Genomic DNA, 58,744 nt, shown 5'->3' on the forward strand with positions numbered 1-58,744 from the left:
CCTAGCCCTCCGACGCATAAACTACTGCAGCATAAATACTGGAGGCTGAGACAGGAGGGGTCAGGAGACACTGTGGCCCCATCTGATGATACCCCCAGACATGGCCAAACAGGCAGGATATAACCCCACCCACTTTGCCAAAGCACAACCCCACACCACTAGAGGGATATCTTCAAACACCAACTTACCATCCTGAGACAAGGCCGAGTATAGCCCACAAAGCTCTCCGCCACAGCACAATCCAAGGGGGGGCGCCAACCCAGACAGGAAGACCACGTCAGCGACTCAACCCACTCAAGTGACGCACCCGTCCTAGGGACAGCATGGAAGAGCACCAGTAAGCCAGTGACTCAGCCCCTGTAATAGGGTTAGAGGCGGAGAATCCCAGTGGAGAGGGGGGAACTGGCCAGGCAGAGAAAAGCAAGGGCTGTTTGTTGCTCCTGTGCCTTTCCGTTCACCTTCACACTCCTGGGCCAGACTACACTCAATCATATGACCTACTGAAGAGATGAGTCTTCAGTAAAGACTTAAAGGTTGAGACCGAGTCTGCGTCTCTCACATGGGTAGGCAGACCATTCCATAAAAATGGAGCTCTATAGGAGAAAGCCCTCAGGAGTTTAGAACAATGCCTTGGTACAAATGAATGAACTATCTCCAGATGGCAGGGACGGACTATCTCCAGACTGTCTAGAATGCTATCTACACTGACTGACCTTGGCTTTAGGCGAGGAGGGAAGGCTCGAGAACTATAGGGCCTCTCTACCAGTGTCAAGAAGAGATAGAACATTTAGAAAACGCTGATGTCATTTTCAGTTTATAACCTGTGGCAAAATGTGAATGAAGCAGTACTCTCTTGAATTAAACGCTGTTACCTGACTTTTAAGACCGGGGCCAATGTTTACCAATGACAAGCATCACGATGCTTTAAAATATGAAGAGTGGTACTCAGTGATGTGTTGTGTTGGATTTGTCCCAAACATAACGCTTTGTATTCAGGACATAAGTCAATTTATTAGCCACATTTTTGCAGATTTACTTTAGTGCCTTGTTGCAAACAGGTTGCATGTTTTGGAATATATATATATATTCTGTACAGGCTTCCTTCTTTTCACTCTGTCATTTAGGTTAGTATTGTGAGTAACTACAATGTTTTTCATCCATCCTCAGTTTTCTCCTATCACAGCCATTAAACTCTGTAACAGTTTTAAAGTAACCATTGGCCTCATGGTGAAATTCCTGAGCGGTTTCCTTCCTCTCCAGCAACTGAGTTAGGAAGGACACAAGTACCTTTGTAGTGACTGGGTGTATTGATACATTATTCAAAGTGTAATTATAAGCATTTCGCTACACTAGCAATAACATCTGCTAACCATGTGTACAGTCAGCCAAAAGTTTTGAGAATGACACAAATATTAATTTTCACAAAGTTTGCTGCTTCATTGTCTTTAGATATTTTTGTCAGATGTTACTATGGAATGCTGAAGTATAATTACAAGCATTTCATAAGTGTCAAAGGCTTTTATTGACAGTGACATGAAGTTCATGCAAAGAGTCTATATTTGCGGTGTTGACCCTTCTTTTTCAAGACCTCTGCAATCCGCCCTGGCATGCTGTCAATTAACTTCTGGGCCACATCCTGACTGATGGCAGCCCATTCTTGCATAATCAATGCATGGAGTTTGTCAGAATTGGTGTGTTTTTGTTTGTCCACCCGCCTCTTGAGGATTGGCCACAAGTTCTCAATGGGATTAAGGTCTAGGGAGTATCCTGGCCATGGACCCAAAATATCGATGTTTTGTTTCCCGAGCCACTTAGTTATCACTTTTGCCTTATGTCAAGGTGCTCCATCATGCTGGGAAAAAATCAGCATGACAGAGTGATCTCCAGCCTTGTCTTCGTCAACACGAGAGAATCACTAACATGGTGTCAGCAGGCAGGGCTGAAATGCAGTGGAAATGTTTTTGGGGGATTCAGTTCATTTGCATGGCAAAGAGGGACTTTGGCCAGGTCGATGAAGAAGGCTGCACGGTACTGTTTAAATTTGTAAACATTTCTAAAACATAATTTGACATGGGTATTGTGTGTAGGCCAGTGACACAAAATCTAAATTTGATCCACAACAAAATTAGGAAAAAGGCAAGGGGTGTGAGTACTTTCCAAAGGCACTGTAGATATGTATGGGTTAAGGTGACTAGGCTTCAGGATATATGATAGAGTAACAGCAGCGTAAATTATGATTGTGTGTAGAGTCAGTATAAATGTACTGTATTTGCATGTTATGTGTGTGAACAAATTATAAAGTGTTTGTGTGTGTGTTGGAGTGTGTAGAGTCCTGTGAGTGTGCGTAGAGACAGTGCAAAATAAAATACAAGGGGGTCAACTTAGTCCGTGTAGCCATTCTGTTAGCTATTTAGCAACCTCATTGCTTGTGAATATAAGCTGTTTTTGGAGAACAACCTGGTCTCATAGACTAGATGTAACATAGTAAATGGAAATACGGGACACTCAAATTAGTACGATAAGTTACATTTGGTATGGTTACATAAGACAAACCTTACTTCAGGTAAACCCAAAGGTTGTGAGTTCGAATCATATCACATAAAACTTGAGCATTTTAGCTAATTAACGACTTTCCAACTACTTACTACTTTTTAGCTACTTTTCAACTACTTCACATTTTAACTAACCCTTCCCATAACCTTAACCGTTTTAGCTAACCCTTCCCCTAATCTTAATTCTTTAACCTCTAAACTTAACCTTAACCCCTAGCCTGGCTGATGTTAGCCAGCCAGCCACCTGGCTAGAATTTGTAACATATACATTTTTGCAAATTCGTAACATATTGTACTTTTTTTTTTAAATGTGCATATTATACAAATTGTAATTAGTAACATATCATCTGAAATGAGTGAAGGACATCCACAAATTAATACATACCATATGAAACGTAACATATCATACTAAATCAAAAACAATTTTATTTGTCTCATGCGCAGAATACAGCAGGTGAACAACAGGTGAAATGCTTACTTATACAAGCCCTTAACCAACAATGCAGTTTTAAGAATATATATATTTTAATTAGAAATATAACAATTAATTAAGGAGCAACAATAAAATAATAGTAGCGAGGCTATTTACAGGGGGTTCCGGTACAGAGTCAATGTGCGGGGCACCGGTTAGTCAAGGTAATATGTACGTGTAGGTAGAGGTAAAGTGACTATGCATGGATAATATACAGAGAATGGCAGCAGCATAAAAATTAGGTTGGGGTGGGGACAATGCAAATAGTCCGGTTAGCCATTTGATTAACTGTTCAAGAGTTATGGCTTGAGGGTAGAAGAAGTTAAGAAGCCTTCTTGACCTAGACTTGGCGCTCCAGTACCGCTTGCTGTGCAATAGCAGAAAGAACAGTCTATGACTAAATGGAGTGTCTCCGATTTACATACAGAATAATACGAAATGCTCTGAGACCAGAATGCAGTGCCTGGTGTCAGAATTGATGCACCGGTACCGCTTGCTGTGCAGAATCAGAGTCTATGGCTCAGATGGCTAGAGAATTTAACAATTGGGCCTTGCTTTCCCACCTCCTGATATAGAGGTCCTGGATGGCAGGGAGTTCTGCCCCAGTGATGTACTGGGTTGTCCCCACCACCCTCCATGCACCATGTGATCTTGGGCAGTGCTGTTGCCTAACCAAGCAGTGACGCAGCCAATCAAGATACTCTCATTGGTGCAGCTGTATAACTTTTGGAGGATTTGAGGGCCCATGCCAAACTTTTTCACTTCCTGAGGGGGAAGAAGCGCTGTCGTGCCTTCACAACTGTGTGAGTGGACCGTTTTAAGTCGTTTGTGATTTGGACACCTGGCTCTGGCTGGCTGGTAAGGTACAATATTTTCTAATTCAAAAATGACCGCCACATAAAATAATTAGGGCGGTGCTTACTAAAGCAACGCACTTACAGATATGTGTTTTCATTGGCTATGTTTACTTTCCGTCCACTCTGCATGTATTTTGGTGATATGAATGGTCTGTTGACAAGCCTGTCAAAATTCCTGTCTAGCGATTGGCTGAATATTGCATCATCACAGCCTTTCACTCTTGTTGCTCTGAAGCGGGTAAAGTATTGTGCATTTGTCTAGCAGGAGACAAGTATTTTCTTGTGAAGGCCTTTTCTTTGGAAAATAAACACTGTTTTGCTGGAAACAGTGAAGTGATTTATTTTTTAAAATACATTTTCTTTGTTTGTTGTTCAAGTTCCTGTACCAAATATGCCAAGAGGCGGTAAGTATCAAACGCCGTTATTTTTGCTAACGTTCCAAATGTAGCTAACGTCAGCTAGCCATACAACGGAACATTACCTTAAAATAAATATAGCAAACTAAGCGTTAGCTAGCGACTTGGAAGGATCTGGCAAAATGTATGTTTTGTTGAGGTTCCCCGTTTCGTGAGAACTGACATCGCTTGCTAGCCACTAGCCATAGAGAAGCAAATTGACACCTGGCAACTTGATTTGCCAGATAGCCATCTAGCTACAGTAGTCACTGTACCTAACGTTAACTATGTAACGTTAGTTGTTAGCTTGCTAGCTGTTAGGCTACTGTCACTAGCTAATGTTAGCTAAACTGTTCATCTGGCTAGCACCATGTGCACCCGGTTGATTTCATCCATTTACGTTCATGTCAGTATCATGTTTCTTGGCAAGCATTTACTGTCCCCCCTGATAGTAATGATATGTGGCTAATGAGTTATGCCACAACTGTATCCAGGCAGCGAATAAGTTAAATCACTTTTATGGATTGGATTCTGACATCTGTAGTTAACCATGCCGCAGTGAGTAAACGTCATGTCTGACTCATCTCTTGTTCTCTGTTATCGCTACAACGTGCCACGCGCTCTCCCATTTGGGGTTTTAAGGTAAAAAAGGTCACAAGGGTCGGGGAAAGCAGTTCAGCAACCCAGAAGAGATCGACAGACAGATGAAAGCACAGAGAGAGCTGGTGAGTAAAGGACCCATGTCTCTGAGGGGATATCACGTTTTTGTACCTTTGTGAGTAACAAAAGCTCTAGACCAGTAATGGGTAACTTTTGATGGGGGTGGGTGCTACAAAACATCTGAACTCGGCATGAGGCCGCAGTGGCTTGCAGGTCTGTATACCCACATCCATACCCACACATTTTTTTCATTTAACCAGGTAGGCTAGTTGAGAACAAGTTCTCATTTGCAACTGTGACCTGGCCAAGATTAAGCAAAGCAATTCGACACATACCCTTGTAAAACTGACCATCCTGCTGATCCTCGACTTTGACGATGTCATTTACAAAATAGCCTCCAATACCCTACTCAATAAATTGGATGCAGTCTATCACAGTGCCATCTGTTTTGTCACCAAAGCCCCATATACTACCCATCACTGCGACCTGTACGCTCTCGTTGGCTGGCCCTCGCTTCATACTCGTCGCCAAACCCACTGGCTCCAGGTCATCTACAAGACCCTGCTAGGTAAAGTCCCCACTTATCTCAGCTCGCTGGTCACCATAGCAGCACCCACCTGTAGCACGTGCTCCGGCAGGTATATCTCTCAGGTCACCCCCAAAGCCAATTCAGCTTTGGCCGCCTCTCCTTCCAGTTCTCTGATGCCAATGACTGGAACGAACTACAAAAGTCTCTGAAACTGGAAACACTTATCTCCCTCACTAGCTTTAAGCACCAGCTGTCAGAGCAGCTCACATATTACTGCACCTGTACATAGCCCATCTATAATTTAGCCCAAACAACTACCTCTCCCCCTACTGTATTTATTTATTTATTTTGTGCCTTTGCACCCCATTATTTCTCTACTTTGCACTTTCTTCCACTGCAAATCTACCATTCCAGTGTTTTACTTGCTATATTGTATTTACTTCACCACCATGGCTTCTTTTTTTTTGCCTTTACCTCCCTTATCTCACCTCATTTGCTCACATTGTATATAGACTTATTTTTCTGCTGTACTATTGACTGTATGTTTGTTTTACTCCATGTGTAACTCTGTTGTTGTGTGTGTCGAACTGTTTTGCTTTATCTTCGCCAGGTCGCAATTGTAAACGAGAACATGTTTTCAACTTGCTTACCTGGTTAAATAAAGGTGAAATAAATAAAAAAAATAAACATACAACAACAGTTACACATGGAATAAACAAACATACAATCAATAATACAGTAGGAAAAAAATATATACAGCATGTGCAAATGAGGTAGGATAAGAGAGGTAAGGCAACAAATGGGCCATGGTGGCGAAGTAATTACAATATAGCAATTCAACACTGGAATGGTAGGGTGTGCAGAGGATGAATGTGCATGCAGTCCTAGCCTTTCCCAAAATCTGAATAATATTAAAATCTATTTTTCATGTACATGAATGAAGCCTACATGTGTAGGTGATTTGCATGTTTTCCAGGGGTTGCGTTCAGAAATCTGCATTTTCAAAACTCAGACCATAAAAGAATCTGTTTTAAACTATTTCACCTGTGTTTTATATCCAAAGTAGTGTTGTTTTTTTACTTCAATAGTGATCATTAGTGTGCAACTATAGTTTTCATTCACAGAAAATACATTAGTGCAACACACTTGGCAGAAAATAGCTTCATCTTTATCAATGACAACGAAGTGCAACGCTATTTGGCTAGCAGGAAATTAGCTGTCAATGAAAAGGGAAGGATTTTTTGCAAAAATGATGCATGGCCATCACATTTCTAATGTTTATCATAGAAAGAATGTAGCCAGCTACATTTAATGTTTTGCTTGAAGTTAATCTTGCATTTTACCTGAGAAAAGTAGCACAGAAATATAGCTATACATCAGTCAGAGCGCTGTCTGCTGATAGAATGCCCTTGAAATCTTATCAGAGTGACGTGTAATTGAAGCACAAAATTAGTATTCTGCCAAGAAGAAATTACAATTGGAGGCATTTTAGTAATGTGTTTGCAAAATGCAGCAAGATATTTCATGTGCTTTTTCTCTTTTGTTTTCTCTCTGTGTTAACACGACCCCTGTTGGCTACAGCCTCGTTAGCATTGGTTTGGATACATATGGGGGGGGGGTCAAACTTTAATGAAACTTTTAATTACATAAATATAGGCTAAATGCCAGTCATTTTTGATAAATAGAAGGAAGGATATTTCATGTCTAAAGGCTTGATTCTGACGACATACTCAAGGCACAGTTCGTTCAGATCAAATCACTAGACCGGAGAGTGCAGGACAGTGCCCGTTGTGTGAATTATGTCGACCCAGAACTGTCCCAGAGTCTGTTTTGAACTGTGTAGATATATTTTTTTGTAATCCCAGGGACGACGGGACTCGTAGTATTTGGATTTAATGTTGCAATATATTTTATAGGCTACAAATGGTGGCCAATCATCCACCAGGACATCCTTAAAGGGGCAGTGTTTTGAGAAAGTCTTGAATATGCAAAGAAGACAATAGACAGTGTAGCCTACATTTTTGTCAGATTCTCTATGGTAAAAAAAGAGTAATGCATTTTATTTTGTAAATTGGTTCCTTGCATCATACAATGATGTAAAATATTAGTTACAAACCAGAATTTTTTTAGGGGGGAACTTATTTGTCCAAAGGACAAATTAAGTTGATGTATTCTGCTATTCTAACTCTCAAAAGTAAGTTGAGAGCCCAACTGAGTTGCCCCATCTCTGCTCTAGACAGATCCAGTGGTGGAAACTGTACCCATTTGTCATACTTGAGTAATTTTCTATTAAGGCATCTTTCCTTTTACTCAAGTGAAAGTCACCCAGTAAAGTACTACTTGAGTAAAAGTATTTGTTTTCAAATATACTGAAGTATCAAAAGTAAATGTAATTGCTCAAATATACTTAAGTATCATTTACAGATAGCCAGGGGAACACTCTGACATAATTTACAAACGTAGCATGTTCTCTTGATAAGTCTGTGAATTGGACCATTTTCTTGTCCTGCTAAGCATCCAAAATGTAATGAATACTTTTCGCTGTCAGGGAAAATCTATGGAGTAAAAATGATGTTATTTTCTTTAGAAATGTAGTGAAGTAAAAGTAATCAAAAACCCCAAATATGGACTTAAGTAGTACTTTAAAGTATTTTTTACTTAAGTGCTTTATACCACTGGACAGCTCCATGTATTTTTATACAGTGTTCTAGCTTCAAGTGCAGGGAGAGATATGACCCCTGGGTTTACATTTTGGAAGGTGCTGGTGTCTTAAACTGCACTTTCTAGTTGCAGGTGAAACTCTGAAAACAAGGAAATATTCAAAGACATTCCTCCACTTTTTGTACCGAGTGAGAAATGCCTCCTGCATGTGTGCAGATATTTGTGTTGTTTGGTCACAGTGTGCTGCGCTGTTATGTTCTTCTACGTGTGGTCACGGCACTTACAAATGGCTAGTTCCAGCAATGACGTAGGGAAATGGAGATGTCCATCAGCTAAATGGCAAGGGAACTCTCCACTCGGTGCAAAAAGTGGATTTAACATTTGTTTTTGAATATTCTCTGGTTTTTGGAGTTCCCCCTGCCCTCCAAATCGAGAATGAAGGCGGTATCGCCAAGTAAAGGTTGGTTGAAAATGTGTTTACCATGCTATAGCCCAGCTCCTTGACTTCCTGCACCAGCTAATTCGGCTGGTAACATTGACATATATACTCCAAGGTATGAGAAATGCATTTCAAACACGGACATGATGGCTTTAACATGATCTAATACGTGTGTGTGTGTGTGTGTGTGTGTGTGTGTGACAGGAGGCGAATGGCGGGGTAGAGAAGGAGGAGGAGAAGTCATCAGGATCTGACGACAGCAGCAGTGAAGAGGAGGACATTGTGAGTGAGGGTGCTCCTTTTTAATGTCTAGTTCTAGGCCTCCCGCCAAGGAATTAGAAGTGTTGATGTGGGGTTTTACTGAGACTTGTGAAGATTCTCCTACTCACTTTGAAAGTGTTACCTGCCAACACTACTTTAGTCAGAGCTGCAATGTTGACTCTGTTCAGTGTCTTGACGTTCTCTGTTATTACAGAACAAGAAGAAGAGTGGAGTGGAGGGATTGATCGAGATTGAGAATCCCAACCGCATATCGCAGAAAAGTAAGAAGGTGACCGAGCTAGATGTCAACGCACCCAAAGAGCTGTCACGCAGAGAGAGGTGGGGGTCCTTCAAGTCTCAGGCCTATGCCTAAAATTAAATGACTAAAGGTAGTAATTTCAGAAATGACCCGTTTTGACTTGGAAGCGTTTGGGTTAGTGAAGGTCTTGGGAGTAGGTGTCGGCAAGAAGATTTATTTAATTTCCACTCAGCACGCCCAGTTAAAATTCAGATGGAAATGATAACAGCAAATGTGGTGGGGTTGTTAATAGACCTTGGACTTTTTGATAGCAGGACTTTGTTACACTTTGTCTCAGGGAGGAGATTGAGAAGCAGAAGGCAAAGGAGCGCTACATGAAGCTGCACCTCGAGGGGAAGACGGACCAGGCACGGGCTGACCTCGCCAGGCTGGCCATCATCAAGAAGCAGAGAGAGGATGCGCAAAAGAAGAGGGACGGCCTCAAAAAAGGTGAGGGATTACACATCTACTGTGCTAGTACTTTGTGCTGTAAAGTCCGCTAGGTATTGGTATTTCTCAATGGTAATCTGAGATGGCCATACAGGAACTGTTGTGTTAATTCAGACAGACTGGTTTAAGTGTTACTCCTTTTGAATCCAGTGCCTAACAGACTGTGTCTTTATCTGACGATTTCCTAGAAAAAGAAGCTGAAGACTCCAAGTCCAAGCGTTAGTCCCCTGTCTCCCGAGGACTTGGCCTGGCAAACGTTCTGGGGAGGCTGGAGAGATGAGAGAAGATTGTAGGAGGGAGGGGACCAATATGAGGGTTGTCGGCTCAGGGGTACCATGTGCTTCGGCTCCTGCCCTTCATCTCCGATGAGAGAAGGGTGTGAGCGGGGCGTTTTTGGAGGACACGGGGGGGGGGGTGAAGGTGCACTTTTGGTACGCCTGTTTAGTTGCTCTGAATTATGTGAGGTTACAACGGCAGGTGTTCAAGTGTCTTCACTCCTCCCCTGTGTTCTTATTCTAAAGCTGCTGGAGATCATTCTTTAATTTTTACATTTTAACACTGTTTACTTAAGAATGGGAAATGTTGGGATGATGAGGGGTTTGTATACCTTCTCCTTCATCTAACCTGTTTTAAGGTGATTCAAGAGGTGGTTGTTGGGATTGAGGAACACTAGTCGGATCCATCTTATATAGGAAGTCTATGTACTCTTTATTATTGTCTTGTTCTGGCCTTTGTCTCTACCGGCTGTGTCTTCATTCACAACCTGACCATTTTAAAAGCCTTTGGCCGCAAAGGAAAGATGTTGGAAAGAGCTGTCCCAGAGGCAGTAGTGTCTGACAAAACATACGTCAAGGAATCAATCAGCCTTTATGCCACTTACTTGTAGGCTGTACATTTCCTGGAGATTTTATTCTGTTGGATGTGTTGGTTTTTCTGCCCAAACATGTTCAGCTGTTTGAGCTGTCACCTTGCTCTAATTTCTCTTTAAACCACCTGGCAGTGTAACATTTAGTAAAAAAGTTATATTGGTATAAAACGGGGCTTAATGATATTTCACAATAATAAAATTGAAAAAGCATCGCTATAGCCTCCTACTGGATGTCTCTTTTTCAGCACTATGGGTCACTATGGCTTTCTCTTGAAAGGGACCATTATTTTGTTCCCTTTAACAGTTAACACAGGACCAAGTCAATGGTCGCGTTCCCCTGCTCAGACATTGCATGCATCAGCCAATGGTTGCGTGCCACGTCATCGACTGCTGTCGGGCACCAGATTGCTATTACATCCAGACATTATAAGATCTGGCAGGCATCAGCAACCCCTGGGCAGAGGAACTCGCCCACTCTGTCTCTGGTAGTCATGACGGTGCTATGCTGTAGTGCAATGGTTGGAACCTGATATGCCTTTAACAGGAAAGCAATATTCTCTGAATGGAGGTTGTGGCGAAAACTAATTTCTCTCTTGAAAACATACAGTATATACAAAGTGTTTTAATGTTTATAAAAAGGACTCTCCAGGACTGAAAGGATTGGTCGGATAATTGGTTGACTCATCTATTTGAATTTTGTTGTATAGAAATAAATACATTGATAGATGAATAACTATTTGAATTGGTTTTGATTTGAATGGACTTACACAATACATCCATGGTCTAGACCTGTGGTTTCCAACCTTTTTCACTTACTGTATTACGGGGGAAACCGCTGGTCTATACCACATCAAATATGACATTTCAGAAGTTGTAGGCCTATGTACATTTGACGGTGGTTGTTTTTAGGCCTGTACACCATTGTATAGAAGTTTGTCCTTGCACCCCACAAAGCTATTCAGACAGATCTGCGTTTGCTTCAAATGCTGATGTGAATGCTCTGATGGTGTGAAAAACTCTGACTCCACTGCTTGGCTTCTATGGTGTCGTGGAACAGGAGTGATGACACAAGATTATGATACTGTAGTGCTGGGTTTCCCAGACTGTCCTGGGGCCCCCCCTGGCTGCACGTTTACATTTTTTCCCTAGCACTACACAGCTGATAAAAATAATCAACTCATCAAGCTTTGATTATTTTAATCAGATGTGGGCAGCTGCAAGGGCAAAAACCAAAACATGCACCCAGGGGGGGCCCCAGGACCGAGTTTGGCAAACCCTGCTGTAGTGCACAGGTGTCAAACTCATTCCACAGAGAGCCTAGTGGCTGTGGGTTTTCGCTCCTCCCTTTATACCTGACTGATGAATTAAGGTCACTAATTAGTAAGGAACTCCCCACACCTGGTTGTCTAGCTCTTAATTAGGCCCTCCATGGAACCAGTTTGACACCCCTGCTGTAGTGGATTTGGGTGACAGCACTGATGGTCTCTATAATGCATACAGGTCCAACACATTATTGTATTGTATATGGTCTGAAGATTGTTGCTCATTCATTTTCAACACTTCACCCCATACCTATAACTAGCAATTTCACTGTTGCCACCAGGCTGCAGTATTTGAAAAGACCATAACTGACAATCTGCACATACACCTACATGCAACTTTACTGCTATTGTAGATACACTGGAAATGTTTAGAACTGCATGCAATCTGTATTTATCCAGTGGTGTGTCCAAACTATAATATAAGCCTATGAAAAAAGGATAGCTAGGATAGATGGCTGTTAAATCGCCACTCACATACCATCATTATTAGATTCAATATGAGAAGTCCTAACCAGATGTCAAAAATGTTTCCTCTTCTCACATCATGATCCGGTGTGTGCTGTGGACAGACTGCTTCCATTTACAGAAGTGTAGACAACAGAATCCAGGAGATGTCAGATGGCCCAGTATTAACCCATAATATCACCATAAAGAAAGACCTATTTAGATTCTCCTGTAAAGTAAGTATCATGCATGTCTTCAAGTTTTCAGGAAGGATTGATGTTGACAAAGAGGCCTCTATTCAGTCATGCATTTTAAACAGACAATGTTAGGTGTCTGTCTTTTTACTACCACAATCTACTACTGTATGTATGGTGCAACCTCAACCAACATATACTCAGTTACAGAGCCTTCAGAAAGTATTTATACTCGTTGACTTATTTCGCATTTTGTTGTCTTATAGCCTGAAAATCTCACCCGTCTACACACAATACACCATAATGACAAAGTTAAAACATGTTTTTATACATTTTTGCAGATGTATTGAAAATGAAATACAGATATGTCATTCACATAAGTATTCACACCACTTGAGTAAATGCTTTGTAAAAACACCTTAGTCTGCTATAATCGCTGCCATTCTGGGTAAATCTAAGAGCTTTCCACACTTGGATTGTGCAACATTTGCCCATTATTCTTTTCAAAATTCTTCAAGCTCTGTCTTCTTGATTAGCAACTCCAATATAGATTTTTGCCTTGTGTTTTAGGTTATTGTCCTGCTGAAAGGTTAATTAATCTCACAGTGTCTGGTAAAAAGCAAGTTTTGCTGAACCAGGTTTTCCTCTAGGATTTTGCCTGTGCATACATCCAATCAGGATAAAAAATAAACAGGAAAAACTCCCCAGTCCTTAACGATTACAAGCCAAGCATACCCATCACATGATGCAGTCACAACTATTCTTGAATTTATGGAGAGTGGTACTCATTAACAGTTTGTATTCAAGACAAAAATGGAATTGCTTTGACACATTTTTTGCAGTAATACCTTAGGATGCATGCCTTGGAATATTTTTATTCTGTACAGGTTTCCTTTTCACTCTGTCAATTAGGTTAATATTGTGTAGTAACTATAATGTTGTTGATCCATCCTCTGTTTTCTCCTATCACGGCCGTTAAACTCTGTTGCAGTTTTGAAGTCACTAATTGGCCTCATGGTAATATCCTTTGCGGTTTCCTTAATTAATAATTACTGATTTTAAAAATGTTACCTATCTACCAATAGGTTCTCCCTGCGAGGCATTGGAAAATCTCCCTGGTCTTTGTTTCAAGTTTTAATGTCACATGTACAAGTACTGTGAAATGCCATTCTTGCAAACTCAAAACCCAACAATGTAATAATCAATAACAATGTATTACTAGAAAAAACACACGAGAAATAATAAGAAATATGAAGAACACAATAAGTAAGTAAGCATACTATATACAGGGTCAGTCTCAAAACCATATTTACAATGTGCAGGTTATTGGAGTAATGGAGGTAGATACAGTTGAAGTCAGAAGTTTACATACATCTTAGCCAAATACATTTAAACTCAGTTTTTCACAATTCCTGACATTTAATCATAGTAAAGATTCCCTGTCTTAGGTCAGCTAGGATCATCACTTTATTTTAAGAATGAAATGTCAAAATAATAGAGTGATTTATTTCAGCTTTTATTTCTTTTTTCACATTCCCAGTGGGTCAGAAGTTTACATACACTCAATTAGTATGTGGTTGCATTGCCTTTAAATTGTTTAACTTGGGTCATATGTTTCGGGTAGTCTTCCACAAGCTTCCCACAATAAGTTGGTTGAATTTTGGCTCAATCCTCCTGACAGAGCTGGTGTAACTGAGTCAGGTTTGTAGACCTTGCTCGCACACAATTTTTCAGTTCTGCCCACAAACTTTCTATAGGATTGAGGTCAGGGCTTTGTGATGGCCACTCCAATACCTTGACTTTGTTGCCCTTAAGCCATTTTGCCATAACTTTGGAAGTATGCTTGGGGTCATTGTCCATTTTGAAGACCCATTTGTGACCAAGCTTAATCTTCCTGACTGATGTCTTGAAATGTTGCTTCAATATATCCACATCATTTTCCTCCTCATGATGCCATCTATTTTGTGAAGTGCACCAGTCCCTCCTGCAGCAAAGCACCCCCAAAACATGATGCTGCTACCCCCGTGCTTCACGGTTGGGATGGTGTTCTTCGGCTTGCAAGCCTCCCCCTTTTTCCTCCAAACATAACAATGGTCATTATGGCCAAACGGTTCTATTTTTGTTTCATCAGACCAGAGGACATTTCTCCAAAAAGTACAATCTTTGTCCCCATGTGCAGTTGCAAACCGTAGTCTGGCTTTTTTACGGCGGTTTTGGAGCAGTGGCTTCTTCCTTGCTGAGGGGCCTTTCAGGTTATGTCGATATAGGACTCGTTTTACTGTGGATATGGATACTTTTGTACCTGTTTCCTCCAGCATCTTCACAAGGTCCTTTGCTGTTGTACTGGGATTGATTTGCACTTTTCGCACCAAAGTACGTTAATCTCTAGGAGACAGAACGCTTCTCCTTCCTGAGCTGTATGACGGCTATGTGTCCCATGGTGTTTATACTTGCGTACTATTGTTTGTATAGATGAACTTGGTACCTTCAGGTGTTTGGAAATTGCTCCCAAGGATGAACCAGACTTGTGGAGGTCTACAATTTTATTTCTGAGGTCTTGGCTGATTTCTTTTAATTTTCCCATGATGTCAAGTAAAGAGGCACTGAGTTTGAAGGTAGGCCTTGAAATACATCCACAGGTACACCTCCAATTGACTCAAATGATGTCAATTAGCCGATCAGAAGCTTCTGTCTGTAAACAATTGTTGGAAAAATGACTTGTGTCATGCACAAAGTAGATGTCCTAACCGACTTGCCAAAACAATAGTTTTTTAACAAGAAATTTGTGGAGTGGTTGAAAAACAAGTTTTAATGACTCCAACCTAAATGAATGTAAACTTCCGACTTTAACTGTATGTATAGGGTTAAGGGAACTAGGCATTAGGATATAAAATAAACAAAGTAGCAGCAGTTTGTATGTGATTGGGTGTGTGTGTCTGCACGATTTGATTTGAGTGGGTGTGCATGTGTGTCGTGTCAGTATAAATGTATGTGCATGTTATGTGCGAGTGAGCAGATGATGGAGTGTGTGCGAGTGTGTACGGCCCTGTGAGTGTGCATTGAGACAAAAATAAAAAGGTCAATGAGGATACAAGGTTAGCTCCGATAGTCTGTGTGGCTATTTTGTTAGCTATATAACAGTCTTATGGCATGGGGATAGAAGCTGTTTAAGACCCTGTAGGTGCCAGACTTGATGCACCAGTATCGCTTGGCGTGCGGAAGCAGAGAGAATAGTCTATGGCTTGGGTGGTTGGAGTCTTTCATGATTTTCCGGGTCTTCCTTTCACACTGCCTAATATAGATGTCTTGGATGGCAGGGAGCTCGGCCCCAGAGATGTACTGGGCTTTCCGGGACCACTCTGTGTAGCGCCATGCGATCGAGGTCGATGCCATACCAGGCAGTGATGCAGCCAGTCAAAATGCTCTCAATGTTACAGCTGTAGAACTTCTGGAGGATTTTAAGGGCCATGCCAAACTTTTTCAACCTCCTGAGGGGGAAGAGGCGCTGTTGTCCCTGCTTCATGACTGCGTGTGTGTTTAGACCATTTTAAGTCTTAAGTGATTTGGACACAGAGTAACTTGAAGCTCTCGACCTGCTCCACCGTGACCCCGTCAATGTGGATAGGGGTGTGCTCACCCCCCCGTTTCGTGTAGTCCACGATCAGCTCCTTGGTCTTACTGACGTTGAGGGAGAGGTTGTCGTTCTGGTACCACACTGCCAGGTCATTGACCTCCCTGTAGACCGACTCATCGTCAGCGGTGATCAGGCCTACCACTGTCGTGCTGTCAGCTAACTTGATGATGGTGTTGGAGTCATGCGTGGCCACGCAGTCGTGGGTGAACAGGGAGTACAGGAGGGGACTAAGCGTGGGGCCCCTGTGTTGAGGGTCAGCATGGTGGAGGTGATGTTGCCTACCCTCACCACCTGGGGTTGGCCAGTCAGGAAGTCCAGGATCCAGTTGCAGAGGGAGGTGTTCAGACCCAGAGTCCTAAGCTTGGTGACGAGCTTGGAAGGGAGCGTTGGATGACTCTGTGGAGGTCATAGCGGGCCTTCTTGTACTTATTCCTGTCTTCGGCCGTAGCCTCAGGGATGTCTACGATAGCTATGTGTGTGGTATCCCTGTCTTTTAGATTAGCACCAACCTTGGTGTTAATCCAGGGCTTTTGATTGGAAAGGCAGCAACCCTCACCGTGTGGACAACAACGCTGATACATTTTCTATTGAAGCTGGTGACATTGCAGATAATTACATTTGTGGGGTACAGAGATAAGATAGTCATTCAAAAATCATGTTAAACACTATTATTGCACACAGTGTGAGTCCATGCAACTTATTATATGACTTGTTAAGAAAATGTTTACTCCTGAATTGATTTAGTCTTGCCATAACAAAGGGGTTCAATACTTATTGACTCAAGACATTTCAGCTTTTCCTTTTAAATTAGTTTGTAAAAAAAAATATATTTTTTTAAATAAACATAATTCCACTTTGACATTATTGGGTTATTGTGTGTAGGCCAGTGACAAAAATCTAAATGTAATCCATTTTAAATTCAGGCTGTAACACAACAACATGTGGAACAAGTCAAGTGGTGTGAGTACTTTCTCAAGGCTCTGTAAATAGGCAGATTACAATATCTAGATGGATATACATCTATGACTCAGATAGATATTACTTGATAATGTTTCACATTGTGATATTGGAGGGAAAAAAACTCTTCCCCCTGCTGTTGCTTCAGTTGAAGCAACTTCCTCTTCTCTCAGACCTGTGTGACAGTCACATTTCCGAAACAAGAACGAATACTGCTGGATGACAGAGCCGCACACTCACAACACACACAGAAGAAAAGCACTTGCATTGGTGCTTGCTAATTGAAATAGTACAGTCACTGGCAAGGTGATACCCGACTGAAGTCCTGGCTGGAGTTCAAGACAGAAGGATAGTTTGTAAGAGGAGGGTTGACTCCTGTGCGACAATGCTGAAATCATTCAACCTCTTAAAGCAGTTAGGATCTGTGGGGAAGTAAGTACTTTCATGTGCCATTTTGGACTTTTTTTTGGTGGGGGGGTTAGTTATTACAGAAAATAGAGCTAACAACATAAAATGGGGAATACAATCATGAGTTAATGTACTTCTGTAACCAATGCTACATGTATCAAGTTTTGTGACAATCTAAACTCCAGTCTGGTTCTAAGTTTTAGTCTTATTTTCACTGTGAGCACCTGTGTGTTGAAGGGAAAACCTTTAGACAAACTTTTGGTGAGTGAGGAGTTTAAGAAGAGTCAGCTGAGTTCTGCTTAGGACAGGGCATCTTTGGTGTCTGAAGTAAATCTGAGTTTGTTATTGTCAGGCCATCCTTAGTATGAAAGTAAGAAGAACAATGTTAGGAATCAGACAGACAGGTGTGAATAGTGGATAACTGTAATGTTTAGTCTGGATGAGTGAGAGATCAGTCATAACAATGAACAGTTGTTTTAGATAGTGTAATGGGCGAGATGACAGTGTGCAGTGTGTGTGTTTAAATCATGTTTTACTTTGTATGTGGCCTGTGACATAATGGGTTAAAGTGTAAACTTGAAAGCACACCCCCGCCCACAAGATATCCCATGTATCTCAAAAGTCAACTGTGCCCCTGGCTGACCTTTGACCTAGTAATGTGACATTTACAAAAGCCAAATCTACATGTGTATGTAGTAGATTATGCTGCAGATTAGCTGAAATATGTCATTGGACACCCACGTTGGGTTGTTGATACCCACGCTATCCTGGCTGAGAGCTGAGGGTGTCTGAAGCAGGTTGCCACAGACCAGCTGTGTGTTTGCAGGCCTCTTTTCCACTGACGTGTTTTCAGAATATTGACAAGCCCTGCTAACTAACAGGGCGGTTGCACCAGTAGAGAGTCACTTCAGATGAGCAGCTACCTACACTCATCTCACTGACTGACTGACTGACTGTAACTAACTATCAAGACACACACACAGGCAGACACCTTTGAACTTTTGTTTAGTTGAAGAAAATAAAAAACTGTTGGAAAATGCTTGAATGTAGAAATACTCCTCCAGATATTCTAGAAAAAATGTAGTGTCCATCTGGTGTTGTAACAGGAAAGTTGAAATGAGAGTGAGTGACACAAAAGAGGGAACTTGCTCTTGATGTCATAGGTACTTTCACAAAGATGGTGGGAATATCTCCTGTTATAGATTTCAATCAAAAGACACAAATTCACATGTTTAGGTGCTAATCATGTGACCTAGCTTTGACCTGGGTTGGGGTTCAAAGCTACACTGCAGCTGTTTCACTGCTATCAATCACACTGCTCTCTATGAGCCCAATTCAGACTTAGGAAATGCACACATTTCCTATGCACTTCTCAGTATTTGGTATTCAGATGTACCTTCTGCAGGCGCATAACGGGCTTTGCAGACGTGGGTCCCCTGCGTGGGCTGAATTAGTTTAATAAAATTGCTAAAAACACTCCCACTTTCTGGCCAACAGATTTTCTCATGGAGTTTTCATTCAGTAGAGTTTTCTGTACATTTATCTTAAGCCATCCCTTTAAATAAGGTGTACCTTTACTTATAATTTTGTCGATAGACTCACTAGAATACATGGAGAGAACAGGTTCAGAATTTTGGGATCAATGACAGGAAGCCAAGTAAATATATTCTTCTTCTCAACTGTCCAGTCATTGTGAACCATGTGCCAGGCTCTGGGTTTAAACTGCTATGTGTAGTCTGAGTTCCATAATGATTCAAATAGGCTACATGTCCCAAATTATTGCACAACGTTAGCCTAATATTATCATGTCACGAACTTCAACATGAGTGTTAGGGAGTTAGGGATTCCTAAATATGATCCCCAATTAGAGGCAACGATTACCAGCTGCCTCTAATTGGGAACCATACAAAACCACCAACATAGAAATACACATTCTAGAACACCCCCCTAGTCACACCCTGACCTAAACCACTATAGAGAATCCAAGGGCTCTCTATGGTTAGGGCGTGACAATCCACTAATGCTAGCGACCCCAGGAATAATTTACAAGGCCGTGACAGAAGACAGAAAAGTAAACAGAATGGAATGGAATTATGCAAAATGTCGGATACAAATGGAAGGAAACTAACACTAAAGTGACAGTTATAAATGTATGTGGGAATTACTGACGGTGGCTCCCGATAGTGGCTAATATTTAACATTATACAAATTCTAAACTAAAACTGAGAAAAGCCCGACATACAGTACCAGCTGAAAGTTTGGAGACACCTACTCATTCAAGGGTTTTTCTTTATTTTTTACAAATTTCTTAATTGTAGAATAATAGTGAAGACATCAAAACTATGAAGTAACACATATGGAATCATGTAGTAACCAAAAGAGTGTTAAACAAATAAATATGCTTTATACTGTATTTTAGATTCTTCAACGTAGCTACCCTTTGCCTTGATGACAGTTTTGCACACCGTGCTTCTACACCTGCATTGCTTGCTGTTTGGGGTTTTAGGCTGGGTTTCTGTACAGCACTTTGAGATATCAACTGATGTACGAAGGGCTATATAAAAAAAATTGATTTGATTTTGATTTGATCTTTGAAAGTTTCTTCAAGTGCAGTTACAAAAATCATCAAGCTCTATGATGTTTTTGGCGCTCATGAGGACCTCCACAGGAAAAGACCCAGAGTTACATCTGCTGCAGAGGATACGTTCATTAGAGTTACCAGCCTCAGAAATTGCAGCCCAAATAAATGTAACAGACACATCTCAACATTAACTGTTCAGAGGACACTGTGTGAACCAGGCCTTCATGGTCGAATTGCTGCAAAGAAACCACGACTAAAGGACACCAATAAGAAGAAGACTTGCTTGGGTCAAGAAACACGAGCAATGGACATTAGACCGGTGGAAATCTGTCCTTTGGTCTGATGAGTCCAAATTTTAGATTTTTGGTTCCAATAGCCGTGTCTTTGTGAGACGCAGAGTAGGTGAACGGAGGATCTCTGCATATGTGGTTCCCGCAGTGAAGCGGGGAGGAGGTGTGATGATGTGGTGGGAACTTTGCTAGTGACACTGTCAGTGATTTAGAATTTAAGGCACACTTAACCAGCATGGCTACCACAGCATTCTGCAGTGATACGCCATCCCATCTGGTTTGAGCTTAGTGGGACTATCATTTGTTTTTCAACTGGACAATGACCCAAAACACACCTCCAGGCTGTGTAAGGGCTATTTGACCATGAAGGAGAGTGATGGAATGCTGCATCAGATGACCTGACCTCTACAATCACCCAACTTCAACCCAATTGAGATGGTTTGGGATGAATTGGACCGCAGAGTGAAGGAAAAGCAGCCAAAAAGTACTTAGCATATGTGGGAACTCCTTCAAGACTGTTGGAAAAGCATTCCAAAGCTGTCGTCAAGGGAAGGGTGGCTACTTTGAAGAATCTAAAATGTAAAATATATATTTTGGTTACTACATGATTCCATATGTGTTATTTCATAGTTTCATAGTTATATATTTTGGTTACTACATGATTCCATATGTGTTATTTCATAGTTTTGATGTCTTCACTATTATTGTACAATGTAGAAAATAGTAAAAATAAAGAAAACCCTTGAATGAGTGGGTGTGTCCAAACTTGTTAATGGTACTGTATAATTGAAGCATTATAACGCACACAAATCAACTCTCTTTCTCCTTTCTCTCTCTCTCGGTCTCTCTCTCTGTCTCTCTCTCTCTCTCTCAATTCAGTTGCAATTTAAGGGGCTTTTTGGCATGGGAAACATATGTTTACATTGCCAAAGCAAGTGAAATAGATAATAAACAAAAGTGAAATAAACAATAAAAAATGTACAGTAAACATTACACTCACAAATGTTCCAAAATAATAAAGACATTTCGAATGTCATATTTTGTCTACATACAGTGTTATAATGATGTGCAAATAGTTAAAGTACGAAAGGGAAAATAAGTAAACATAAATATAGGTTGTATTTACAATGGTGTTTTTTATTCACTGGTTGCCGTTTTCTTAGAGACTCTGCGTGCATTATTTGGTGTTTCACATTGTACACTGAGAATATTTTTGCGGGAATTCTGCATGCAGTCTCAATTTGGTGTTTGTCCCATTTTTTGAATTCTTTGTTGATGAGCGGACCCCATTCCTCACAACCATAAAGGGAAATGGGTTCTATAACTGATTAAATTATTTTTTTGCCAGATCCTAATTGATATGTTGAATTTTATGTTCCTTTTGATGGCATAGAAGGCCCTTCTTGCCTTGTCTCTCAGTTCGTTCACATCTTTGTGGAAGTTACCTGTGGTGCTGATGTTTAGGCCGAGGTATGTGGAGTTTTTTGTTTGCTCTAGGGCCGTGGTTCCCAAACCTTTTATAGTTCCGTACCCCTTCAAACATTCAACCTCCAACTGCGTACCCTCTCTAGCACCAGGGTCAGCGCACTCTCAAATATTGTTTTTTGCCATCATTGTAAGCCTGCCACACACACGCTATACAGTACATTTATTAAACACAAGAATGAGGGTGAGTTGGACCAGGGCACAAATAATAATTTTGCTCTTTATGTAGCCATCTTACATATAACACCTTATTTGTTCATAAAAATGGTGAATAACTCACCACAGGTTCATGAGAAGGATGTGCTTGCAAGGATGCACATAACTCTGCAATGTTGGGTTGTATTGGAGAGTCTCAGTCTTAAATCATTTTCCACACAGTCTGTGCCTGTATTTAGTTTTCCTGCTAGTGAGCGCAGAGAATCCACTCTCACATAGTACGTGGTTGCAAAGGGCATCAGTGTCTTAACAGCACGATTTGCCAAGGCAATAAACTCTGGCAGTGGCTTCTGATTAAATTCCATTTTCACAGAACCGCTTGTTGCAATTTCAATGAGGATATCTTGTTCAGATATCGGTAAGTGGACTGGAGGCAGGGCATGAAAGGGATAACGAATCAGTTGTTTGTATTGTACGTTTTAGGAAAGTACCTGTGTAATTGCGCACCCAACTCACTCAGGTGCTTCGCTATATCACATTTGACATTGTCCGTAAGCTTGAGTTCATTTGCACACAAAAAATCATACAATGATGGAAAGACCTGTGTGTTGTCCTTGTTAATGCAGACAGAAAAGAGCTCTAACTTCTTAATCATAGCCTCAATTTTGTTCCGCACCTTGAATATAGTTGCGGAGTCTCGCGGTAATCCTAGATTCAGATCATTCAGGTGAGAAAAAACATCACCCAGATAGGCCAAGTGTGTGAGAAACTCGTCATCATGCAAGCGGTCAGACTAGTTATGAAAACTTTAAGCTCGTCTCTGAATTTAAAAAAAAATCAATACTTTGCTCCTTGATAACCAACGCACTTCTGTATGTTGTAAAAGCGTTAAATGGTCGCTGCCCATATCATTGTATAGTACAGAAAATACACAAGAGTTCAAGGGCCTTGCTTTAACAAAGTTACCCATTTTCACTGTAATGTCCAAAACGTCTTTCAAGCTGTCATTCATTCCCTTGGCAGCAAGAGCCTCACCGTGGATCCTGCAGTGAACCCAAGTGACGTCAGGAGCAACTGCGCTGCGTTACCACTTCACTATGTCTCCCTGTCATGGCTTTTGTGCCATCTGTACAGGTGCTAGCACATCTTGACCACCAAAGTCCATGTGATGTCACAAAGCTGTCCAGTACTTTAAAAATAACCTCCCATGTTGTCCTGGTTTTCAGTGGTTTGCAGAAGAGGATGTCTTCCTTAACTGACCACCCATAAACGTAATGGACATATACCAGGAGCTGTGCCAGGCCCTCCACGTCTGTTGACTCATCCAGCTGTAACGCATAGCATTCACTGGCATGTTTGCGAAGCAGTAATTGTTTCAAAACATCTCCTGTCATGTCACTGATGCATCGTAAAACAGTGTTGTTTGATAAAGGCATTGTCTGTATATATTTGTTTGTCCTTTTCCCTCAGGATTGTCCCAGCCATATCCGCGGCAGCAGGAAGAATTAAGTCCTCCACAATAGTATGAGGCTTGCCTGTCCTAGCCACTCGGTAGCTCACCATATAAGAAAGTTCTAGCTCCTTCTAATTAATGGTATCTGTTGCTTTTATACATGTCTTACTGCTCGAACGTCGTCTTTATTCTCGCTCAAAAAACTCCCGTGGCTTATTTTTCAAATTGTCATGTTTCATTTATAAAGGTCTGTGCAAGGGGGGAAGGTTTCCTGCGACAGAGTAACGGTTAATGTGATTGGATGTTAATTATTTGACTAGGCTACCTGTATTTGACATTGTGTTTTTTTCTGAACAGTAGATGTTTTAATTTTATTTTTGGCAGTGAAACGAGGCTACTCAGGTGAGAAAAACTCACCCAAACTCACCCAAATAGCCCCGTTGGAAAATATAAATGTACTGTTTAAAAATGTGAAGAATTAAAATATATATATATATATATATATATAAAAATTCAAATCACATTTTTATTTGGCGTACCCCCGACGGCATTGGTGCGTGTACCCCAGTTTGGGAGCCCCTGCTCTAGGGCAATGGGGTCTAGATGGAATTTGTATTTGTGGTCCTGGCGACTGGACCTTTTTTGGAACACCATTATTTTTGTCTTACTGAGATTTACTGTCAGGGCCCATGTGTGGCAGAATCTGTGCAGAAGGTTTAGGTGCTGCTGTAGACCTTCCTTGGTTGGTGACAGAAGCACCAGATCATCAGCAAACAGTAGACATTTGACTTCAGATTCTAGTAGGGTGAGGCCGGGTGCTGCAGACTGTTCTAGTGCCCTCACCAATTCGTTGATATATAGGTTTAATAGGGTGGGGCTTAAGCTGCATCCATGTCTCACCCCCCGGCCCTGTGGAAAGAAATGTGTGTTTTTTGCCAATTTTAACCGCACACTTGTTGTTTGTGTACATGGATTTTATAATGTCTTGTGTTTTTTCCCCAACACCACTTTCCATCAGTTTGTATAGCAGACTCTCATGCCAAATGGAGCCAAAGGCTTTTTTTAAATCAACAAAGCATGAGAAGGCTTTGCCTTTGTTTTGTTTTTTTGTTTGTCAATTAGGGTGTGCAGGGTGAATACGTGATCTGTCGTACAGTAATTTGGTAAAAAGCCAATTTGACATTTGCTCAGTACATTGTTTTTACTGAGGAAATGTACGAGTCTGTTGTTAATGATAATGCAGAGTATTTTCCCAAGGTTGCTGTTAACGCATATCCCACAGTAGTTATTGGGGTCAAATTTGTCTCCTTTTTTGTGGATTGGGGTGATCAGTCCTTGGTTCCAAATATTGGGGAAGATGCCAGAGCTAAGGATGATGCTAAAGAGTTTTAGTATAGCCAATTTGAAATTTGTTGTCTGTATGTTTTATCCTTTCATTGAGTATACCATCACCACCACAGGCCTTTTTTGAGGTTGGTCTAACACTTTTTGGGTTAGTCTTTAATAGTTGATTCTAATATTTGTATCTCTCTCTCTCTCTCTCTCTCTCTCTCTCTCTCTCTCTCTCTCTCTCTCAGTCTCTCAGTCTTTCTCTCTCAATTCAATTCAATTCAAGGGCTTCATTGGCATGGGAAACATATGTTAACATTGCCAAAGCAAGTGAAGTAGATAATAAACAAAGTTAAATAAACAATACAAATTAATCTCTATCTCTCTCTCTCTCTCTTTGCCTGTCTCTCTCACTCACTCGCTGTCTCTCCATCTTCACCTGTAAGTAACCTAAAACAGTGGGTTAGGGCAGTGGTTCTCAACCATGGGTACTAGGACCCCTTGGGGTACTTGACATATCCACAGGGGGTACTTGAGAAGACTCATGAGATCATAGGCCTACTGGTAAAGTGCACATGAGGGGGTACTTCAGGGGCACTCCGGGCAAAATTCAGTTGCTGGTACAATAGGGTGAGGGGGGAGGGCCCTGGCTAGAGCAGTAGCCCTCATCAGCCAACTTCCCCCCTCTCTCTATCTGGCCTGCTTCCTATCTAAACCACAGCAGCCCACCGCAATAGCCTCCACTCTAACTTTAGGATGTTGATCTCATCTGACTGACAGTGGAAGAGCTACATGTGTACTAATCTCCCAAAGAGCTGCACTTTGCTGGACCCCAAGAAGAGTGGCTGCTGAACTAATGGGGATCCATAATAAATGCACATACTGCAACACACTGCAAAACACGGCCTGAAAGCCTTTTTAAATTCTTATCAACAGATCACAGGATGCCACTGACCTTCTCACAGAGGATCTGGTTATGGTGAGTTAAATCTGATTATAAAGGGGGATAGAGGATCTCATTATGGTGAGTTAAGGCTGATTATAAAGGGGGATAGAGGATCTCGTTATGGTGAGTTGGGGCTGATTATAAAGGGGGATAGAGAAGGAGGGGGATAGAGGAGGATATAGGATTTGGTTATGGTGCATTAAGGCAGATTATAAAGGGGGATAGCAGTCGCTCAGTTCACTACGTGAAGGGTGAATACATTTGGGACCTAGCTCACACTGTGAACATAAGACACACTCTATATCTGTCATTTTCATTGGTCTTAGGTGGAGCAGCGGGTGGAGCCAGCCAAGAAGGCAGCGCAGGTTATTCACAAGAAGCTGCTTGGCTGTCTGCAGAGTCAACTAGGGCTGGACACAGAGAGACGAATGGTAACATCTCCTCTTTTTCACCTTTCATCCCTTCCCTTTGACTTACATCTGTTATGATTATCAATACAAAACTATGTCTCTCTCCAGAAAAAACTCCCTCTCATGCTGCTCTCTGTTAGCATGGCTGAGAGCTTTAAAGACTTTGATGCAGACTCTTCTATCAGGTACTTTATGTAGCCAAACCATTTATTCATCATCCAAATGATCAGTCAAACATTAGTCAATTAATTAATCAGCCTATTTCCTCTCTGATAGGAAAGTGTTGGAGATGTGTTGCTTCATGGAGAACCATCTGGCCAAAACACTGGCTGAATTTGAGCTGAAGCTGGAGAAGGAGGTTTTGGAGCCTCTCAATAAGCTCAGTGAGGTAAGGGCTGCAGGAGCAAGAGGCTTTCAGACACTTTTGGATGAAAATGAAAGTTTGTGATTATGTAGTATCACATCAAATCAAACGTTATTTGTCACATGTGCCGAATACAACAGGTGTTACCTTACCTTCACCTTACTGTGAAATGCTTATTTACAAGCTCTTAGCCAACAATGTCGTTTTTTTAAGAAAAATACTTACTAAATAAAGTAAAAAAATAAAAGAGCAACAATAAAATAACAATAACCAGGCTATATACAGAGGGTACCGGTACTGAGTTGAGGTAATTTGTACATGTAGGTAGGGGTAAAGTGACTATGTACAGTGTAGATAATGAACAGCGAGTAGCAGCAGCGCAAAAAAATGCAAATAGTCTGGGTAGCCTTTTGATTAGTTGTTCAGCATATAAATACTAACTCTGTTTCCATCTGTAGGAAGACCTTCCAGAGATTCTCAAAAACAAGAAGCAGTTTGCAAAACTCACAATGGACTGGCACAATGCACTCAACAAGTGGGTCACACATTCTGTGATTGTATTTAGCACTTTAAGATGTTTTATTGTCACATACACCGGATAGGTGACAGAACCTATATGTTCCAGACCAGTGGAGGTAGTGGTTGACACAGTTCCATTTATTCCATTCCAACCATTACATTGAGCCAATCCTCTTATAGCTCCTCCCACCAGTGTATAGTTCCTTTATAAATCTATAATAACTACCTTTGATCAGTATCTCCATTGTGTCCTCTCGTTTGCTTTCTGGCTTCTGATCATGAATGACTTTGCCCCTTCAGGTCCCAGGCCAGTACGGGCCCTCAGGCAAAGCAGGATGGGCTGAAAGAAGAGGTGGAGGAGGCCTGGAGGAAACTGGAGAGTATCAAGGTGTTGGATGGTCACTCCTATTACGTGTTACTGTTTAAGACACTTTGTTGTTTCCTGCGGTAGTTTTAGCCTCTTACATACATACTGTTGATATGGCTATTCATTCTCTACAGGATCAGTACTCTGCAGATCTCTATCACTTTGCCACTAAAGAAGAGGCCTATGCCAACTACTTCATTCGTGTGAGTGTGGCCCGCTAATTGTCCTCTCTTTCAAGTTGTGTTTTACTTTTGTTAATTATCATGTGCTATTAGGAATTCAATTTGATAAGTGCCTGGTTTGTGCCCTCTCAGCTGCTGGAACTACAAGCAGAACATCATAAGAATTCCCATGACTTCCTGGAACGAAACATCACTGAGCTAAAAGAAAGCCACAATCAAACAGGTGAATAGTGTGTGTGTGTGTGTGTGTGTGTGTGTGTGTGTGTGTGTGTGTGTGTGTGTGTGCGTGTGTGCGTGTGTGCGTGCGTGCGTGCGTGCGTGCGTGCATGTATGTGTATGTGTATGTGTGCGTGCGTATGTATGTATGTATGTATGTATGTATGTACAGTACCAGTGAAAAGTTTGGAGACAACTACTCATTCCAGGGTTTTCCACTAAATAAATGCTTCACAGAGTTCAAGAAACAGACACATCTCAAAATCAACTGTTCAGAAGACACTGTGTGAATCAGGCCTTCATGGTCGAATGTCTGCAAAGAAACCACTACTCAAGGACACCAATAATAATAAGAGACTTGCTTGGGCCAAGAAACACGAGCAATGGACATTAGTCCGGTGGAAATCTGTCCTTTGGTCTGATGAGTCCAAATATTATATTTTTGGTGTCTTTGTGAGATGCAGAGTAGGTGAACGGATTATCTCTGCATGTGTGGTTCCCACCATCCATGAAGCATGGAGGGGGAGGTGTGATGACGTGGGGGTGCTTTGCTGGTGACACTGTCAGTGATTTATTTAGAATTCAAGGCACACTTAACCAGCATGGCTACCACAGCATTCTGCAGTGATACACCATCCCATCTGGTTTGCGCTTAGTGGGACTATCATTTGTTTTTCAACAGGACAATGGCCCAAAACACACTTCCAGGCTGTGTAAGGGCTATTTGACCAAGAAGGAGAGTGCTGCATCAGATGACCTGGCCTCCACAATCACCCGACCTCAACCCAATTGAGATGGTTTGGGATGGGTTGGACCGCAGAGTGAAGGAAAAGCCGCCACAAGTGTTCAGCATATGTGGGAACTCCTTCAAGATTGTTGGAAAAGCATTCTTCATGAAGTTGGTTGAGAGAATGCCAAAAGTATGCAAAGCTGTCATTAAGTCAAAGGGTGGCTGCTTTGAAGAATATTTGTTTAACACTTTTTTGTTTACTACATGATTTCATGTGTGTTATTTCATAGTTTTGATGTCTTTACTATTATTCTACAATGTAGAAAATAGTCAAATAAAGAAAAACCCTTGAATAAGTAGGTGTGTATGTGTGTGAATGTATGTGTGTGTTTGTGTGTGTGTGTGTGTGTGTGTGTGTGTGTGTGTGTGTGTGTGTGTGTGTGTGTGTGTGTGTGTGTGTGTGTGTGTGTGTGTGTGTGTGAGTATGTGTACAGTATGTGTGTTTGCAGTTACAATACCCAGGCTTACTTACTGTACATAGGTAACTCACCCTATCCAATGTGTTGCTCCCACCTGCCTACAGTAGTATTTGTCCAGTGTATCACCAGTATGTGTTACCACAGACTCCCAGAAGAACAACTCTAGGGGGAAGGTATACGGGGAGCCCCTGCTGACTCACCTGTATGACAGCGGCAGGGAGATCGCTGTTCCCATCCAGGAGTGTGTTCACATGCTGCTGCACACCGGCATGAGGGAGGAGGTGAGGACTGAAATTATTAATCTACTACATGGTATTCATGTGAATGGGATTTAATTAATTAACTAGCCAGTCTACGATAATGCCCTCCTGGATAAAATTGGTCTCTATCTCTCTCCCTCCATCTCTCTCTCAGGGTCTGTTTCGTCTGGCGGCAGCAGCCTCGGTAGTGAAGAGACTGAAGAGCAGTCTGGATGGAGGAGTCATGAACCACAGCGAGTTCACTGACCCTCACGCAGTCGCAGGTCAGAGAGAATGTCCCTGTTGAAACTACTTCTTATTCAAGGTTTTCAAGTTTCAAATGTGTTTACTTGACAGTACAACAACACGTAGGCATTAAGCAGCATCTTCTATTTTTTCAATGTAGGGGCTTTGAAAAGCTACCTGAGAGAGCTGCCTGAACCTCTCATGACCTTTGAACTCTACAATGATTGGTTTCAAGCAGCAGGGTAAGGTCCTTGATTGGTCTACATCTTAGAAGCATACAGTTTATAGTGTCTTTATATAATTTCTCTCTCCTCATAAAACGTCTCTCTGCCTGTCCCCGTCATTATTTAGGGAGAAAGAATTGACAGACAAACTTGAGCAGTTTAAAATTGTGCTGAAGAAGTTACCATCAGAAAACTACAACAACCTCCGGTACATAGCTCTCTCAGATCTTGACCAGTGGAGGCTGCTGAGGGGAGGATTGCTCATAATAATGTATGGAACGGAGCAAATGGAATTGCAACAAACCATGTGTTTGATGTATCTGATACCATTCTACTCAATTTGGCTCCAGCGATTACCATGAGCCCGTCCTCCCCAATTAAGGTGTCACCAACCTCCTGTGATCTTGAAAGATTCCTGTGTGAAGTTATAAACACTCAAGAATGATGCAGGGTGCGTGATGATTGTGAACATCTTCCTATCTGCCTCTCTCTCTCTGTCTCCATCTCGCTCTCTCTGTTTCTCTCTCTCTCCTCTCCCCTCTATTAGGTACCTGGTACAGTTCCTGTCATGTCTGTCAGAGCAGCAGGCAGTTAACAGGATGAGTCCCAGTAACATTGCCATAGTACTGGGTCCCAATCTGTTGTGGCCTCACATGGAGGGGTGGGTACTACTGACATGGTGACAGAGAGAGGAAACTGAACCACACTGTCTAGCTATCTGTCTGTCATAATAGCCTTATGTCTAAGTGTTGTTCCTGATGTCACTTTCTGTTGTTACTAATCTGATTAGGTCTGTGTTATTTAGTAGTTGACTTTAACCTCTTTTCTTTCTCCCTCCCTCTCTCTTTGTCTTACTTCAATTTTCCTCTCCTCCGTCCAATTCTATTCTTGCATCTATTTTCCTCTATTTTCCTCTCTCTCTCAGGGAGGCAGCGTTGTTGGACATGGCGTCTGCCTCCTCTGTCCAGGTCGTGGCGGTGGTTGAGCCTCTCATAAAATACTCCAGCAGCCTGTTTCCAGAAGGTACAGTACCACCTTCAATGTTCTGTTTACTTGTGTTCCGGGGAGGAGTACTGGGAGTCCTTTAAGTGATGAGTTGGTTTGCATGACATTTGTGGAAGTTCGCCACTATGATACCAGAGCGAGCTGCCTGAATGCCTTTTGACCATTCATATTTATCTTACTGTGTTGAGCTAAGCTAGGTAGGTCTATGGATCTTTTATGCAACATGACCTATGTTGTGTTCCTTTCCAGAGGTGGACTTTGAGATTCCTGATCTTCCTGGGGTCTCAGATTTGACCTTGTTAGAACCTGAACCCTCAGAGTCTGGGAAAGAGAACCTTGCCAGAACTACCTCCTCCTCTTCCTTATGCTCTTCCTCTACCCCTTCTCATCCTTCTCTCTGTAAAACAATCAGGTACCACACACACAGACGGAACAGGAATGAAACATTGTCAATAGGCATTTGAACAGAGTTTACTTGTTCACTTTTTAATTATAACAGTGTGCTATCTAACACCAACCGTCTCCTCCTCAGCTCAGGATCACAGAACAGTGGAGGTCTATTCATCTTGAAGTCAGGCTCCTTTGTTCATAGAACCACCACCTGGGGGAACTCTGCCTCAGACCCACCTAGCTCAACCCCACTTACCCGTACCTCAGTCCAGACCCAGAGCACGTTCCCCATCTCAAGCCCAACACTGGTTCACAACACATCCCCACTACCCAGCCCCAAACTGTCTCCTGGCCCAACCCTGGTTCCTTCCCCACCACCGGTGCCTGTCTGCAGTCCGACCCAGAAGCAGAGCCCTGAATCAGAATCACTTGAACCCATCTTAGAGGCCCCACCGGACTCCCCCAAAGCTATACTGACAATCACCTCATCATACAAACGTAGGTGACCCTCCATGGCCATTCCATGACATGCTAATGGTGCATAGTAAAACACAGAACTCATGTGGTAGCTAGCTAATGCTATTTATTGACAGCGCTGAAGTTATCCATAGAGCTCATGTGGTCGTAAGCTAACGCTATTTATTGACGGTGCTGAAGTCATCCACAGAGCTCATGTGGTGTGTCACAGTCCAGCTCAGCATAAGTGGCAAAGTACTGCTCCACTTTAGTACACAGGAAGCCACGTTCTATTGCAGCAGTGGCCAAAATTACCAACGGCTTCTAATGACGAAACTGTTGTCATAAATAACTGTTGCACTACCACAACCAACAGGTTTAGTTTCAAGTCGATGTAAAGACAAATACTCTTAATATAATAATGCACATATATAGTCACAATAAGACTTATCCTCAATCAATCCTCAACACCCAACTACCTCTTTCTCTCTTTTCACAGCGAGGAGTTCCTTCTTTCAGCATAAGCGGTCCATCCCTGGTAAAGAGCAGGTGGTCGCTACATACTCCAGACCCAGCACCCCAGCACCTCCAGCCCCAGCAGAGGCACCCAAAACCCAGCCACACCCTGCACCCAAGCCCCTAGCTCCGGTCCTGAAGAAGGCCCCGAACAAAAAGGGTGCAATTAGGCCCCCTCAAATCCCACCACCCAAGCCCCCAGTACTGGTGAGCAAACAGGTGACCTCTATAGCGCAGTGATGAGGTAGAGATATAGAGTGTCATCTAAGCGTGTGTAAAGAAGTTTTCTTATGCTTTAGGTACAAATGTAGACTGTAACCTGACATTTGGTGTCACCTTGTTTGGTTGCGTATCAAGGCCAGAGATGTATTGGGCTTCTGCAGCCAGGTCCAAGTGCTTTGTAGCTTGAGCCATACAGTTTCTTCAGAAATCATTCACACCCCTTGACTTTTTTCATGTTGTTGAGTTACAGCTTGAATTTAAAATAGATTCCATTTAGATGTTTGTGTCACTGGCCTACACCCCATAATGTCAAAGTGAAATTATGTTTTTCAAAATTTGTACAAATGAATTACAAATGAAATGCTGAAATGTCTCGAGTCAATAAGTATTCAACCCCTTTGTTAAGACAAGCCTAAATAAGTTCAGGAGTAGAAAAGTGCTTAACAAGTCACATAATAAGTTGAATGGACTCACACTGTGTGCAATAATAGTGTTTAACATGATTTTTGAATGACTACGTTATCTGTAAGGTCCCTCAGTCGAGCTGTGCATTTCAAACACAGATTCAACCACAAAGGGAGGTTTTCCTTTGCCTCACAAAGAAGGACACCTATTGGTAGATACAGTTGGTTAAAAAAAAGCAGACATGCCAAAGATGCTTCTACAAAGTATTGACTCAGGGGTGTAAATTCAATATTTCTGTATTTAATTCTCAATACATTTGCAAACATTTCTAAAATCATATTTTCATTTTGTCCTTATGGTGTATATGTAGATGGGTGAGATTGTTGTGTCTGGAATACGAGGGATGTTGAGTAGTCTTTGAAGCCTCTGTATATGCATGATGTGTTGTGATTTATTTAGAGCTGTTTTGTAGTACAGTATGTTTTCAGACATGTAAATAAAGTATTAATGCTAATTAAAAACATTTTATTGCATTTATTATTATCATTATAGAAATATCATTGGTGTCAACAGCAGCACAGTTAAATGGATAGAAGACACTGCTTTAAAAAGAGGATTCAATATGAGTTAGACCCATAATGAATTTGAGAAACATTTCAAAATGGAGTATGATGTTAATATGTGAATTAACAAACGTACTGTCCAAACATTATACTTATACTACAACATTGTACAAAATTACCTTATTCTATTTAACTTCTGAGTACATTTCTCAGGGTTTGTGCTTCACACTGTATCTGTAGACCAATAAAAAGTGTAAGCACCAGCCAAAATATGATTATTTTCCTGTAGTTAACGTCATGTTCTAAGACTTAAGATCTCACTCTTGGTGTAGTGTTTGAATGGCTAGAAATGGCTACTGCTTCAGCTTTGTGTCCTGCCTGTTGCCTTGAATAGTTCTATGAAGTCACACATTGAGCATTTTGCTCAGGAAGTCCAAACTGACTATATATAACCAGCTGTTAACAGACTTACATACTGTTGAGCAACATCTTTAGTGTTTCCATGGTAACTCCTCTGTGTCCAACGACCACTTTCTCTGGTACACTCTGACACTTTCTACCCAATCTCTTTGTTCGCCACTGGTTCCAGTGACCTCTTAAAAGCTATTATTAGCCTGTTCAAGCTCCTTCCATACAGTATGTTCGCTTGGAACTGTCAGCCTCCATAATCTTTCAACAAATAATAGCAAAGTCTTTAAGTGAGTCTTCTGACGACTTATAAAATTCAATTTCTCCAATGAATATTAGAATATGATGAAGGGTTCAAGGGTGACTCAGGTCAATAAGCTAGCCTCATTGATGGAAAAAAATGTTTTTCTTAAGACAAAAGTATTTACAAGGAATTAAGCAATAATCCCAAATCTGTAGTAGGTACTTCTGGTTAAAATAATTGTTGTCCATTTAGTCTGTCGGTTCTGTTCAGACTTTGATTTCCTCCTCCTCATCAGGGGTAATGCAGATGTAAGGTGTTTTCTTCATGGTCTGGCCCATGGTCACCTCTCCCTCCAGATCCATCCTCTGCTGCCCCTTCAGGGTCCCTCCAACTCCATAGAGCACCCCCAGCACATCAGTGGCACCCTGGAACCTCTCACTCTCCATAGCAGGCCTCTGTCTAGACGGGGAGCCCATCACTAAATCAGGCACCGCCCCTTTAAGATGCTGCCCACCTCCATTCATCTCCATTCTCCTAGCCTCCTCTTCCTCCTCTTCCCACTCCATCCCATATGGACTCTTCCTGCTGCTACAGTCTTCTCGAAGCAGAGAATCCACCAATGAGGCAGTGGTGGCATCCATCTCCGAGTCCATCTCCGAGCCTTCATTGGTCACAAACCCAAATGCAGAGCAGCTTGGCTCCTCTGCCACCCAGGCATGGCTGGGCTCTAGGTGGCCGCTAGGGCTGTCAATCAAACCGAACACCTCGCTCATGAGGGAGGGCCCCAGGTCAAAGGTGAAGGAGGCCATGGAGGTCAGGGACTCATACTGGGTCATGTGACCGGGGTCAGAAGTCAGGGTGGGGTATGCGGAGGACTTCAGGAGGGTGGAGACATCGGTGAGCGAGCAGCCATGGGCATTGGGGGTACAGGAAATAGATCCTCCCTGTTGCGACTGACGCTCTGCTGAACGGGAGAGGCGGGGCAGAGTGGCGAAACCTGACTCCAAACCTGAGGGGGAGGAGAGACAAGGAGTTTAGTCCTAACATTTTGGTTTGTGAAAGATTATTGACAAGAAACTTACAAATCTAAAAATCTATTTTACTGGATTAATAAATCAAATTCCAGTTGGCACCCTAGTTCTACCTTCATGAATAATCTCAAAGAAGCTATGCTAGTCTGTCCGGGGAAGTAAAGTGGACTATGCTAGTCTGTCCGGGGAAGTAAAGTGGACTATGCTAGTCTGTCTGGGGAAGTAAAGTGGACTATGCTAGTCTGTCTGGGGAAGTAAAGTGGACTATGCTAGTCTGTCCGGGAAAGTAAAGTGGACTATGCTAGTCTGTCTGGGGAAGTAAAGTGGACTATGCTAGTCTGTCTGTCTAGTCTGTGGGAAAGTAAAGTGGACTATGCTAAGTCTCTGCTGGGAAGTAAAGTGGACTATGCTAGTCTGTCTGGGGAAGTAAAGTGGACTATGCTAGTCTGTCTGGGGAAGTAAAGTGGACTATGCTAGTCTGTCCGGGAAAGTAAAGTGGACTATGCTAGTCTGTCTGGGGAAGTAAAGTGGACTATGCTAGTCTGTCTGGGGAAGTAAAGTGGACTATGCTAGTCTGTCCGGGAAAGTAAAGTGGACTATGCTAGTCTGTCCTGGGAAGTAAAGTGGACTATGCTAAGTCTCTGCTGGGAAGTAAAGTGGACTATGCTAGTCTGTCCGGGGAAGTAAAGTGGACTATGCTAGTCTGTCCTGGGAAGTAAAGTGGACTATGCTAGTCTGTCGTGGGAGGTAAAGTGGACTATGCTAGTCTGTCGTGGGAGGTAAAGTGGACTATGCTAGTCTGTCCGGGAAAGTAAAGTGGACTATGCTAGTCTGTCCTGGGAAGTAAAGTGGACTATGCTAAGCTGCTGGGAAGTAAAGTGGACTATGCTAGTCTGTCCGGGGAAGTAAAGTGGACTATGCTCAGTCTCTGCTGGGAAGTAAAGTGGACTATGCTCAGTCTTTGCTGGAAAGTAAAGTGGACTATGCTGCTCAGACTATGCTAGTCTGTCCTGGGAAGTAAAGTGGACTATGCTCAGTCTGTCCTGGGAAGTAAAGTGGACTATGCTCAGTCTCTGCTAGGAAGTAAAGTGGACTATGCTCAGTCTCTGCTGGTCCAGGACAGACTAGCAAAGTGGACTATGCTCAGTCTCTGCTGGGAAGTAAAGTGGACTATGCTCAGTCTCTCCTGGAAAGTAAAGTGGACTATGCTCAGTCTCTGCTAGGAAGTAAAGTGGAATATGCTCAGTCTCTCCTGGGAAGTAAAGTGGACTATGCTCAGTCTCTGCTAGGAAGTAAAGTGGACTATACTCAGTCTCTCCTGGGAAGTAAAGTGGACTATGCTCAGTCTCTCCTGGGAAGTAAAGTGGACTATGCTCAGTCTCTCCTGGGAAGTAAAGTGGACTATGCTCAGTCTCTCCTGGGAAGTAAAGTGGACTATGCTCAGTCTCTGCTAGGAAGTAAAGTGGACTATGCTCAGTCTCTCCTGGGAAGTAAAGTGGACTATGCTCAGTCTCTCCTGGGAAGTAAAGTGGACTATGCTCAGTCTCTCCTGGGAAGTAAAGTGGACTATGCTCAGTCTCTCCTGGGAAGTAAAGTGGACTATGCTCAGTCTCTCCTGGGAAGTAAAGTGGACTATGCTCAGTCTCTCCTGGGAAGTAAAGTGGACTATGCTCAGTCTCTCCTGGGAAGTAAAGTGGACTATGCTCAGTCTCTCCTGGGAAGTAAAGTGGACTATGCTCAGTCTCTCCTGGGAAGTAAAGTGGACTATGCTCAGTCTCTCCTGGGAAGTAAAGTGGACTATGCTCAGTCTCTCCTGGGAAGTAAAGTGGACTATGCTCAGTCTCTCCTGGGAAGTAAAGTGGACTATGCTCAGTCTCTGCTGGGAAGGTAAGTGGAGAATTCAGAAAGGAACTTCCATAGATGCTCTCCCATCACCAACAGAGGGCAGTGTAAACTATGTCATCAAAGAGTGACGAGTCTTCTGCCAGTTTCAAACACAAGCTCTATCTCTTGCGTTAGACATCACCTCTTAGGCATGTTGTTCTCAGGCCAGATCACTCACATGACCTGTCACACACTAGTGCTCTCATGGCCTACTGGAAACCAACTAGATGCAAGGTACGTTAAGAAACGACTGCATACCCACATAAAAAAATAATATAGTTTACTATACTGCCCTACCAAGCAAAAAGGCAGTAACTGCTCATTGCATGGAACTGAGAAAAATAGCTTTTATTTACCTTGGTTTCACAGTAATCTAGTACAGTTACTGCTAAAAATGACCCCTCATTATCTCCAAAACACAATAGAGGCAGGATACTTGTCCACGTGATTAAGCATGTATTTAATGTAGCAAAATGACATTAACTCATTTTTGACCAAATGAGCAGGTCCTTCCTTTCTGCTTGGTAGGGCAGTATAGAATACTATAGTACTTACAATAGAATTCTATAGTATACTGTAGAATCCTATACCCCATACTGTAGTATCCCTGTAGTGTAGTGCTTACTATATACTTTTTTGTATACTGTAGAATACTATACTACAGAAAGTACTATCCCTTGATCATGTAGCACTTACTTTAGAACTTTTAGATTGATTGAAGTGCTAGCTAGCTTTACTGCTAGCTGCTAACTTTGTTGATGCTGTTTTGATTTGAACGTGCTGTCCTTGGGAAGCTCATGCCGGGGATTTTCTCTGAGGTCCCCCCTTGATCGTGTAGTGCTTATCCGGTGTCCTGTGTGAATTTAAGTTTTTTTTCTCTCTCTTTTCAACTCTCTAGAGACAGCAGGAGCGGTAGAGATACTGTCAATGATCGTCTATGAAATGCCAACTGACATTTACTCCAGAGGTGCTGACTTGTTGCACCCTCGACAACTACTGTGATTATTATTATTTGACCATGCTGATCATTTATGAACATTTGAACACCACCCCTCATAGCCTGGTTCCTCTCTAGGTTTCTTCCTAGGGAGTTTTTCCTAGCCACCGTGAGACATGAGGGTATTACAGTTTTTTACAATCACTTTGGCACTAATTTCAGAACCTTTTTTCTAAACTCTAGACACAAAACTCACAAGAAATTTCCAATTGCTTGGACACAATACACATAAAGCTAAGATAATTTGTTCATTGCACTAAAATCACCTGTTCAAAATGACAACTTACCATCAAAGTATTACCATTGCAATTCACACATTACATCTGGATGACTGTCTATTCATTTCATTGCAATGATCCAACTATCAATTGATACAACTGCTCAAAATGATAAGCAACTATTGCATGACTCTGAATGCAAAGATTTATGGAAACTGATTAACAATATTACATGTTCAGATCATGAAAGTTTCAGGATAATGAGATCCACTGACACCAATTACTGTGGAACATGAACCAATTGGACTAAATTGTCTATGGATGTAATATTTCATCATCATTCTTTATCAGATGCTGTTTCTATGGTCCCATGTAACACTTTTCCAGACCATGTTTTCAGATTTGACATTACTGTACACTCACCGGCCACTTTATTAGGTACACCTATCTAGTACTGGGTAGGACCCCCTTTTGCCTCCATAACAGCCTGAATTATTCACGGTGTTGTACGTTAAGAGATGCCATTCTGCACACCACTGTTTTAAATGCCTGTTATTTGAGCATTTTTGGCCTTTCTGTTAGCTTGAATAAGTCTGGACATTCTCCTCTGACCTCTCTCATTAACAAGGTGTTTTTCCCACAGAACTGCCGCTCACTGAATGTGTTTTGTTTATCGTACCATTCTCTGTAAACTCTAGAGACTGTAGTGCGTAAAAATCCCAGGAGGGCAGCTGTTTCTGAGATGCTGGAACCACCATGTGTGGCACCAACAATCATACCACGATCAAAGTTGCTTAGATTACGGAGCTTGCCCATTCTGATGTTTAGTCGAACATCAACTAAAGCGCTCTACTCTATATACTCTATATATTGAGTTGCAGGCAGTCACATGATTCACTGTTCGAAGAAGCAGGCTATTTGCGTTAACATGCAGGTGTACCTAATTAAGTAATTGCTTTTCCAATACTGCCAACTCGTTACTGATGATTGATTTCACATTGTGGTACGAGAATATAGGGAAATGCTTGGTATCCACCTACAACAACATAGCGATAACATGGAACCGGCAGGTGATCCAGGTCACAATTGAGGTCAAGCAGTGGGAGGACGTGGTGGTCAAAGGAATGGCAGGGGACAAGAACCTCTTCTGAGAGGTGGTCGTGGGCCTCGTTTAAGAGATGTGGGGGAATGTGGTAGAGGACAAGGCAGCGGCAGCAATGAAATCCGAGCAATAGTTGTAGACCATGTCGTAAATCGTGGCATGACAATGACTGAGGCAGCTACAATGATTGATGGAGCTGGATGCTGGTGAAAAGCATCCCAAATTCCTCTTTTTGGATGAGGCAGGCTTCAACCTGGCCAAGACAAGGAGAGGTCGGAATTTCATTGGCCAGCAGGCAACCATCCAAGTACCTGGACAGTGTGGGGCCAACATCACCATGTGTGTGCGGCTATATCGGAAGATATATTGGATCATATAATGCAGCTCTCCTTGTAACCTTCCTTGATGAGCTAAATCAGGTCTGTAGAGCTGCTGGTGTGACCTATGTCATTGTGTGGGATAATGTCAGGTTCCACCATGCTCAAATGGTGCAAGCATGGTTTCAGGCCCATCCACAATTTACCATCCTGTACTTACCCCCATGCTCTCCTTTCCTTAACCAGATTTTAAGGAATTTTTCTCCACATGGAGGTGGAAGGTATATGATAGGCGCCCTCACAAACAAGCCACCCTTCTCCAGGCCATGGATGACGCATGCAATGACATCACAGCAGACCAGTGTCAGGCCTGGATTCGCCATGCCCGAAGATTCTTCCCAAGATGTTTGGCTAATGAAAATATCCATTGTAGTGTGGATAAGAACCTGTGGCCAAATCCACAAGATAAGGTTGATGGAAATATAGAAGTACAATAATCAATCCTTTGTTTTGCTTTTTACAGTAAGCCAGGTGCAGTTGACATTTTACTGTATTTTTTTTCTTCTTTGTAGCTAATTATTTTTGCTTAGGTTTCTTTGAATCAATGTTGTGATTTTATTGTATTTCATCAATACATTTCAGATTTTGTTCAATGATTCCACTGTCTGTGGTATTCTCTTTACTAGTCCTTTTACAGTGATGTATTTACGTGTAGAACCATAATGAAACATGTATCACATTTTGTACTACAATATTTAATGATTGAACGAACAACTACACAGTGAAACTATCGGTATCTTGTGTGTGGGTAATCTAAATAGTATAGTATTTCATGATAAATTAGTTATTTGAACCAATGATTCTGTAAGTGCAAGGTTTCTTTAAAGATATGAATGCACAATGCAATGTTTTGAACATAGAACATCCTGTGTTACAAGTGATGACCGTTTTGTGTCTAGAGTTGTAAAAAATTACCACAAGGTTCTGAAATTAGTGCCAAAGTGATTGTAAAACCTGTAATGTCAGTCACACTGGGCCTCAGACCAGACGCATAGCAGCACAGTCATGTCTGGCGTGGCTCTCTTATCATCACACAACAAGCTGCTGAGGGTTGGTGATTCATCATGACAGCTGTTTTTACAGCTTGTCCAATGGCAGCTACTGCTTCTATGACTGACCATGTATCAAATCCAAGTCTCTTAGCCTGCTGAGCTAAAGCTGAGACCTTAGGTCCAGGAGCTACTACAAGCCTCCACAGGTACAGTTGCATGTTCACTTGTGTGGATGCGTGCATACAGTGTGAGTGTGTATCTTTATTTTACCTTTATTTAACTTGGCAAGGCAGTTAAGAACAAATTCTTATTTACAATACCTACCGGGGAACAGTGGGTTAACTGCCTTGTTCAGGGGCAGAATGACAGATTTTTACCTTGTCAGCTCGGGGATTCAATCCAGCAACCTTTCAGTTACTGGCCCAACGCTCTAACCACTAAGCTACCTGCCGCCCCAAATGTATCTGAATGTGTGTGAATGTGTATGTACATATATATATGTGTGTGTGTATATGCATAGGTGTGTGTGTGAATGTAGGTGTACAGTAAGACTCACCATAACCATAAGTGGTCTCCTCCAGGGAGGTAGGAGAGGCGGGGAAGAGGTTTTTAGCAGGGCAGCCATTTGGTGAGTCCACATCCAGTCGGGGGAGGGACACTGCATTCTTGATAATGGGGGATATGGGAGGGGGTGGCGGGGACAGGTCCTTGGATCCTCCCCTGGGACGCTCTGGTGTCTTCCGAACACGCCGGAGGGTCCGAGAGAAGAACGCCCCAATCTTGTTGTCAGGGCTTGTGACAGAATCAACATCCCCGTTTCCGTTGGTGGCCCCCCCATGGTTGCTGAGGAACGAGGTGTCCCCGAACACGTCCCCTCCGCGGCCCACGTGCATGGTATGTTGGAAGTCCCCCAGCGGCGGACTGATCATGTCCAGGGTGAGGTCACCTTTGAAACGACGTTTCCCCTGAGAGCCGGCCACCAGGCCCTTCAGCCCAGGGATCTTCCCCAGGTTCATGGTGATGGCCAAGGGTACGGTCTTCTAAAAATGACAAAAATCCCTTTTAAGTCCTCTAAAAAAATGGGATGAAAATTTAGTTTCAAATATCTTTAGAGAAACAGTTACTGGAGAGTTGCTTTAGAAATGCTCCCAGGGGGATTGTGTGTCTCAAAAGTAATGATTGTGATCGTTTAGGTTTTGAATAGAATTTCAACATCAGGTTTTGTAGGGTCAACCTCAGTAATGGAGAAATCTATTGTATTCTCTTATCATGTGCTGTTTGCAATTTCAGTCCCATTTGCTGCTGTTTGTTGTCATCCATATCCAGCTGGAATAAGTGGAGAGAAATGGAGGAGAAAAGTATGCCGTTCAGTTCCTGGAATCCGCCTCCAGTTTGAGTGTGGTCAGAGACGCTGGGCTCGACAGTTCTTTTGGGCTTTGGGTTTATAAAACATCAGCTCAGGAAGAAGCCCAGTACCAGCTGCAAATATCCCTCCTGCGGTTGTACACTGGAACCATTTATTAAAATGAAGCAAAAAAAATGTATTTGATTCTCCATCTAGGAGAGGCTCAGATTCAGCTATAACAACAGTCTAGGTATTCTGAGGGGACTTTCTTTGCTAGAGATTGATTTGGTGTATTGACATAGAACCAGGTAGGGGTCTGGCAGAACACTTCCCTAACTGGAACATTCAGTTAGAAAGTAACTGGATCAGCTTTTTCTACAGACCCTGCCCTTCTGTTAGACATCAAAGTTCCGGGTTCCAAAGTCCATTGTTCTGGAACTTTCTAAATTTAGACCACAGTAACTCTCCTGTTGCTGCTCTCGTGAACAAATTAAACGTCAGTCTGGTTTTTCTGGGAGTTTCAGGGTATTTTGTTTCTCTCTCGTCCTGTGTCTTGCTACAACGTGAAGGCTAATTAATCATATCACGTCATATTTCACTGAAATACTTGTTTTATCTGTCTTTAAGAGCAGGGTAGGGACCCTCATTCAGCACTTCAAACTGATGTCACCAGCAGCAGGAACCTCGTATACAAACATGCAAAGTTTGTTCCACCAGATAAAAAACACAGGGCCAAAAGTGCACAAAATACTGACAAAAGTCAGCGTGGAAAATCACTATTCTGACTTTAATTACACAAAATACACCAGTGGGTCAACGCTGGCAGGAGATGGGCAAATCATTTTCCTGTGTTATCTTTAACCAGTGGAGTAATGGATATCGCTTTCCGAAATATTTTGATAGTGTAGAGTACACTGACAAGGTCTTCTGGTTCTTTTAAGTGCTTTCCACTGCCGAAGCCCTCCCACGCGCAATAGCCTGGCTTTATTAATGACTTGGAACAGACCTCTGAATGGAATTGCGTCACGGTTAAAGCAGACTTTCAATTTGCTCCTAACTACAGTCCCAGGTTCTCTCTAGGTCTGGACTGGCTGGCCTTTTAAGAGGGGCAGCAGGGAGCAGCAGAGGGAGGAAGCACACCTCACACCACAGACCAGAGGAGTGAGAGCAGTACCAGGGGTTTACTCACCAGACTTCTATTAGGTGTGATGTTGAACCTCTAGAGAGCACTAACCAGACAGTCATAACCAGACTTCATACAGTCAGAGTTCACGCCACTACCTCAACATCTCTTACTAACTCTCCTGTGTGACTGTATGAGCCGCAGAGGCGAAAGCAATCATGCCCTTCTCAGCCTGTGTGAATATGAAGCAGACACTCCTCAGTTTCAATCATGTATTTCAAGAGGAGGAGAGGTACCTTGACTCCATCATACTTTACTAACAGAAGGGCCTGGAGCTCTGCTCTACTGTAATCCTGTTTCAGTCGGAGGATCTTTGGCCCACGCTCAGTGGGGGTCGAGTCTGTCCTTACCAGACTCGAAGGGGCTTGGAAAGAGAGAGATAGAGGGCCACTTAGTTGACCTTTGGTCTGACTCCTGCAGACACAGCTGTAGCACAGAGGTTTATCCCCACCTGTCTATAAGGCACGCTCCTATATGTCTCCTATACATCTCCTATACGTCTCCTATACATCTCCTATACGTCTCCTATATGTCCCAGCATCTCCCCCTGCCCTGTCCTCCTCCTCCTCTCCTTCTGGTCATTTGTTTTCAGAGGCACGCATATCCAGGCATCTGAGCAGGGCTGAAAACAAACCCTGTTATGTTAAGTCTCTAAAAGGTAATACGTTTAATGCAGTAATCCGGGCGGCTGTCTGTGTTTTCAGAAGCAAAAAGGGGGGACTTCTCTGGGGATTGGTTGTGGCCTGGATTAGCCCCTAATCCCTGGATCTCTTCTTCCCCTCGTCCGACCGTCCAGACTCCCTCTTTTTGGCCTTTCTCCTCCTTCCTTCTGGGCTCTGTCCTGGCTCTGACCTCCCTCTCTATGGGTCTGTGCTGGTTCTCTCTTCCAGGCCTGATCTCCGCTGGTTATCTGGATCTGGGAAGCGAACTTGGCCTCACTGAAAACATGTCGTCTGCTGATGGGGAGACAGGGAGTTATATATGGTAGGTCATGGTACCCAGTGCATGGGCAAGGCACACACAGGAATATAGTGAAACATAAATCATCTGGTGTTTGGAGTGCAGCTGGTACGGTCAATTTTGTGTATTCACCAAATTTTTCACTCCTTTTTCTACTCTAGTCTGTTTTCCTGCCAATACCCAAGTAGTAACTGCTACAATAGTTTCTGTTTTGACAGTAATTCAACTGGCTCAAAATTTCTAAACAAATTTCAAAAAGGCCAAAATGATACAAGTGGAGTATTCAGGGGGTTTCCTGAACATCTGTGCTTTAGGCTACACCACAGACCCATCCATCCATTCCTCCTCCAGCATGTATCTGCCATGCCGGTGAGCCAAGCTGAGGCATGGTAGATGTTCACTGCCTGGCATGTGAGGTATGGTATGGTATGGTATGGTGGCGTGCCAAATGGCACCCTAGTCCCTACTTTTGAACAGAGCCCATAGGCCCATAGGCCTCTGGTCAAAAGGATTGCACTGTAGTGAATAGGGTTGCATTTGGGATGCACCCTAGATGTAAACCAGAGAAGCCCGGCTCTAATAGGAGTTGTGTGCGTGAACAGATTCCTGGGAGCAACATCTCTGGCCTCTCTCTCTCTCTCTCCATCACATCACATCAGAGACGGACAAGGAGAACCAAACCACCTTCAGGTCTGAGACTGGCTGGCTGTGTTACTGTACTGGATCAAGTTCTCAGGGTTTGGAGAGATACACGCACAGACACACAAACACACACGCAAAAACACACAGCTAGATCAAAAGACTGGAGAGATGCGGTGTTTATTATCATGAATCTTGCCCTGTAGGCAGAACTGAGCGACTAGATGGGCAAGTGGCAAATAAAAAAATTGGCTATATGGTAAAAATGTATGAAAACATAAATGTGCTTTTCTCTTCATTTAAGGTTAAGGTTAGCCATTAAGGTTAGCAGTGTGGTTCGGGTCAGGATTAAGGTTAGGTTTAGGGCTCCCCCAGAACAAGATGCCAAAAAACACAAACCTGCTGGAGAGATACTGTACTCTTAGTTATCTCTAATTTAATTGATTGAATGAGTCAGGATTTTATACAGAATAATGACTTGTCAGGTATCCCAACCAGTGTTCATTTGACCCATCTTCTACTTGCCAAACTCCAGTCCCTTTTTTAAGTCCCTCCCTCACTAACTTAACCAGGTGAACAAACATACAAGATAAGACTGCATTTCTTCACTCCCCCTGCGACATCCAATTACCTTACATTCCTCTTAGCTGTTGCTCTATTTGAATCCAAGGAAAAGAGAGCAACACTTCTCCTAAACTAAGAAAACATTTTTGCTTCTTCAACAAACATCCATAGCTTCTTTTAATCTCTCTCCACCCCCCTCTTTACCCTTCTTTCTCTCTCCAACCCCCTCTTTACCCTTGTTTCTCTCTCTCTCTCCAACCCCCCTCTTTACCCTTGTTTCTCTCTCTCTCCAAACCCCCTCTTTACCCTTGTTTCTCTCTCTCTCCAACCCCCTCTTTACCCTTGTTTCTCTCTCTCTCTCCAACCCCCCCTTTACCCTTGTTTCTCTCTCTCTCCAAACCCCCTCTTTACCCTTGATTCTCTCTCTCTCTCTCCAACCCCCTCTTTACCCTTGTTTCTCTCTCTCTCTCCAACCCCCTCTTTTACCCTTCTTTCTCTGTGTCTCTCTCTCTCTCCAACCCCCTCTTTACCCTTCTTTCTCTCTCTCTCCAACCCCCTCTTTACCCTTCTTTCTCTTTAACCACCCCTCTTTACCCTTCTTTCTCTCTCTCTCTCCAACCCCCACTCTTTACCCTTCTCTCTCTCTCCAACCCCCACTCTTTACCCTTCTTTCTCTCTCTCTCTAACCACCCCTTACCCTTCTTTCTCTCTCTCTCCAACCCCCACTCTTTACCCTTCTTTCTCTCTCTCTCCAACCCCCACTCTTTACCCTTCTTTCTTTCTTTCTCTCTCTCTCTCTCTCTCTCTCTCTCTCTCTCCAACCACCCCTCTTTACCCTTCTCTCTCCAACCCCCTCTTTACCCTTCTCTCTCTCTCCAAACCCCCTCTTTACCCTTATTTCTCTCTCTCCAACCCCCACTCTTTACCCTTCTCTCTCTCTCCAACCCCCACTCTTTACTCTTCTATCTCTCCAACCCCCACTCTTTACCCTTCTCTCTCTCCAACCCCCACTCTTTACCCTTCTTTCTCTCTCTCTCCAACCCCCACTCTTTACCCTTCTTTCTCTCTCTCTCCAACCCCCTCTTTACCCTTCTCTCTCTCTCCAACCCCCTCTTTACCCTTCTCTCTCTCTCCAACCACCCCTCTTTACCCTTCTCTCTCTCTCCAATGCCCACTATTTACCCTTCTCTCTCTCCAACCCCCACTCTTTACCCTTCTTTCTCTCTCTCTCCAACCCCCACTCTTTACCCTTCTTTCTCCCTCTCTCCAACCCCCAATCTTTACCCTTCTCTCTCTCCAACCCCTACTCTTTACCCTTATTTCTCTCTCTCCAACCCCCACTCTTTACCCTTCTCTCTCTCTCCAACCCCCACTCTTTACTCTTCTCTCTCTCCAACCCCCACTCTTTACCCTTCTCTCTCCAACCCCCACTCTTTACCCTTCTTTCTCTCTCTCTCCATCCCCCACTCTTTACCCTTCTTTCTCTCTCTCTCCAACCCCCCTCTTTACCCTTCTCTCTCTCTCCAACCCCCTCTTTACCCTTCTCTCTCTCTCCAACCACCCCTCTTTACCCTTCTCTCTCTCTCCAATGCCCACTCTTTACCCTTCTCTCTCTCCAACCCCACTCTTTACCCTTCTTTCTCTCTCTCTCCAACCCCCACTCTTTACCCTTCTTTTCTCTCTCTCCAACCCCCACTCTTTACCCTTCTCTCTCTCCAACCCCTACTCTTTACCCTTATTTCTCTCTCTCCAACCCCACTCTTTACCCTTCTCTCTCTCTCCAACCCCCACTCTTTACTCTTCTCTCTCTCCAACCCCCACTCTTTACCCTTCTCTCTCCAACCCCCACTCTTTACCATTCTTTCTCTCTCTCTCCATCCCCACTCTTTACCCTTCTTTTCTCTCTCTCTCTCCAACCCCCCTCTTTACCCTTCTCTCTCTCTCCAACCCCCCTCTTTACCCTTCTCTCTCTCTCCAACCACCCCTCTTTACCCTTCTCTCTCTCTCCAACCACCCCTCTTTACCCTTCTCTCTCTCTCCAACCACCCCTCTTTACCCTTCTCTCTCTCTCCAATGCCCACTCTTTACCCTTCTCTCTCTCCAACCCCCTCTTTACCCTTCTTTCTCTCTCTCTCCAACCCCCACTCTTTACCCTTCTTTCTCTCTCTCTCCATCCCCCACTCTTTACCCTTCTTTCTCTCTCTCTCCAACCCCCTCTTTACCCTTCTCTCTCTCTCTCTCCAACCCCCTCTTTACCCTTCTCTCTCTCTCCAACCCCCTCTTTACCCTTCTCTCTCTCTCCAACCACCCCTCTTTACCCTTCTCTCTCTCTCCAATGCCCACTCTTTACCCTTCTCTCTCTCCAACCCCCACTCTTTACCCTTCTTTTCTCTCTCTCCAACCCCACTCTTTACCCTTCTTTCTCTCTCTCTCCAACCCCCACTCTTTACCCTTCTTTCTCTCTCTCTCCAACCCCCACTCTTTACCCTTCTTTCTCTCTCTCTCCAACCCCCCTCTTTACCCTTCTTTCTCTCTCTCTCCAACCCCCTCTTTACCCTTCTCTCTCTCTCCAACCCCCACTCGTTACCCTTCTCTCTCTCTCCAACCCCCACTCGTTACCCTTCTCTCTCTCTCCAACCCCCACTCGTTACCCTTCTCTCTCTCTCTCTCTCTCTCCAACCCCCACCCCTTTACCCTTCTCTCTCTCTAATCCCCTTTTACCTTTCTTTCTCTTTCCAACCCCGTATTGGGACTTCACACCTCTTAAATGTACATGTTCCTTGTTGCGTCAATCAAAGATTGTGGATAAATGTCGATAGTTCTGTCTCTGCCAAAGGGATCACATGGGAGGAATATGGGGCACAGGTACAATTGGCCAGGGTTCAAATAAAGGGATCTCATTGGACAAGGCCAACTTGTAAGGAATACCTCATCATCAGATTCAGATTTGAGGTGTTTGCTCGGTCTTTTGGGTCCAATATGCACAAGTAAGACCGGCGCCTGGCTAAAACTGAAAACCAAACATCTATAGAGGCATGTGATGGTTTAAACAGGTGTACTGAATTGGTGTTCCAATTAAGCACCAAGAGCACATTGCTATTGAGTAACAAACATGTTACCACAGAGCCTACCCTCTCCATTGATCTGCCTGATTCCATCAAGTGTTTCATGAGTTAGCTGTGAAGCTAACAAGCTCTCCAATCAATTATATTGGGTGATCTCCCTAATGAGGTCAGAGTAATGAGACCTTTGTTTTAAGTAGTGTTGCTACCCTTACATTTGGAGAGGCTGCATCATTAATGTGTTGATATGTCAGTTAGTGGGTCCCCCTATGCAACAGTGAAATAACAGAGGGGCCTTATTGCTATTAGAAACTGATTACCAATGTAATTAGAGCAGTAAACCTAAACGTTTTGTCATACCAGTGGTATATGATCTGATATACCAGGGCTTTCAGCCAATCAGCATTCAGGGCTTGAAACACTCAGTTTATAATGCATATAATTTGTGGACAATATTGTTGATCTGATAAGGCCTAAGCATAGACCTGTTATATATTGCAACACAAGCAACCCTAAAATATACTGCAGGCCAGATTATGTTTCATGACAAATGATCTATGGACAGACCCAATACACTTTTCCCACAATAACATATGCTCATGTTAGGCTAAAGTTAGGCTACAGGACCATAGAACCGTATACATAGACTGCATACATAGTTCCAGATATAATATATGATGACTTGATTGTGAATAGACAGTTAGGTAACATTAAACAATTTAAACAAACCAAAACAACTTTACCCCATACTTTACTTTCATTTGACACAGTTAGTCTATGGATATTTGAGAGATTACATTTATAGAAGATTAGTGAATAGCCTTCATACTTAAACAAATAACCGAATGAAATGGTAAACTGCATAAGCAAAACAAAAAGTTGAGCGCAAAGAAAAACTTACCTGGGCAAGTAGGCTAAGAGACTTTGACACAGATAGGACACGATTAAATGCCAGTAGTTTTTTTATGATAACCCACAAAATCCGTATTTATAATTCAGAATGTATCATAAAGTACTGTGTCTTCTTGTGGCCGGTCTCTTAGCTGCACAACGCCGCTAGTGCAGTCAGCTTCAACAGAGTATCGGTGAACAAGGGGCGGGCTAGTCAAAAACTGACGTGGCCATCGTCGAATCAGCAGCAGAGAACATGCAAGGGGAATATACTGTATGAACGAGCACGCTTTCCAACGAGCACATATTCCAAAATATAGCCCCAATGAGCAAACGTTTAAGGGTTCGTTTACAGTATGATTCATCTTTATATGTTCCATCATATAGGAAAGACACCTGTACACCTGAAGCTGTAGTGGGCAGGCTACATCTCCCAAAACGAGTTATCAATTGACCTGACTATACTTACCGTTTAAAACCCTCAGGTGTCACAAGCCTGATGTCAAATTAAACCATTCTGCCCACAAACCTGTCTCTATCCTCAGTCTGTGACGTTTTAAACACCAACAGATTAATGTATTTATAGATTATATGATTTATTTATTTAATTCTTCATTCAATTTTCATGGCACAGAAACTGATTTCCAATATCTCTTTAGAAAGCACCACAGAGGCATCCAAAGCCCTTTTAAAAAAAATATTTTTTTAATTTTTTTATTTCACCTTTATTTAACCCAGTAGGCCAGTTGAGAACAAGTTCTCATTTACAACTGCGAACTGGCCAAGATAAAGCAAAGCAGTGCGACACAAATAACAACACAGAGTTACACATAAACAAACGTACAGTCAATAACACAAAATAAAATAAAAATAGAAAAAAAATCTATGTACAGTGTGTGCTGACCTGTTCAACGGGATACTACATCCTTATCAAGAGGAAGTGTCCTCAGATGGTCTTCAAAGCATTTTATGTCCTGGCTGCTAAATAGTTAACATTCCCAGCTTCTGGCAAGGCTGTTACAGTGATGATGACACCCCCTCTTCATGTTTTACCACTTCCCCAACAACACACCCACACACACCCACCACACACACACCAACTCCGCACAACTGTTAAAACCAAGCCAACACCCTTCCTCATCTTATCACTAACTGCAAGGGAACATCCACTCAAAAAACTTTTATTTTTTTATTTAATCCGCTTTTGATACAGTACCAAAAAGTTTAGCACGTCAGCAGTTAAGTTTCAACATATTAGCCAAGAAGCAAAGTGTCACCAGTGATGTGGCTGGTGACACATTTTCCCTTTAATAGTACCCCCTCGGTGCTGATCTATTGTCAGTTTTGCTTTTCACCTCCACATGTTTGTGGTAGTAGTCCTGAAGAACAATAAGCTGATCCTAGATCTGTTCTTAGTAACAATGTCTACCTCAAGCCTTCACTGAGGTGTCTGCCCGGCCATTGTGAAACAGATTCCTGTAGAGCAGGGCATGTGAGGATGGCAGGGCTGTATATGGTCTGTGTTGTGCTCTACTCTTGATGCCTTGGTACTTTTAAAAAATAATTTATTTCAGCCCAGAGTAGGGTCAGTGCAAGTCTGGCTGACACCCAACTCGAAGTCCTCCTGACTGCTCAGTGATCGCGTGAGTCATGTCAACCAGGCTAGGTCAAAGCCCTATCGATATTATGATCTTGGGACATTGTTCACTGCCGTTACATCAGCAATTTCAAGCCAACCGATTCGACTTTCCAATCTGGTTTAACACGGAATGGATGAAGGCATAGCATCAGGCAACTTGTCTTCTCGCTATCTCACTCTTTTCCACTCCCTCTCTCCGCCTCCCTCAATTCAATTCAAGGGGCTTTATTGGCATGGGAAACATGTTAACATTGCCAAAGCAGGTAGATATACAAAAGTTAAATAAACATTACAAATTAACAGTAAACATTACAATAGATGTTTCAAAAGAATTAAGACATTACAAATGTCATGTTATGTATATATACACAGTGTTGTAACAATGTACAAATGGTTAATGTACAAAGGGGAAAATAAATAAGCATAAATATGGGTTGTATTTACAATGGTGTTTGTTCTTCACTGGTTGACCTTTTCTTGTGGCAACAGGTCACAAATCTTGCTGCTGCGATGGCACACTATGGTGTTTCACCCAGTAGATATGAGAGATTATCAAAATCTGGTTTGTTTTTGAATTCTTTGTGGATCTGTGTAATCTGGGGGAAATATGTGTCTCTAATATGGTCATTGTCACAGGCCGGCTCATAGCCTGTGGCAAATATGAGGGGACACGAACAACAGGTATAGGCCAATCAAAAAGGTTCTTTCTTGTAAACCAAAACTATTAACTTTAAACAAAGAAAAAGGAATGAGGTGTGAAAGTATCATAATGTAGGGTGTATGTAAAGTGCAGGGATGCATGAATCTGTGAATATGACTGAGTGAAAAACTACAAAGGAACAAACAAACAGGATCATACCTGGAGGAGCAGAGAGAGAGAGACAAGAGTGAGTAGTGAAGCAGTTTAAATACCCTGAGCCCAGGTGACTCCAATCACTAATGACCCTCCTCTGCCTGCAGGAGGAACCGCCCCTGCACTGCAGAGGGGCCATGACACCCCCCTCCTTAAAATGAAGGTCCAACCCTCAATTCAAATTTCGGCCCAACATATTCAAAACAATACAATTCCACAATTTAAAAAAAGGATGCCAGTCCCGGCTCCTAGTAGTGGCCCTGTGCCCCCCAACTGACTGTCCGCCCCTCAAACTCGGCAGCCCTGGTACCTGGGGAGCAATTGAAGAGGAAAGAGGCACAGACAGCCCGTAGGGGTCAGCAGAGAGAAGATACAAACTAGGTTAAAGGAGCACGGGACAGAGCATCAACAATGATATTATCCTTACCACTAATGTGTCTAATATCAAGGTTGAATGGTTGCAAGAACAAAGCCCAACGCATCAGACACTGGTTGGGATTTTGCAGGGACCTCAGAAAAATAAGTGGGTTGTGGTCAGTGAACATAGTTAAAGGGGTCAAACCAGAACCAACATAGACCTCGAAGTGCTGTAAAGCCCAAATGAGACCTAAAGCCTCCTTTTCAATTACAGAATAGTTTTGCTGATACTTATTACATTTCCGGGAGAAGAAACTGACTGGACACTCAACATTGTTATCATTCTCCTGGAGAAGCACAGCCCCAGCACCGATTTGACTGGCTTCTACCTGCAATTTTAAAGGTTTCCCAAAATTTGGTGCTGCCAACACAGGTGCCAAACACAAAAAAGCCTTAACTGCATCAAATGCCTCTTGACACTGGGTGGACCAGATCAATTCAGCCTTGGCCTTCAAAAGATCGGTCAGTGGGGACAATACTAGCGAAAAGTTTACAGGAAGCACGGTAGTAACCCGCCATTCCCAAGAAGTGCATAATTTCTTTATTTGTGGAGGGTTGTGGGAACTGCTTCACAGCCTGGACCTTGGCTTCCATGGGACAGACAAAACCCTGACCAACAACCTTGCCTAGGTATGTGACTGTAGCTTTGGCAAACTCACATTTTGCCAAATTGATAGTCAACCTGGCCCACACCAGTCTTTCGAACAGGGCTTGCACTCTCCAATCATGCTCCTCCCAGGAGACTGAGTAGATGACCACTTCGTCCAAATACACGGCACACCCTTCCAGACCTGAGACCACCCAATTCATTAGCCTCTGGAAGGTGGCTGGAGCATTCCGCAAGCCGAAAGGCATCACTGTATAAGAGAACAAACCAGATGGAGTTATAAAGGCAGCAATCTCACAAGCTCTTCTGGTAAGGGGTACTTGACAATATCCCTTTAAAAGATCAAATTTGCTAACATACTTTGCTGACCCAACTTGATCAATACAGTCCTCTATCCTAGGAAGAGGGTAAAGGTCTGCTTTAGTAACATTGTTCACTTTTCTATAATCAGTGCAAGGTCTGAAAGTGGAATCAGACTTTTTGACCAAAAGACAGCGTGAAGCCCAATTTGAATAACATGGCTCCGCAATACCATTGTCCAACATATACTGCACCTCTGTTTCCAATTGCAGTCTCTTCTCAGATACACAATAAAATCTGTTTGATAGGCTTAGCATCTCCGATGTCTATATCATGGTCAATTAAGTGGGTTTGTGATAGAGTGTCAGAAAACAAAACAGGGAGTTTCTAATAAGAGCTACCAATTCATCACATTTCTCAGAGTCTAAATGATCTACCAAAATCAAGGTTTTGCAAAGTCTTTAGTTTTTCAACCGACCTTGTAAGACCTCATCCGAAAGCCTAACGTCCTCCTCTTCTCCCCCTCCACCAAATGAAAGCCACAAGATGCAGTGACTGGAGCAGCAGTCAACGCTGACCTCACCACTGGAGTGCCTTCTACTTTGCTTAGATCCCGGGAGTGATAACATTTTAACAGGTTCACATGGCATAATTTAGAGGACTTCCGACAACCAGGGGTTTCAATAAGATAGTTCAAATATGACACTTTACGCAACACAGTGAAAGGACCACAGTATTTTGCCTGAAAAGGTGAACTTACAAGAGGCAGAAGAGCAAGTACAAGATCACCGGGACTAAACTCACGCAGCTCAGCCTGTCCGTCATATTTCACTTTCATTTTCCGTTGAGAAGATTTTAGTTTCTTTCACCAGTTCAATAAATCAAATCAAATTTATTTGTCACATACACATGGTTAGCAGATGTTAATGCGAGTGTAGCGAAATGCTTGTGCTTCTAGTTCCGACAATGCAGTAATAACCAACGAGTACTCTAACCTGACAATTCCAAAACTACTTGTCACGTTTTATCAAGGTGGGTGGAATCAGGCGCAGAGAGCAGGTTTCAGTGATTTGACAGTTTATTCTCCGGTGCACAAAAAACACGGTCAACCCAACATACAGGGTGAAATAATTCAACACAGGATCAAAAATAGACCGGAGAATAAAACACAAGTACTACACCAAATGACATGAATACAAAAACAAAGGAAATAAAGGTCAGAACGTGACACTACTACCTTATACACACAAGTGTAAAGGGATAAAGAATATGTACATAAAGATATATGAATGAGTGATGGTACAGAACGGCATAGGCAAGATGCAGTAGATGGTATCGAGTACAGTATATACATATGAGATGAGTAATGTAGGGTATGTAAACAAAGTGGCATAGTTTAAAGTGGCTAGTGATACATGTATTACATAAAGATGCAGTAGATGATAGAGTACAGTATATACATATGAGATGAATAATGTAGGGTATGTAAACATTATATTAAGTAGCATTGTTTAAAGTGGCTAGTAATATATTTTACATCAATTTCCATCAATTCCCATTATTAAATTGGCTGGAGTTGAGTCAGTGTGTTGGCAGCAGCCACTCAATGTTAGTGGTGGCTGTTTAACAGTCTGATGGCCTTGAGATAAACAGCTTCTTTCAGTCTCTCGTTCCCAGCTTTGATGCACCTGTACTGACCTCGCCTTCTGGATGATAGCCGGGTGAACAGGCAGTGGCTCGGGTGGTTGTTGTCCTTGATGATCTTTATGGCCTTCCTGTGACATCGGGTGGTGTAGGTGTCCTGGAGGGCAGGTAGTTTGCCCCCGGTGATGCGTTGTGCAGACCTCACTACCCTCTGGAGAGCCTTACGGTTGTGGGCGGAGCAGTTGCCGTACCAGGCGGTGATACAGCCCGACAGGATGCTCTCGATTGTGCAGCTGTAGAAGATTATGAGTGCTTTTGGTGACAAGCCGAATTTCTTCAGCCTCCTGAGGTTGAAGAGGCGCTGCTGCGCCTTCTTCACAATGCTGTCTGTGTGGGTGGACCAATTCAGTTTGTCTGTGATGTGTAAGCCGAGGAACTTAAAACTTACTACCCTCTCCACTACTGTTCCATCGATGTGGATAGAGGGGTGCTCCCTCTGCTGTTTCCTGAAGTCCACAATCATCTCATTAGTTTTGTTGACGTTGAGTGTGATACAACTTCAACGTAAAACCATTTACATAGTCAATAAGGTTCCGAGGTGGTTCCTCCGGCAAACAACCATCCTGCAACACTGCTAAAGGCCCACGCACCTTATGACCAAACACTAAGTCATTTGGGCTAAACCCTGTGTTTTCCTGCACTACTTCACAAGCAGCTAGTAACAGCCAAGGTCACCCCTCCTCCCAACCTGCAGACAGTTCTGTACAGTATGCACAAAGCAAGGATTTTAAAGTTTGATTGAAACGTTCCAAAGCTCCCTGGCTCTGGGCATGGAACGCAGTAGACTTGTTGTGTTTAACTTCAAGCTGTTTGAGAACCTGAGTAAATAAATGGGAGGTGAAGTTAGTCCCCTGATCTGACTGGATGATTTTTGGAATCCCAAATGTTGAAATAAATTGAGTTAACGCTTTAACTACTGATTTTGAAGTTATGGTACGCAAGGAAAAAGCTGCCGGATATCTAGTTGCTTGACACAACAGTTAATGAGTAGCTATGACCTGACTTGGACCTTGGTAAAGGCCCAACACAATCGATAATAATATGCTCAAAAGTTTGCCCTATGGCTGGTATTGGTTGCAAAGGTGCTGGCTTTACAACCTGGTTTGGCTTGCTTGTACGCTGACAAGTATCACAAGTTCTAATAAACTGAGCTACATCCCGCTTTAAAACGTGGCCAGAAAATCTAATGAAATATGCGATCATAAGTTTTATGAACACCCATATGACCTGCCACATCACCATGTGAAGTTTGCAACACTTTTTCGCAAAGTAGTAGGTACAACTATTTGAATGACTGGTTCTCCTAGACCCTGATCATAGTGTGGAACCCATTTCCTGACCAACAGCCCATCAAGAAGAAAATAACACTGAGAACTATTCCTCACCACTGACTCAGGAACAACTTTATCAAACAGATCAGCCAAGGTAGTATCGGCCTTTTGCTCAGCCATCAATGAATCTCTAGACCTAGTCAACTGTTCTGTCTGGAGTTTGACTGGCAACTCAATACTTTCTGGCTTACTCTCACTCTCCTTACGAGAGGCCGCGCGGGTAACCGCACAAACTGGAAATACCTCAATTTTGATCCGGAGATTCCCTTGCAGGGGACACTGAAGGTTGCTTCTTAAAGATGTTTAGTTTGCCATCTGCCCACACCTTACTACCTGCCAAGTCATTCCCCAGAATCAGGTGGACTCCCTCTACTGGCAACTGGGGTCTAACCCAAACATCTACATCACCCTCTACCAGACCACATTTTAGGGTAACTTCATGTAAAGGACAAGAGAATGGAAGTAAACCCATACCAAATACCATTACACAACTGCTAGTATCAGACTCTAGAGAACGGCAAAACAGGTTCCAGAATAAAATCATCTAAAGCTCCAGTGTCTCTTAAGATCTTGATTGAAACATTTGTTGCCATCTACCAGGGACACTACACCATCTGAAATAAAGGCTGAAAAATCAGTGGGAAGACTGAGAATCAAACTCAACTAGTGGCTGAAAAATCTCACCCTGGTGGTCAGAGGCTGTAACAGGAGCTGCCATCACAGCAGGTTTAACTTGCCCTGACTTTTTTTTATTTAAGCAGAGGACAATCTTTCTTCCAATGTCCTTCAACTAAACAGTAGCGACAGGTATTAGCATTAACCGGTGCTTTAAGTCCTCCAGACCCAAACTTCTGCTGAGGCCTTTGGAAAGAAGCCCCAGAAAAAGGTGACCTACTATTCCTAGGAGTAAAGTTATTTTTATGGTACATGTCACTGTTTGACTCAAAATGGCTTTTATGTGTTAGCCTGTACTCATCTGCAAGGATTGCTGTATCACTTGGAGACTTAACTTCACGTTCATTCATGTATGTAGCAACCTGGTCAGACACAGAATTTTTGAACTGTTCTAACACAATCAAATTAGACCCTCAAAAGTACTAACTTCAGAAGCTGTACACCAATGATTAAATGCAGAAGTCAAATCACGAACAAACTCAGAATAGGTGTCACGTTCTGACCTTTATTTCCTTTGTTTTGTATTTATTTAGTATGGTCAGGGTGTGAGTTGGGTGGGCAGTCTGTTTTTCTATGATTTGGGGATTTGTATGTTTCGGCCTAGTATGGTTCTCAGAGGCAGGTGTCATTAGTTGTCTCTGATTGAGAATCATACTTAGGTAGCCTGGGTTGCACTGTTTGTTTGTGGGTGATTGTCTATGTTGATTGCTTGTGTCATCACAGTTCTCATTTAGCTTCACGGTCGTTATTTGTTTATTGTTTTTGTATTCAGTGTTCAGTACCTTTAATTAAATATCAAGATGAACACAAACCACAGCGCGTTTTGGTCCGCCTTTCCTCAAAACAGAAGTAAAACGTGACAATAGGTTTGTGAATCTAACTTTTTCCTGTAACGAAAACGTTGACGATATGCCTCTGGCACAAGCTCGTAGACCTTCAGAACTGCTGATTTAACTTTAGCAAAAACTTTACTGTCAGCTACACTCAGTGCTGCAAAAGCCTCACGTGCTTTACCTCTAAGTACACATTGCAACAACATAGTCATGTCCAAATCTGACCAAGCTCTTAGCTTCCGCAATATGCTCAAATAAAGCAAAGTAAGTTTCTGGATCTGACTAATCAAATTTAGGCAACAAACGAAGATTCTGTGAAACATCAAACTGTAGTAGTCCTTTTGGTCTATTAGCATTTCTCAATCGTGCTCTCTAACTGCATTTGCAACAGCTCCCTCTGCTGCTCAAAAGTTAAAGGGCTAGACTGAGAACTTGCACCCTCACTACTAGCAGAATGACCCCAAAAAACACCCATTTCTCTAAGACCCTGCTTTAATCTAGTTAACAGTATTTCATTTTTTATCAACAACCTCAATCTGATGATGTTCAGCAATTTCCATTAACTGCTCCTTTAGTACACAACTCTAAGGCTACCTCTGAAGGAGCTTGAACAAAACTCAGAATGGAAGACATTTTCCTCAACCAATACAACTATTACAAATGCTCCAAAAAAACAACTCCCCTGCTGTCAGTTTGGGTTCAAGGACAGGAGCCACACCCCACTATTTTCCCAAAACTACTAACTGGCCCTGGTCTTCGTACAGTCACGTGGTGGGGTTTTATGCACACAAAACCAGTGGAGTGGAAAAGACAACCAGAAAATGTCAGATAAAGTAAACTAAAATACTAAAGTACAATTAACTTTAACTTATGGACGAGCCCCCACCTGTCACAGGCCCGCTCATAGCCTGTGGCAAAAATGAGGGGACACGAACAATAGGTATAGGCCAATTAAAAAGGTTCTTTCTTGTAAACCAAAACTACTAACTTTAAACAAAGAAAAAGGAATGAGGTGTGAAAGTATCATAATGTAGGGTGTATGTAAAGTGCAGGGATGCATGAATCTGTGAATATGACTGAGTGAAAAACTACAAAGGAACAAACAAACAGGATCATACCTGGAGGAGCAGAGAGAGAGAGACAAGAGTGAGTAGTGAAGCAGTTTAAATACCCTGAGCCCAGGTGACTCCAATCACTAATGACCCTCCTCTGCCTGCAGGAGGAGGGGCCGTGACATCATACATTGGGCAGGAGGTTAGGAAGTGCAGCTCAGTTTCCACCTCATTTTATAGGCAGTGTGCACATAGCCTGTCT

At 42.7% G+C, this 58,744-nt stretch overlaps 3 protein-coding genes across 9 annotated transcripts; 2 read left to right on the forward strand and 1 right to left on the reverse strand.

Moving 5' to 3' along the window:
• The first annotated feature begins 4,087 nt into the window (after positions 1–4,087).
• LOC112258678 (28 kDa heat- and acid-stable phosphoprotein) lies at positions 4,088–11,175 on the forward strand. Of its 2 annotated transcripts, none has more exons than XM_024433216.2 (6): positions 4,088–4,285; positions 4,919–5,001; positions 8,770–8,847; positions 9,041–9,165; positions 9,423–9,574; positions 9,769–11,175. In XM_024433216.2, the coding sequence occupies exons 1-6, from the start codon at positions 4,273–4,275 to the stop codon at positions 9,795–9,797; spliced, it is 480 nt and encodes a 159-aa protein (XP_024288984.1). In that variant the 5' UTR covers positions 4,088–4,272; the 3' UTR covers positions 9,798–11,175. The 2 variants fall into 2 exon arrangements, with proteins under 2 accessions (XP_024288984.1, XP_024288978.1); XM_024433210.2 differs by having other exon boundaries at positions 4,089–4,285; positions 9,763–11,175.
• Positions 11,176–17,180: 6,005 nt separating this feature from the next.
• Positions 17,181–32,521, forward strand: LOC112258713 (SH3 domain-binding protein 1). 2 transcript variants are annotated; one of them, XM_024433240.2, is made up of 18 exons: positions 17,181–17,425; positions 25,632–25,674; positions 25,968–26,072; positions 26,160–26,236; positions 26,328–26,439; positions 26,874–26,950; positions 27,235–27,322; positions 27,436–27,504; positions 27,616–27,706; positions 29,053–29,189; positions 29,323–29,431; positions 29,554–29,635; positions 29,745–29,825; positions 30,165–30,278; positions 30,543–30,640; positions 30,872–31,034; positions 31,155–31,510; positions 31,968–32,519. In XM_024433240.2, exons 1-18 carry the CDS (start codon positions 17,379–17,381, stop codon positions 32,222–32,224), a joined length of 2,106 nt encoding a protein of 701 aa, XP_024289008.2. In that variant the 5' UTR covers positions 17,181–17,378; the 3' UTR covers positions 32,225–32,519. The 2 variants fall into 2 exon arrangements, with proteins under 2 accessions (XP_024289008.2, XP_042182802.1); XM_042326868.1 differs by lacking the exon at positions 29,745–29,825 and having other exon boundaries at positions 31,968–32,521.
• Positions 32,522–33,130: 609 nt separating this feature from the next.
• Positions 33,131–50,095, reverse strand: LOC112258723 (cdc42 effector protein 1). Of its 5 annotated transcripts, none has more exons than XM_024433267.2 (3): positions 49,976–50,095; positions 40,984–43,911; positions 33,131–34,835 (listed from the first exon to the last, which is right to left on the reverse strand). In XM_024433267.2, the coding sequence occupies exons 2-3, from the start codon at positions 41,441–41,443 to the stop codon at positions 34,093–34,095; spliced, it is 1,203 nt and encodes a 400-aa protein (XP_024289035.1). In that variant the 5' UTR covers positions 41,444–43,911; positions 49,976–50,095; the 3' UTR covers positions 33,131–34,092. The 5 variants fall into 5 exon arrangements, with proteins under 5 accessions (XP_024289035.1, XP_024289044.1, XP_024289053.1 ...); XM_024433276.2 differs by having other exon boundaries at positions 40,984–43,908; positions 49,976–50,091; XM_024433285.2 differs by lacking the exon at positions 49,976–50,095 and adding an exon at positions 49,082–49,285 and having other exon boundaries at positions 40,984–41,467.
• Positions 50,096–58,744: the final 8,649 nt, after the last annotated feature.

This window comes from Oncorhynchus tshawytscha, linkage group LG01 (assembly GCF_018296145.1).
Source record: "Oncorhynchus tshawytscha isolate Ot180627B linkage group LG01, Otsh_v2.0, whole genome shotgun sequence".
Classification (NCBI taxonomy): Eukaryota; Metazoa; Chordata; class Actinopteri; order Salmoniformes; family Salmonidae; genus Oncorhynchus; species Oncorhynchus tshawytscha.

Bases quoted from the DNA above. Each gene is read 5' to 3' on its own strand.
- LOC112258713 (XM_024433240.2), top strand. From the start codon at position 17,379: ATGCTGAAATCATTCAACCTCTTAAAGCAGTTAGGATCTGTGGGGAA. The intron at 17,426-25,631 runs GTAAGTACTTTC...TCTTATCAACAG, and splicing joins CAGTTAGGATCTGTGGGGAA to ATCACAGGATGCCACTGACC. The intron at 30,279-30,542 runs GTGGGTACTACT...TCTCTCTCTCAG, and splicing joins TTGTGGCCTCACATGGAGGG to GGAGGCAGCGTTGTTGGACA.
- LOC112258723 (XM_024433267.2), bottom strand. From the start codon at position 41,443: ATGAACCTGGGGAAGATCCCTGGGCTGAAGGGCCTGGTGGCCGGCTCT. The intron at 34,836-40,983 runs GTGAGTCTTACT...CCTCCCCCTCAG, and splicing joins GGAGACCACTTATGGTTATG to GTTTGGAGTCAGGTTTCGCC.
- LOC112258678 (XM_024433210.2), top strand. The intron at 8,848-9,040 runs GTGAGTGAGGGT...CTGTTATTACAG, and splicing joins GCAGTGAAGAGGAGGACATT to AACAAGAAGAAGAGTGGAGT. The intron at 9,166-9,422 runs GTGGGGGTCCTT...ACTTTGTCTCAG, and splicing joins GAGCTGTCACGCAGAGAGAG to GGAGGAGATTGAGAAGCAGA.